Below are 71,353 nucleotides of genomic sequence, written 5' to 3'. Positions count from 1 at the left end.
ACCATCTCAATTATTGTAGCTACACAGTAAGCCAGAACACTGGGCAGGGTGATTCTTCCCACTTTGTTCTTCCTTATCAAAATTGTTTTGGCTATTCTAAAGTTGTACCCTTCCTATATAATTTTAGAATAAGCTTGTCTATGTCTACAAAAAAGATCTTGCTGAGATTTTGACAGAGATTGCATTAAACATATAGATTAATTTGGGGAAAATTGACATCTTTGCTATGTGAGTCTTCCGATCCATGAACACAGTATGTCTCTCCAAGTGTTTAGATCTTTGATTTCTTTCTTCAGCATTTTGAAATTTTTATCACACAGATGCTGTACATGTTTTGTTAGATTTATGTCTACATATTTTTTCTTTGGAGCAATTATAAGTAGTATTTAGTTTTTAGTTTCAGTTTCCACTTGTTCATTGGCAGTATATAGAAATGTGATTGATTTTTGTGTGTCGATCTTGTATCTTGTGACCTTACAGCACTCACTTATTCTAGGAGGATTTGGGAGGTTCCTTGGGATTTTCTTTGTCATGTTGTGGGCAGCCTTTCTTTTACCCCCTAAATAGGTTGCAGCAGCAGGCCCAACTGCAATATAGGTTGGCCTCCAAAATCCAAAGAGGCCACCAGGCTTTGTGCTGTGTCTCTTATGATGGCTGTGCAACTCTGTCTTACTTTAAAGATGACATCCTAATATACAGCAGACCTTGAACTCATGGAGACTTCACTGATGTGACAGGCCCTGAACTTGGGGAGGGTTTATGTCCACCTGCTGGTGCGCATGTGGTACTAAGACATCTAGGGTGCTTGCTACCCTCTGCTCACGGGTCCAGGGAGCATTCTCTCACTAGAGTAAGGGACCAGCATGATGTCCTCTGGGATATCAAGATGATCAAGATCCTTCTGGGCTCTGTTATTACAATGTGTTGTAGTCCCTGCTATGTGAAGGTGAACTGCTTCTGAGTTTTTCTTAACTTATGGAGAAGGGGGAAAACCCATTTTCTTGGCCAACACAGCTAGGAAGGTAGGGGCTGTGTTGATTTGCTCTGGTAAAGATACTGTATCTGGACTTCCAGCTGCAAGTGGCATCACCGTCTGATTAAGCATGTGATGACCTACTGTCCTCTTCCACAACCCATCTGGCATTTTGCACTGGCCAAATGGAGGTGCATTTAGCAACCACGACCCCTACATCTTTCACATCTTTGATGGTGCACTGATCTCTGGAATTCTAGGCATACGGTATTGTTATTAGTTTACTGTCTTTTTTTTTTAAGATTTTATTTTTCCTTTTTCTCCCCAAAGCCCCCCAGTACATAGTTATGTATTTTTAGTTATGTGTCCTTCTAGTTGTGGCATGTGAGATGCCGCCTCGGCATGGCTTGATGAGTGGTGCCATGTCTGCACCCAGGATCCAAACTGGCAAAACCCCAGGCCGCTGAAGCAGAGCGTGCGAACTTAACCACTCGGCCACGGAGCCAGCCCCTTAGTTTACTGTCTTGGTGGGGGTTGCAATGATGGGGCTTCCATTCGGCCTTTCTTAGCTATACTTAAGTCCCACTCTGACAGGCAGACAACAGTGGCATTTTAAGTGTCTGAGGATTGGCATCACTCAGGGCCAGTCTCTAAGAGATCCTGGAAGATGTAGGTATTTTCTTTTCCATAGTGTGCAGTCACCCTTGTAAACTGTTATAGGTCCCTCTGGAGGAGATTCACAGAATCTCCTGGCCACATTGCGGGGTCCTTTCTCCAAGAGGCCTGGTCTGTCCCTCAGCCAAGGAGATTAGGTCTGGGACCTGAATGATAGGCTATAAATCCCCATACAGCAACTCAAGTCAGATATCTGCCCACCAGGCCTAGCAGTTTCTTGCTTATACGTGTCAAACAGCCTCTTAGCAGACTGCCTGTCTAGTTCGCTTTTTGGGATCCTGTGATTAATTAGCCATTGCCACAGATCCATGAAGGACAGAGCTCTCGGCTTACCAGTCCATCCCTGTGCTTATTGTGGTAACTGTGCCCACCTGGTCAGTGATAGTTCAGTGCTGCCACCTGGCCTCTGCTACTTTGGCATCTCACCATACTCACTGTGAACAGAGAATCTAATCCATTGTAGGATATCTCCCACCATCATTAGCAGCCTGGAGAGTACAGCAAAGGCAAAACCCTTCAAGGATGCTGGTACATCCCTCGCCAAGGTGTATCTTAATGCCTTGGTGAAGGGAGTGTGTTCCAGGCTAACCCAGAGGATATGGTTTATAGGGGAGAAGGGATACTACACAGGATGCAGATCACAGAGCCATTATGAATCTTTGGAACCTTTGTGTGTGCCAGGAGATTTTCATTAACCATAGACCGCTATAAAACCTGCTCCTAACATTTGTGGAGAACAGGAAAAGGGCACACATGGAGGCCACATACATATGTCTAAATATTTAAAATATAAAAATATTTATAAATCAAGCTTAAAAAAGTTAAATAAATTTTGTCTTCCTACCTTGAAAAATAGAACGATCTTGAAGGTTAAGATTCAGAATTTTCCAAGATTCCTTGGAATTTTACTCTGGAGCATGGTGGCCCTGCTTAATAGGTAAGGGCCTGAAAGAGGAGCAGATCTAAGGAAGTACTGGCCACTGTTGAAGCAGGCTTCATTTAGACAATCTAGCAGACTAGTAATGCCACCCTCCAGGGCTGAAACCACCACATTAAGTCCTGAATCTTGGGTGAGTACACTTGAGTCAATGAATTCAGTTGCTTCCAGGGATGTGTAAGGACCAGTGGGTCCCATGGTCATGTGCCATGGTCACCACTCCTTCACCATAAAATGGATACCTTTGTCCAAGGTGATGTCAGACAGGATCCCATGGTTGTAAAGCAGGGATAAGCCCTCAGATGGCAGTCTTAGCAAAGGTACTGTGGATAGGAAAGAAAAATTCATATCCAAAGAAGGTGCAAATCCCATGAAGGATGAATAATTGCCCCCTCCATGATGAAGGTGTTCGATGTCATTAGCTGGCTGTTCTCTTCAAGAGGTGGTACCTATTGACCACTCAGTTTCAGTCCATGTTGCTCTGCAATCCGGCAGTCAGCAGTGGCAATAAGTAGATCAGCCTTCGTGAAAGGGAGCTTGTGCTGTTGGGTCAACATGTGGCCTTGCCTGTGCCACTATGGCTATTCCATTCATGGGATCATTTTGCAAGCACTGAGGGAGCCAAAGACAAAGACTGGCTGACATGCACTGGACGAATCATCCTATTCACTGGGTTTCTCAGTGTGCTTCTGAAGTGATCCTCTCAAGTAGGCACTGATTGAGAGACAAGTTCCACACACTTATGCCTATTCTTTTTTTTTTTTTTTTTGTAAAGATTGTATTTTTCCTTTTTCTCCCCAAAGCCCCCCGGTACATGGTTGTGTATTTTTAGTCGTGGGTACTTCTAGTTGTGGCATGTGGGATGTCACCTCAGCGTGGCCTGATGAGTGGTGCCATGTCCATGCCCAGGATTCGAACTGGCGAAACCCTGGGCCGCCGAAGCAGAGCACACAGATTTAACCACTCAGCCACGGGGCCTGCCCGTTCTTAATAGATCATCTATATGTCTCTTTCCCAGAGCTCCTAGTCTCTACTCTTTTTCCTTTCAGGCCATTTGTCATTACATAGGCACCCGTATATATCTTTACTTTATGTCACTTCTCTCTCCATACAAAACTGATGACTAAGTGTTCTTCTCAAAGCTCTATCCACTGAGAGGGTTCCCCATCACCACCCCACGCTGTGCTGTAAGTGCACTCCTGAGTGGGAAGTCCCTTATTGGCACACAGCAATATACCAAGCTGTCTCATCATGAATTAGACCCACATTTTCTCTTCTTCCTTTATCTAGTTGTAGGGAACCCCCAGAAGTCTTTCAGTGAGGTGTTGCTGCAACAGATATGGGAGTCTTGGAGGTTTGGGTCACCTGTTTGTGTAGCTTATCTGTGCCTTCTGTGCCTACTTGAGCCTGATCCTGAATACAACCTTTCCACCACACAATGGATTACTGTGCGTCTGTCCATCTTTTGACATGGTGGATCTGACGCCTCCTGGTGGGCAGCTCCCAGCTTCACAGTCACTTGATGTTCTATGGTCAGGGGCTCAGTCTCTACTAAGATTCATTCAGGACCTCCTTTTCAAACAAGAAGTTGTTTTCTGCTGCAGAAGGCATGCCTTTGCTTCAGAACCCTAGAGGTCTGAATTAGAGGTTTCTTGTCAGAGCTTGCCAGGGACTCTTCAGAGCATACTCATCTACTGTGGATATCTCTAGCACCTTGGATAAGCTGGGTCATCTGGTCTAAATATCAGCACTGCTCACAGCCTGGACCTGCAATAGGGCCCTCTCTTACTCTGGACCTCACCCAAAATTGATAGCCTTCTGGGTTACCCAATAAATAGGTTGGAGCAATATTCTCAAGTGAAGCATATGTTGTCTCCAAACTCCAAAGACCCATCAGGTGCTGTGTCTCTTTCTTAGTGATAAGAGGTGAGAGGTAAAAAAAAATTGACCTCCTAAAGGATGAACTGACATGGCCAGACTATTCACTGATATGACAGGCTCCCAAGTCTTGGTAGGGTTTATCTCCTACTCTCTGGCACATTTCCTTAGAACCTCCCACTTCTTGTTCACCTAATTTGATTAACATGATGTTTTATAGTGGACCAGCAGGATATTCTGTAGAATATTAAAATGATCAAAGTCCCTGGACTATATTATGACACAGAACATAGCCTTGGGTCAAGACAATGAGTGTGTACTTCTGTCCTTTCCATATTAATATTATCCTCATTTGCTCTTCTTCATTGATAGAGATGGAAAATATTGCATTTGCCAAAACATTAGTTACATACCAAGTATTAGATCCATGGTAGTAAACCTCTAACGCCCAGCACAGCAGCTGTATTTGGAGCTACCATTTTGTTGAGTTTTCAGTAGTCCACCATTATCTGCCAGAATCTGTCCAGTTTTTGCAGGGGCCATACAAGTGACTTGAATGGAGGATATGATGAGGATTACCACCCCAGCATCCTTTAAATTTTCTAGAGTGACTCATTCAGCAAATGCACAAAGATTCATTGTTTCTATTGATTTGCCGTTTCGGCTGTGGGGGGAAGGTGTTAATTTAGGAGCTCTCACTTGCCCTTTCATATCATGACTCTGATGCTGCGGGCCAGGAAAACAATGTGAGGACTAGGAGCTGCTAAGAAAATCTGTTTCACTTCTGCACTCAAGGATGATGAAATGACCAGAGGGTGATGTACAGACCCTTTAGAGCCACCATGAAACAGACCTGAGTGGGGACTCAGTTTATCATCTGGCCTCCTTGCATCCCCACTGTAACCAGGAGCCATGATACAGGGCCAGGACCTAGGATGAAGATTTCAAGGAAACATACTTGGATGCCAACCCTGCACTTACATGACCTCAAGTACCTCCTTGAATTCTGTGCCAGGCATCTTACTTGCCTCACCCTAGTCCTGGCCCAGCTCTGATGGCCTCACACCCTTCAAGTGTAGAGCTCTTGCATATCCCAGTACTTCCCCTGCCTCGTATACCTCCTCTTAACCCACCACACAGGAGAGTTTTAGTAATTATGAAGCTTCAGCATGCCAGGGATTGCAACCATCTCACTCACTACCAGCAATGAGATGCTTGCTGCCATCTGACTGACTGATCCAGTTCCAGAATCTCATCCCAAGGGGACTCCTTTCTAGAGCCATTCCTGACAGCAATTATGTTCATTTGGCTTCCCCAAGGTAGCAGAGTCTATGACAAAGACATGGATACAAGAAGTTTACTTGGAAGTGATTCAAGAGAGCAGGAATGGGGGTTGGCCCCATGGCCGAGTAGTTAAGTTTGTGCACTCTGCTTTGGTGGCCCAGGGTTTTGCCAGTTCGGATCCTGGGTGCGGACCCAGCACGGCTCAGCAAGCCATGCTGAGACAGTGTCCCACATAGCAGAACTAGAAGGGCTTACAACTAGAATATACAACTATGTACTTGGGGGCTTTGGGGAGAAGAAGAAGTGAAAAAAAGAAGATTGGAAACAGATGTTAGCTCAGGGCCAATCTTTAAAAAAACAAACAAACAAAAAAAATGAGAGCAGGAGTAAAGGAGTTTGGAGAGAAAGACAGGAAATGCATGAGTATTTTTGAGCTGATGCCTTTGAGCAACTGGGGTTTAATAACCCTGGGGACCTCCGACAAATCATGAGGTATGTTCCTCAGAATTGTGCCTCCAGAGGAGGAGTGGCAGAGTCTTTTTTTTTTTTTTTTTTTTTGAGGACGATTAACCCTGAGCTAACTACTGCCAATCCTCCTCTTTTTGCTGAGGAACCCTGGCCCTGAGCTAACATCCAAGCCCATCTTCCTCTACTTTATATGTGGGACGCCTACAAAACAGCATGGCTTTTGCCAAGCGGTGCCATGTCCGCACCTGGGATCCGAACCAGCAAACCCCCAGCCACCGAGAAGCAGAATGTGCGAACTTAACCGCTGCGCCACTGGGCCGGCCCCCAAAGAGTCTTTTAATCACCATCCTTGTTCCCCATTCGTGGAGGGTACCTCCCTTGCAGTTGCAGGCTGTGCGTTCCCTGTGGGCTGAGCATATCTTACTGGTTAAGGAGAAAGCCCTGAGCAGAAGAGTGGTGAGAACAAGGCAGGTATCTGAGATGGGAGGCTGACATCAGAGATGGGCTGAGAGGATGTGGCGTGAGAGCACCTTCTGATCTACACTGTGCCACAACAGCGATAATGTGAGTACTTATGATGCCATATGCCATGGATTACTGCTTCCTCTCTCTCCTGGAAAGGAGTATATCCTTGTGCTCCTCAAATACATGAGCAGTCCAATCCTGGGTCCAATCCATTTTGAGGGTCTGTTTCTTGGGACCATATTCTGTACCACTCGGGGAAACAGATGGCACTCTCAAATTAGGTGATTTGAGGAGAGTCAATAAAGAAACTTTTTACAAAGATATGGGCAGGGATACCACAAAGAAGAGTGCAGTGTATCAGGGCAAGTAACAGCAGGGACACCATTATTTCCCTTAGCCTAGAAGAGGGAGGGGAAGGAGAATTTATCAGAACCTGGAGACAGAGAGTGCTGTGTGGAGAGGATCTATGACCCTAGATAGTAATAAAACCAAGTAAAAAGTGATCTGCTTTTCCTTATGACCACACATGAGCAATTCTAAACAATATCAATGATAAAGTGTGCTGTGCTCCGCCATGACAGCCTGGCAACCTTGCATCTATCCACATAGGCCATGCAGGCAAAGGCTTGAGCAGCTACTCTGAGTCTCGAAAGAAAGTTTTGTGACCCTCCTGGAACAGGGGAGAATGAAAGGCATGGGGGAGCTTCTTGAGGCATCTCCCACTCTCCTCCCCATCTCCTCTGGACAGCTGTCACGAGACAGTTTCTCGTCACCTTCCAGATGAGGTGTGGGGCTTTCTGGCCTGCCCCTCTCAGAACAGACCTGCAGAATTTAAGACTTCTCAGTGGCAGTCTAGAATTGGCTCCTCACGTGATGGTATATCCTACAATTCACATTCCAGTCACCTGGCCCCTTTCGTTTTAGTGTAATCCTCTTTGGTGTGCAGGGCAAGGATCATGGTGTACCTGGCACCTCTGACTGTTCTTTCTTTCACTATCTGTGTAAGTGATGAACTGTCTGAATCTAAAAGTGGCTCTCCATATTTTTACCAGTGGACTCACTTAGTGTTGACCTTGGCCTTGCTTGTGTTGTGTTTGCTTGAGATGAAATACTCCTTTATGCCCCCAAATCTCTGTAAGTCCAAGTTCTAAGCAATTGCTGTGGTTCTGTTGAGTTTTATTATTGTATATGTAAGCTCCAAATTATCGTGTTAATATTACAGTCGTCCCTCTGGATCCACAGGGGATTGGTTCCAGGACCTGCCCCCTGCCCAAGATCCCAAAATCCATGGATGCTCAAGTCTCTTATAAAAAGTGGAGGAGTATTTGCATAAAACCCAAGCACATCCTCCTGTGTACTTTAAATCATCTCTAGATTACTTATAATACATAATACTATTTAAGTGCTATGTAAATAGTTGTTATACTGTATTGTTTAGGGAATAATGACAACAGAAAAAAGTCTGTATGTGTTCAGTACAGATGCAACCATCGCAGGCCTTTCAATCTGAGCTTGGCTGAATCCTGGGATGCAAACCTGCAGATACAGAGGGCTGACTGTACTTCTCTTTTAATAAATGGTATATGCTGCATAGGATTTAATTTGGAAAACTCCCAGTAATACAGTGGACTCTGATAAAAGTGGACTCAGCTACACACATTTGTTTTGAGAGTAAATTCTTAGCCAACTCTAAGCCCATACCTCCAACAATTCACTGCCATTCCTCACCAAGGGGAGTGTATTGCTCACTGTTCTCTTTGGCCCCAGCTTACTATCATCTTCTTGGACCCTCCACATCCACTTCACAACTCTTTCCTCTGTAGCTGCCAGACTTCAACCCAAAATTCCAGTACCTTCCAGCTCTCCAACCCAATTCTACATCAAGCACTAGGTCCATTTTCACAGTTCAAAATGGATAAAGAGGCTCTGATAAACATCCGTCCATCTCCTGAAGATCTACGTTTAGCAGCACGAAGAACTGGCAATAGCTTTGACTCTGTAGATTTTGTTTTGCTTTGTTTAGTGTAAGTATTTTTTGGCAGGTTAGCTTTCTCACTATGGAAAGAGAATTTTCTTTCTCTGTGGAGCGTGTTCCAGGAGTCATGGGGAGGGCCTGGTCTCCTAGTTACATCACCAGCTGTAGCAGAAGTGAGAGATTTCACTATCTGAACGTCAGCTGGAAATCTAATACTAAATTAACCCACTCAGGATCAAACGCAGAGTTTGTTGCCGAATGAGCATTCATTGCTGAATGCTGGCTGCTATGGACATCTCTGTTCTTGTCTGAAGGAATAACTAGGAGTCCGGAGGCAGGATTCTGGATCTGTCTCTGCTACAGCGGGCTGTGGTTCCTGCCATCCTTATCCAGCTCTGCAGGAGCTAGCTGAGCAGGCGACTAACCCAAGGTGGCCATCTCCATTGACTGAGACCCCTCAATCCTGGATACTTGGTCCCTGTGTAGGTGGCAGGAAATTGGGGAAAGGGCCACACCTCTTGCATTTGCTTCCTTTCACAGCCTCTCAGAGGCCATGCTGACATTTCTTGAAAGGAGGGTCAGATAAGCTTTCTGCTCCGGGTCGCCAAGATAGGATCTGCAGGCTGTGTCAATCAGTAGCCTTCAGGCTTCCCTTTTAGTCGTAGAAACACCCTTTTGTGCCTTGCTCCATGGATCTGTGCCAGTTTGATGTTGAAAATCAACCCATCCTTCAGAAAGCCTAAAATGTGATAACTTAGAAACACAGGAAGATGCCCTAACTCACCAGAAAACAAGGGAATTTTTAAAAAACGTGAGTGTGAAATCTCTTAGGATCTCAGTGTGTTAATACCAGAGATCCACAAGCTAAGCTGATCCGGGCCTCTCATTTATAGATGATACGACTGAGTTCAAGAGAGGAGAGGGCCTTGCTCAGGGCCACCCTGCAAGCCAGTGGCACAACCATGACAAGCCCCAGCTCCACCCTCTGCCCTCACCACCAGCTTTTGGATGGAGGTCAACATACTCTCCCTCTCTCATTCTTGGTGCCCCTCAGAGCTCAGCTTTTGGATTTTTTGCCTGTATTCCTACGACCACTGCCCTAGGTAAAGCCTCTTTTTCTCTTGCCAGGATGGTGATGGCAGTGATAACAATATTAACAATAGCAGCTGACACTGTCTGAGCCCGTCCCCCTCCTCAGGCCTTATTCTCAGCTTTACAAGTATGAGCACTTTAAAATCTAACAGCCCTTTGAGGGAGGTGCTAATATCACTCCCATTTTGCAGGTGAAGAAACTGAGGCACACAGAGGTTAAGCACAAGGTCATAGTAGGAGTGGTGCAGCCAGATTTGAACTTGGGCAGTCTGACCCTGGAGTTCATGCTCTCAACCATTTTACTAAACTGCCTTTAGTGTGTATTAACATAAAGGATAATGTTATTACCCATTTTACAGATCAAGAAACTGAGTCTGGTGAGGTGAAGCAAGGTCACAAGGCCAGTGAGAAGCAGAGTAGGATCTAAACCAAAGCTATTGGACTCGAGAGCCCTTGCTCTTAAATACTAGTTGCACTTCCTTCTCATCGTCATAACCCCCTACCAAACTGACTAACTCTAAATCTCCAGCAGGAGCACCCAGGAAGCTGTGTTTTAGACAAACACATAGGTTTAAGAACCACTGGCATCAGTGGTCAAGATGAATGGACTTTGGCATCAAACAGTATAGAGTATGGGATCGTGGGCCTATCGTTTGACCCCTTTAAGCCTCATTTCGTTCTTCTCTCAAACAAGATTGATAGTTATTTTAAACTGTAGCTGGCATTTGCCCACTGCTCACTGTTGCCCAAGCCCGGTGCTTCACTTGATCGCAGTACCAGCTTGTCAGGCTGTGGGGAGAGTTAAACGAGATAGAGTGCTCACGCAGTGTCGACACCGTCAACAGCCGATAATATGGTATTAGCCATTACTGTCACTCCTCATCCATTTTGTGACTGCCTCCCCTCTGGATAGGAAGAGTCCTGCAGCTACAATGTGTGTCTGAGCCATCTCTGTGGCTCCCCAGGGTCTGGTTCACAGCAGGTGTCCAGTAAATCTGTAGAAATCTTTTGACACAAAAGCCAAAAGTGCATCTTCTGCTAGGCTTCAAGGCCCCTACTGATTTTTAGGCTGAAGTGAGCTGCTTGCTCTTCATTTTGTCCCAGGCAGCCTGGACAAGCCACTGTCACCATAAAATGTAAGATGAGGGGCCGACACGTTGCTGGCCGTGGTGGGCAGCAACCACTCCAGCTCTTCCCTCCACATTTGATTCTCACAGAGGCTCATTGCCGCTGCTCTGGGAGTGTTTCTCTTGCTGTCACCTACAAAGTGGGGTGACCACTGCCTTCATACATCACAGGGTGACTGTGAGGATCAGACCAATGACTGTACACTTGTGGAGGCTTTGGCCAACTGTAAAGCTCCGGTCCAGGGCAAGGCCTCGGTCAAGTGGGCATTTTAGTTCTCAGTAAGTGAGTCATCTCTCCCCCACCGGGAGAGGACTCAGGGTCCTGCCTTCTCTGTGTTCTCTCCTCCTGCTCCTCTGCTCACTCAGCTCGAGGCAGGCTGGGCATTCCTGAATTGCTTCTGAATCCCTTCCAGACCCACCTTCCTTGTGTTTTCCCCCTTGCTTGCAAATTCGTAGCTGAGCTTTTAACTTTTCTCCAGAACTTAGAGTCTTTCCAGCATTTCGATCTCACTCTAGCAGTGCCTAAATCTGCTGGTAAGTCTTATTCAGCAATCCTGGGGCAGCAGACCACTGCCAGGGCACACAGGCTGTGTGATGATCTTACGAGCCATCTGGGGGCGGGAGTCTATTCCTGTTTTCCTTTACTAAAATTACAGAAGCCTCCCACCTCCAGGAGCACCCTGTCCATTTCTTGTCTCAAGACAAGATCTCGCCCCTTGGAAGAACTCATTCAGTTTTATTTCCTTTCTCGCCCTTACAAGGAACTCATTCAATTTGATTTCCTTTCTGACTCATGTCTTCCCATAAGCATGGTCCTTTAGTCCTTTCGTGGCCCTCTGAATCTCTCCAGCTGCTGGGATCGAACCCAAACTGCTGAGAAATTGAACCTGCTGCTCGTGCCAAGAGCCAATACTCAGGGAGCTGCTAGCGGGACTTGTGCCTGGGAACGCATGACTAAGGGCGTCGGCAGGTTCCACAGGATGGCTCTGCTCCCTGCCAGTCACCCTCAGGAGCCCCGGGAGAGGGCTTGAGGAGCAAAGAGCACCGGTGTCTGAGTAGGGGGACTAACTCTTCCCGTTTTCCTGGGATCAGGGGTTTCGCAGGACACGGGATTTTCAGTGATAAACTGAGAAAGTTCTGGTTGCCCTATGTCCAGGACAACTCAGCCTCAAGAGGCCAAAAGGGAGTCTGTTCACTTCCTGTTTGGCATCAAGGATCCTCACATTGATTTTACTCAATGCATGAGGGTGTTAGCAGTGGTTTTGCCTGAGCCCAAGTGTTCTGTCCCTCTCCCAGGTGAATGGTGACAAGGGACAGGCCCATGCTGGTCCTCAGCAGCCTGCCTGATGATGTGGGGAAGTGAGACTCATACACAGGGAGAACAGAGAAATAGCCTGTTTTAGCTAAGGTGGCAGCGCTCCACCAAGATGGGAGAAACCCCAGGAAATAATGATATAGCCCATTATCAGGTAAGTTTGCTGTTGACCAATGATGCCCATGTATGCAGTCCTAAAGAATGTAGAAAACAGACCTTTTCTTCAGGTGGACACAGTAGGGGAAAGATTTGGAAATGTGTCCTAGACTATTTAACACATCTGCACCCTGGGCCCTGGCCACTCACCTGCCACCATTCAATGCACGCAAACACGCACACACAGATGTGTGCACACACACGACCACTCGTCTCCTCCCCTCCTGCACATGCCCTCAGCTCCTTGGCCCTACTGCTCCTCTGTCCTAGACCACGGCCCCTCCTGGGCCTCCAGATCCATGCAGGGGAGCTGAGACCCTTGGGCGACCGCTTTCAGCCCTAAAGGCCTCCTGTTCTTGCAAATGTGCTGACGTGGCCCTTTGGTGGCTGAGGGACTGCTGCATCTCTCCCTGAGTGGGGTGGCCTGAGGCAGAGGTGTGGCCAGTGGGGTGCAGGCTGGAGGCCAGTCCAGATGAAAGTACTCAGAGCCACTTTAGACAGTGAGGTCTGACAGGAAACCGAGGACAAAGCCACTCTTCCGTGCTGAAGGAAGGAGGCCCTGTGAGGGCCCGCCTGGGCCAGAGGGGCTCACGCAAGGACCTGCTTCCAATGCAGCACAGAGCTCAGGGGTCAGACAGGTTCTAATCCTGGCTCTGCCACTTACTGACCAGTGGCAAAGAGTAAATTGCTTAATCTCTCTGAACCTCGGTTTCTTCATCTGTGGAAAGGGAGTAATCAAAATAACTTCACAGGGCTGTTGCAGGAAGGCACAAGAGAATGTCTAAGGGCATATAGCCAGGGGGTGAAAATGTATTGGGCGTGTATCAGTACATTAACCATGTCTTTTTATTTTCCGTATTTTGTGCTTTCACATCTGGGGCCGTGCTGACCCTGAAGGAATTGTGCCTCCCAGAGGCAGTTAATTCCTAATAATAGCAAATAACTCACCTGCCAGTACATCTTTCATATGCAAACCAACCAATCCGGAGCCCACACCCCCAACCACCTCCTTTGTTGAGATCTTCCGCTCTGGGGTACTAGTTCCGTTTCCTAATCACCCCAGGGCCAGGTACCAGACACTAGGACGGTTCCTGTGCCCCAGAGTCTGCCAAATTATTCAAACTAGCCAGTCCTCAGCCTGCTTACCCTGCCTCACCCATCCTCCCTGTGGAGACCACAATAAAGGCTCCTGCCCAGTGTCCCTGCTCCCTCTGCTTCCTGACTGACCCTGGTGCTTCCCCATGTGGCCCTGCATGGCATGGCATGCCTCTCTTTCTAGGGATCTGTGAGTATAACAAACTTCTTCCTTCGTCACAGTCATTTCCATGTCTGCATGTCTTACCTTACCTGGGAGAAACAAATCCTGGGACCCTTACAGCAGTCAGGCCCAGACCTAAGCTCTACCTGGATCATCTCACTGAATCTCAGCACAACCAGTGAGGTGGGTGCTGTTTATTTAGCAGACGAGGAAACAGAGGCCTGGGCACATGTAATTAAAATGACAGGGCCAGGATGCAGAGTCCAGGCACGCCCCTCTGCCAGTCTGTGCTCCCAACCTCCACTCCGATCTGCTTCAGTTATTACGGTGTAGTTGCCTCATTATTGTTATCACATCAGCAGGCAGGGGCAGGGCAATCTGGGGTCCTGGACGCTCCCAGGGAGGACATAAGTCAGGTGGGCAAGCAGAGCCATGTCTCTTGTCCTGCTCCTAAGCAGCCCCTGTTGAGAGGTGTACAGGGGTCACGGAGGAGACCCCAAGCAGAAGGCAACCTTCTAGAGCACCCTGTCTCAATGGATTTGAAGGGCTTGGGGCAGCCCCTGCCTAGAAATCTCTATCCAGTGACCTATTTCCAACCACATCCCACCCCTACCATCTATTAGTCAATGTTTTAAGTTACAAGCAATAGATGTCAGCTCTGGGTAACTTAAGCAACACTGATTAGAAGACAGTTGAGATGTTAACAGAACTGATGGAGAAGTTATAAAGACAGGGTCAGAATCATCACGCAAAGGGAAACTGGTAGCTAGGAACACAGCAAAGTCACCTTCAGGAACAGTGTGATCAGGACATCACCTGGCACCCCTGTCTCTGGACTCTCACTGTTGCTACCCCCACGTTGCTATGTCTTTCCAACACTGACTCAAGATGCAAAGTCAACAGGCACTTTTGGGGATGATGGTTTTTGTGGTGATGGTTTCATGGATATATACATATTTCAAAACATATCAAATTGCACATTTCAAGTATTTGTAGTTTACTGTATGTATTCATTCCTCAATAATGCTATTTAAATAATATAGTCTGGAGAGAGCCCTGGGTCCTAGAGCTGTGGGAGGGGGACAAGGAGGGAAGTGGAAGGTGAAACAGGAGAGTAGGGGGCAAAGGTAGACAGGCCAGCTCCATGTTTGGTAGAGGCCGAATTGACCAAGAGACGCAAACTGCACCTCCTCCTCCCGGCCCCCTGCAGGGTCCTTGACCTCTGGCTGAGTCCTGGTTTGTCAATAGCAGGTTAAATCTGTAGCCGATGTTAGGTTTTGATAGAGTCACCATTTCCTCTTCCTCTTCCAGCTGCCCCTGCTCTCATCTCCTCCTCTAACTATCTTCCCCCTTTGCCCTCTGAGGAGGACCTCACCAAGCCTAGGTCTGGGAGGGGGGAGCTTCCATGAGGACACCACCCTAACTTTAGGAGCGGCATTTAGACAAATTTCAATGGCTAGAACTTGTTTGGGAATAGCATTGCTTAAATGGGTTCCTTAGAAGCAGAGACTGAGATGTGGATTTATAGGCAAGTCGTTTATTAAGCTGCCAGGAGACACAGGTAAGGGGATGGGAAGCAGGACAGGGAAGGGGGAAGCCAAGCCAGGGGGACCCTCAGACGAAAGGCCTATGAGGGTGGCTTCTGCCCGATCCCACGCGGGGAGTCTAGAGTGTAAATGCCACCTCAGATGTCCCAAGCTGAGCTGGGTTCTCATCCTGCCCTGCCCATCACCCGCTGGGAGAGGGAGAGGATGTCAACTCCCAGGCACCCCAGCCTTCCTCGCTTTATGGTGAGGCCGCGCAAGCAGCCTAGGGCGGTTTCCCCAGAAGAGGTGGCGGTGCTTGCCCTGGGAGGTGGACAGGGACACAGAAATGATGAAAGAGGGTCTGGATGGAGCACCAACACTGTCTACTCCAAGCCAGTACATCCTTAAATTCTAGCAAGTCCAGGGCTTGGTCAAGAGAGACAACGGAAAGGCAGCTTCATTTGGAGGAAAGGTGGGAGCCCAGAGACCCCAGACTTAATTATTGCACGGTCCTTCCAGGTGGCTGTGTGCTTTCAGCCCACAGGGTAAACCGGGCCTCGCTGAACATATCTGGCAGAGTCCTTTACTCCTCACATCAGAGGCATTCAGAAAGACCAGTTTTCAAAAAGTGCTGCATCTTCCATTTTAATTTGGCTACTAATTTTGCCCACTACTGTTATAGTCTGCTGGAAATGTATGGGGTATCAGCCTGTGGGGCCTGGGGGTGAGAGGGAGTGTGGGGAGATCAGTGTTAAAAAGAGAATCAGCTGACTGGTTCCACAGGCAGGAGCATGCGCGGCCCAAACGGAACAGTGAGGACTGGAAATGTGTGGGATGTGCGGCCACCAGAGATCGTTCTGTCCAGTGGCCTCATTGTACAGATGGGGAAACTGAGGTGCAGCAAGGAGGGACTCTTTTCTTCTCTAGCTAACATTTCCTGAGCACCTCTCTGTGCCAGGGTTTGCACTAGGGGCTGGGAATAGGATACTAGGATGCAGGAGACTCCAACCTTTTTGTTTTAACTTCTCAACTTGAAATAATTATAGATGCACAGGGAGTTCCCAATATGGTAGGGAAAAGTCTCATGTACCCTTCACCCAGTTTCCCCCAATGGTGACATCTGAAAGAAAACTGCAGTGTCATATTAAAACCAGGAAATTGACATTGGTCCAACCCCACAAACCTTATTCAGATTTCACCAGTGTTTACATGTACTACTCATTTGTGTGTGTACATGTGTGTATGTGTGCATGGTTCTATGTACTGTTATCACATGTAAGGTTTGTGTGCCCATCACCACAACCGAGATACAGAGTTGTTCCATCACCACAAAGGAGCTCCCTATGCGTCCCCTCATTCCTAGCAATTGGCCACTGCTAAACCACTTTCCATCTCAGACCTTGCTTCTGGGGGGCTCACATCCTAGGAGGGAGGGAGATGCAGATACAAATCTTGGTAATACATGGAATATTAGACATAAATATATGTAAATATAAATGCCTGTATAAATATAGGAATGAAATTATACCACGACACTTGGGGTGCAGTTAATGTAACACTCCTGAGGGTCTCTAAATCAAAGTAAACCCATCAAAAGGGGGTCAGAAGTGGGACGCTTTCAGCCATGAAGAAGAATGAGGTGGTGCTGAGTGAGCTGACATGGAATGATCTTCAAAGCAGATGGCGGAAGGCAAAGGACAGAACAGGATACTCTGGCATGTGTGTGTGTGTGTGTGTGTTTCTCTGTAATCATGTGTAATGAATACGTACACCAAGTGAGACCAGGGACCAAGGACGGAGGAAGACTCTCTTCCTCGTCTGCTCTCTCGTGCTGCTTCAGTTTTCACCACGTGCATGACTTGCTTTTATTAAAAGGAAATTAAATCGTGTTTGGACCCTCCTTACACAAGGTTGAACAGAAATTCTGTATGGTCATATCCTTGCTTTCTTCTCTCCCCTGGGTTTGCACAGGGCCCCCTCAGCTCTTAGGAGTCTGAGGAGGCGGTCGTGCAGCCTCTTGTTGCCATGGCAGCTGTTGCTCCTGGTGACAAGATGCAGAACTGGCCTTCCCCGCTCTGTGAGGGGGCGGGGGGGGGGGGGAGGTTTGGACCCCCTACCTTGGGACAACAGCATCTCCACGCCAACCTGGGTCCCAAATGCTTAAAAGCTGTCTCTAACAGTGCTGTGTGTGAGTGAGTCAGCAGTGGTATTTCAGGGAGATGCTGTATTCAGTGCTCTGTGCTGCGTGGTGAACACTTTCTAAATACAAACGTTCTTCACCTCTGCCTTGGAGGACCAAGTCCCTAACCTCCTCCCCTCTGGCATAATTCCAGCTTAACTGCCTCCATTGTTTTCCAAACACAAACTCCTGTTCAGAGGTTGTCTCCAGGCACCCATTCTCCCACCAGGGCCCCCTCCCAACCCACTCGGCTTCCTCTCTCAGACTCAGAAACAGGAAGAATTGTTTATTGCTTCTTAGGGGACGTGAGATCCTGCATGATGATAGGAAGAAAATCAGGCTACCCTCCAAGGGCTAGGGCTCCAGATAGCTTTTGTTCTTTCCTAGTGAGTCAACAAGAGTGCCAAATGACATGAATTAATTTATCAGTAAATTCTTGCAATACATTAAATTCTCAATAAGTTCTTCTCCTTCAATTCAAGAATAGGGAAGGGAACATATGTAGTGGCAACTGAAGGTTGAGTAGGAGTTCAAGAGGTGAAGAAATGAGGAGAACTATCATATGCTTGATGCTAAAACCAAGAGCCTTACTGTTTCCAGAGGTTTCCTGAACCATACAATGCTGCTGAAACTGGTAAACAGCCCTTGATGATTAAGTAGCTAGAGGTTAGAGGTTTTTTTCCTTTTCACAATTACTGATTATAGCTTTTAGCTGTTTAACCCACCCCTTGTTAACTGTGCTGTTTAGACAATATGCTCTCTGGCTCCCACTAAGCTCTTATAGATGACATCTCCCTGGAGCCTGGGTCACCATGGTAACGGATGTTTGAGTTGTTCTTCAGGAATTAGAACCCCTTTGTCCACTCCAGGCTGGTGGAGATCACCAACCCATCAAGTGGGCTTGCACAGATGCCCCATAAGTGACCTTTTGCCATCAAGAGGCTAAAACTCCACCCCCAGATCATGCTAATGCTGCCATTTTATGAACATGCGTCCTATGAAGAGGCATGAAGTCTGACTACGTTTGTGCAGATCATCAATTACCTCACCTCTCCTTGCCTCCAATCATCTATCTCTACACTTCAGACCACTTTGACCCCCCCATCCCGTAAATATCCCTGAATCTCTATTTTCAGGGAAGCGGGTTTGAAACTCATGCTCTTGCTTGCTCACTTGGCTGCCTTGTGATTAAACTCTCTCTCTGCTGCAATCTCACTGGCTTGGGGTTTGGCTTTCTGGGCAGTGGGCAAAAACGAACCTGGTGTGGTAACACTGCTGTGGTCCCAAGCCTTCCACATCTCCAGGATTTAAGGAGCAGGTTCAGGTGAACTCAGACCCTGGAGAGAGGTGACGGCCTCTCGTCTGCTGGCTGGGACATGTTTGGTCAAGACGGAGCCTGTAACATGCCAGTGTGCACCAAATTGCTGGGTGCTCCACAGCTTCTCTTGTGAACCAGTTTTCTGGGGACAAGCTGGGGCTGCTGCCTTAAAGAAATGTCTTGTCATTCATGCTGTGATTCCCATGGGTGCAAACTGTACAGGGTTAAAGGAAGGGAAGGGAAGGGAAGAAAAGAAGGACAAGGCAAGGTAGAGAAAGCAGGAAACACGAGGCAAGTCTGCTTTGGTGAAGAGCTCAGGCCACCACTCACGGGCAACCAGAGACAGGCATTCTCCAAGTGTTACTGAAACCAAAGTGGGTTCTCTCCTGGATAGTTAAATCAGACTCTCCACCAGAAGCAGTTGTCTCAGAAGATAAAGTGTACCTGCAGCAAATAGGAGACCATGAGGAATCATTTCCAGAGTCATGGCATCCCCGAAAAAAGGGAAGCAGGGACTTTTATTTCAAACGGGGAATGAATATTTACAAAGGAGAGGAGGGTATTCACTTGTGCAAGCTCAGTTGGAAAACATGCTTCCATATATGCTGCAGGTTATGGTAATAAGGCCTAAGCTCCTCCTGGAGAGATCTGAGCATTAAAAATAAGGCAAAGGTCATAGGTGCAGCTCTCCTGGTGAGGCTTGGTCTGGCTCAGGGTGGTTGGTGATTGCATCTCCTTAACATAACAAAAGGAAAAGAACAATGTAGAACAACAGTTGAAATATCCAAACCCACCCTTGAGTTCCTTGGGGCAACTAGTCGGTGACACAAGGTCACACAGGGTCTGACATTCGTGGCTCACATTTCCTGCCTTTGGGACTCCCAAAGCCTGATAGTTCTTGGCACTCAACAACAAAAAGCAAGAATAATATTTTAAGTCTTCCAATGAAAAGTCTGAGTTCATAGCTATTAGTCTTATTCTAAGAACCAATTCCTAGGAAACTTGACTAAGCATAAATTACAGAGTTCTTGGATCAGCCCAAGATTTTTTTCTCACGTAAGCCACAAGTACTCCACCCTCCTTCTTCCTTCTTGCATCTTGGAGGCAGGGCTGAGCCTCGTGTTTTGCAACCACCTCCTCAGTGTGGAGCCAGGGGAAGAGCCCTCTGTTAGGGGACCCGGGCTCCAGTCCAAGCTCCACCAACTCCTGAGTTACCTCCAGGAAGCCACATCTGTTACTGCCCAAGGGGGTCATCTGCCCACTGCAAGACATGCCAATAGTTAAGAGGCAAGGTAGGAGGAGAGAAAGGGTTTCTTTATTACAGCTTGATAGCAAGAGGGAAGATGGCCAACTCATGTGCAAAAGAACCATCTTACAGAACAAAGACTACAGGCCAGTTACATATGGGGCTGGCCTCCAGGTGGGGAGGCGGCTGGTCTCGGTGGAGGTAGACGTCTGGTCCCAGTTCCTGATAGTCCTTTGTTTACTGGATATGCATCAGAGAATGAAGCAATGCCCTACTCCCTGATCATTCAGTTGTCATCATGATGGCTATCAGCATAGGCTCTCTGCCCGGGAGTCATCACATTCGTAAGGAACTCAAAGGAACAAAGTTATCAACTTATAACAGCCGGGAGGGGCCAAAGAATCTACAGAGCATGTCTGGGCTAGTTAATCACAGGTCATTCAAAGTTGCAATACAGTTTTTTTCTACAATATGGCTTCCCTTGTGTCAACTTTATGTTGAGCCAGCATCACATCCACTCCCTGGGCCTCAGTTTCCCCATCTATAAAGGAAAGGTTGCACTAGATCTTTCATGGAAAAAAATCTGTCTACACATTTTTACTGGGGAGTCAGTTAGAATTTTTCCCATATAACTAAAAATTAATTTTAAGTGTTTGGAAGCCACTGGAATAAATAATCTTCAAGGCTGTAGCCAGACCTAATTTCTCTAGAATTTCTAAAGTCTCTAGACGTCTCCAAGCTCAAAAGTGGAGGCAGAGCAGGGAGGAGGGAGGTGGACTTCTTTGTGCAGCCGGCTTCACACAGCAATCCCCCCCCGCCATTGCCCTCTCTCATAAAAAGGAGTGTACCTCACACATGTCACCCAGCTCCTGAGCTCAATGCTGGTGGCAGGGGCAGCTGGCTGCTGCTGCAGTAAGTGGGACTCCTGTGCTAAGGACGCAGAAGGAGGGTGGGAGGGGAGTAGGACGACCACGGAGGAGGGGTTCTTGCCCAGGCCTGGAGCTCTGTCCCACTCTGGAGAACAGACCCCTCCAGGAGAGATGGAGAAGGGAAGGAGGAAGGGGCAGGAGCTGACATCTATCCTTTTTACAGATAAGAAAAATGAGGATTAGGGAGAGGAAGCATGGTAGCCTCATGCATCAAGTGGTGGACCCAAAGAGCCAATGCTGTGGGCTGTGGGGTGAGCTGGAGCATTAGGACCATGACCCCGGTGGGCAGTCAGGGTCACATCTACTCAGCTATTTCTGCTTCAAGAAGACTAATCAGGATTCTTTTTCTGGGATGTGGGAAACAAAGGAGGTGGTTGAGAATAATCAAAACAACCTTTGGAATGTGTGCAAAGGAATTGAATGTCTGTTCTGGGCCAGGGGCTTCCTCCTATGGTCTTTTCTTTAATCCTCACAACTTCTTCCTCTTTATATCTGGTAGGAAGAGCAGACGTGATCGGGCTTAGAGAGGGTCAATGGGCTGCCAGGGAGGGCAGAGATCCACTCAAGACCAGCCCTTCTCACTCACAGGTCTCAGCCCCATCATGCGGCTCACTGGCCACACTTGCTAAACAGTTAATTGTCCCACATGAGTTCCTTGAGCACAAGACCATTTGTTGGTCACCCTCTCCCTGTTGTCCCTGATCCAGTGCTGGGTACAGAAGAGACGCTCAGAATCAGAGCATGAGTGTCTTCCAGCCCATTGTAAAATATCTGAAGCCAGTGTCATAAACATGAAGCCAGGCAGAACCACCTGCCGAACAGGCCGGAGCCACCTGCTCGACTCGCCAGAACCACCTGCTGGACCGGCCAAAATCAACTGCTGGCTATGCCAGAACCACCTGGGGGACAGTCCGGAATCACCTGCCAGCCATGCTGCAACCAGCTCTCAGACGTAACAGAACCACGTGCCGTTCTCTTGTCAAGTTTTTTACCTGTATGCTCCTGAGTGCCAGAATTGCTCCCAACAGTCTTTCCTTTTAGCAGGAAATTATACTTCACTGGAGTCCTAGGAAAAAAGGCACTGTGCTAGGAGTCCACTACTGGAGTAACCACAAACCCTCTGTGTGCCTCAGTTTCCCCACCTGTGCCATGAAGGGTTCCCCTGGTGAGCCTTAAGTCCTCTTCAGGGCCTAAGGACTCTGACCCTTTTATGAGTGGGGCTCCCCCCGATCCATCCCTGGAACAGGGACCAGGAGGATTTCCTTTCTAGGCTTGCTGTCCGGAAGCTGCCCCACACATAACTTGTCTCTGTGGTCCTTCCTGCTTTTCTACTTAAAAATAGTCTCTGCTCGGCTTTGACCAGATCAAAGGGACACATGCTGCTGGAACTTGCTGGCCAGAGGCTGTCACTGTTAATTCTTGCCTGCTGGATGCAAGTGAATGATACCAGGTTCTGTAGATAGAAAGAATGAATAAGGAATATAAGTTCTGTGAGGGAAGGAACCATGTCTCCTTGATCATTGATTTATCTCTCAAATGGCATAGAATATTTATTGAAGGAATGCAGGAGTGGAATAGCAAATGAGTGGAGATGGGTCCTGCCTACCTAGAGGTGACAGGTGGGTTAGCTGGGGAGAGAAGAGGTGCACATACAAAAAGGTAAATAATGACTCAAGGACCGAGTCTCTGCACAAAGCAATGGTATAAAACATTGCAAGACAGCACGTTCAGGCCAAACTTGTGGTGCAGACAGTAAGGGCTGCAGGAACATAGTGTAACTCTGGACTGGGGACAGCAGGAAGGGCCTCTGGAGGAGGTGGACTTTGGGCTGGGCCTTGAGGGATGAGCCCGGTTTGTTGGGTGGAGAGCTCCCAGAAGCTTGCCCCACAGAAGAAGGGCCGTTCCTGCAAAGGCTCTGTGTTGGGAATGAGCAAGGCCCGCTCAAGCTCTCCAGCAGAGGGTGCACCTATATTCCAGGACTAGTGGGGCTCAGAGCCTCCTGGTCCAGGCTCTACCCCTCAGTTTGTCTGTCTGATAAACAGAGGCTCAGGATGTCTACCCAAGGGGGTCTTGTCGGGATTTCCTGGGATATGTTTGCACAAGCATTTTGCAATGTGAGAGATGTTCTGCAAATGCTAATGCTCACCGTGACCCCAGGGCTTCCTACAAAACCTGTTTCTTGAGGCAGGCATGGTGTTTGCTCTCTCCACGGTTCCTCAAGCTGAGGGACAGCCACTCAAGGTCCAGGAAACTGACAAGGACCAAATCAGCAGCCACTGGTGGAGCCATTAGTATGGCCGAGCCCAACAGGGGACACACGAGGAAGAAGACGTGTCCTAGCCTTCCAGGGCTTAAATAGGAGATAAGAAAAGCTGGTCAAAACTCACTATCCTCTGAAGTTTTATGTATCAGTTCAAAATGATAATAGAACTTTCTGAGATAGTATACGGTGAACTTAACTACCCTGTTTTTCATGAGGAAGTTGTTTCAATCCCAGAAGGGGTATAGACTGTATTTCATCTCATTAGAATGAAAACACAGGGGCCCACCTCACGGCCGAGTGGTTAAATTCGCACCCTCCGCTATGGAGACCCAGGGTTTCGCCAGTTCGGATCCTGGGCGCGGACATGGCACTGCTCATCAAGCCATGCTGAGGTGGCGTCCCACACAACACAACCAAAGGGACCTACAACCAGAATATACAACTATGTACTGGGGGCTTTGGGGAGGAGAAGAAGAAAGAAGACTGGCAATAGATGTTAGCTCAGGGACCATCTTTAAAAAAAGACTTAGAAAAGTTTATCCTTTTGGGGGCTCAGTAATTTCTCCTTTGGGAATCTAATTGAGAGAAACCCCCAGAAACTTGGATAAAGATTTAATCACAACATTTCTCACAAACTTGTTTATGATAAAGGAATAAATATAAGAGAATTCAACGTCTAAATATAGAAGACTAGTTTACAGCATTTTGACATATTCATACTTAATACAGAGAAATGCTTAAAATATGTTGGTAAGTGAAGAAGAGTTACAAAATTATTCAAAGGGAATTATTCAATGCTATCTTAGGGATTGTATATTCTTTCTTCAACTATGTATAGTCTAAAAATTACCCTACTTATTGAATTATTTTAAAATTTTAATAATCATATTTTTCTCCATATCTTTAATTGAGTTTTCTTCACAACAACTGGAGTTGGTTTCATTTCTGTCCATTTTTATTTCTTAAGTTCTTTTTTAATGGATATTTTTCTTTCCTTTCTCTCTTTGAGGATTCTAAATATGCCTAAAGTCTATTTTCACTTCTTACAGAATGAATTCTCCCTATTATTGTTTTTATTGGCTGTCTTTCTTAGCATTGGTTCTTTTTTGGGTCTTTTGGAATACCAGAATGCTGGCTCATCTTGAATGGGGTCTGTGTGCGTGTGCGCGTGTGCATGTGTGTTCATGTTCAGCTCTTCTCTTGTACCTTTGCTGTTGCTTCCACCCAGCTTCCTGGACCCCCTGTTTAATATTGGCCTTGTTTTAGTGGCTTGGAGCTCCTGTCCATGACAGTCTGAGGATATTGTGGGTCCAGCCACAAAGCAACAGTTGGCCTGGTCCAGCTCTTGGCTACGAGGCTCTGTCAACTTCTCCTTTTCTCCTAAGTGCAAAATATAAATCCTAGTGCAGGCAATGGTCAACCACAGCTTTCTTCAGCTCTCTCCCATGAGCAGAGGCGCCCCCAGCCCAGGGCTTCACAGCACCTCTCAGCAGCAGGACTCCAAGAAGCCTCTGCTGGCCTCTGGACCCAGAGTGGGACAGGACCTGAGCTTCCGTTTCACTTGCCATTTCACGTTTCTGCTTCATCTCTGGTCAACAGATTATCTTATTTTTGAGAGAAGCTGGTCTTTTAAATTTTTAAAAATATTATATCTGTCATTGCTTTGTGTGTGTATAGATGAGGAGACCTCAAAGAGTGAATGTAGTGCCATCTTAACCAGAAGTCCCAAGTTGCTGTTTCTTACTTTTCTGACTTGTGCTGGTGCGTGTGAAGGAGACATCATTAGCATTGGTGCTGACAGTTGCTGACTGCACTGCTTACTCCACTCCCAGTTATTTTTATACGTGCTCTCATCCTCAGGAGTCTTTGTGTGTGTGTGTGTGTGTGTGAGGAAGATTGGCCCTGAGCCAACATCTGTTGCCAATCTTCTCTCTTTTTTTTCCTCCCTAATGCCCCAGTACATAGTTGTATATCCCAGTTGTAAGTCCTTCCAGTTCTTCTATGTGGGACACCACCACAGCATGGCTTGATGAGCAGTGTGTAGGTCCATGCCCAGGATCTGAACCAGCGAACCCCAGGCTGCCAAGCAGAGCATGTGAACTTAACCACTCGCCATGGCCAGCCCCCTCTACTCCCAGTTTTCTCTAGGCGTTTCCCACAGGGGGCACTCGGCTCTCTCACATGTCAAATCCGGCCACTCTCGTGCTCCTGGAGCTGTCTACCACCTGGCAGCCATTTGAGGACATCTCTTCCCACTGCACCAGAGCTGATGTCCTTTTGGAAAGCCCCTCCCAGTGCAGGGGTGATCTCATGGGCCTCCAGATATTCAAGACGCCCAAGCCCAAAAGTACCAGAGCTGCCTGAATTCCCTGCGAATGTGCAGAGGATGCCCCTCTCTATTCCGAGAGCTCAGACCGGAGCTCAAGGGCAGAGCTGAAGAACAGACCAGGGCTGTCCTCTCTTTCTTCCCAGGTATTGCCCCAAGCCGGCCACTTCCACTGCTCTCCTCCGGGGCCCCTTTCCCGCAGGGACGCCAGCTCGCGCGATGCGTTCATCAGACACAGCCCCACTCTGGGCTACCTTCTGCATGTGACTGGAAAGGAACACTCAATTTTAGCAGTGATTTCATCTGGGTGGGTGCATTACACTGACTTAAAAAATTTTTTGTATGTTTTTAGGTATTTTTCTTATTTTGTATAATTAATAACTTTTGTAATCATATGAAAATGTTATTGTGAAAAAAGTCTGTCTTTTCAAAATGTTTGTTAGAAGGAAGACAGCTTTAAAAATAATTGTTCACAATGTTTATCTTCCTTTTTAAAACTTGCATTTCGTCCAGAACCAGGATATGAACTAGATGTTTGTCAGAACTTTGGCAAGCATCTGATCCTCTCGCTCTGCTGCTTAACATTTTCCCCTTGCTCTCCGGCTTGCAGGGCAAAGTCCTAGCTCGTTATCTGGCCCCCTCCCAGATCCTTCATGATCGACTCCTGCTCCCCTCTCCAGTTCTGCTTTCACGCTTGTCCCTCCCCATGTAATTGTTTAGCTGTACCTCAACTGCTGATAGTTCCCTGAACGCAGAATGTATTCCCATCTTCATGATTTTGTATTTGATCTTCCAGCTGCCCAGAATCTCCTTTTCCTTTTCCACCTAGAAAACTCCTATTCATACTCTAAAACCCATCTCACATCAGTCATGCCCACTGGGAAGTCCCTCCAACACTCTCTTTTTGGCACTCTCTCTCCAACCCATATGTACCTCTGTATCTAAGTTTATTCTGCTGGATTGTTCTACCCATCTCTGTATACCCAGACAGTGGTACTGGTAAGTATTTCATAAATATTTGTTGAAGGGTTGCTGTTGGTGCTGTCTAGTCAATTCTGACTCCTAGTGACCCTGCGTACAGCAGAACAGAACCCTGCCTGGTCATTTTGCGCCGTCCTCTCACCTTCTGATGCTATATCAGACAGTGCTCTGCTGTTATTCATAGGGTTTTCATGGTCAACATTCCGGAAGTGGGTGGCCAGGTCCTTCTTCCTAGTCTGTCTCAGCTGGAAGCTCCGCTGAAACCTGTCCACCATGGGTGACCCTGCTGGTATTGAAATACCAGTGGCTTAGCTTTCAGCATCACAGCAACACGCAGTCACCACAGTGTGACAACTGATAGACTGGTGATGTGGTTCCCTGATCAGGAAAGGAACCTAGGCTGTGGCGGTGAGAGTGCCGAATCTTAACCGCTAGACCACCAGGGCCAGCTGGTGAACTGAGGCAGGGTTATTCATTCCACAGATGTACATGGGGCGCCCACTCGGTGCTGAGCACTGTGCTGGTCTCCTGGGATTCAAAATTCATGAGACACAAACACTGCCTTTAGGCCTCACAATCCAGTGGCGTAGACAGAGGGATCCGCACAGATGAGCACAATGACGCTGGGACACAGGCAGCTCTGTCTCACCTTTTCTCATTCTTCCTTTTCTCCCTAACTGGCCATAACTTGAAGCATAATTCATATTTACTCTTGGCTTATTTCCTCTAAAGAATTTTCCATTTCCTACATTTAGTTTCTGAAATCACTTGATGAAATTCTTTTCTATTTCTCTCTTCACTCTACTATAAGGAAGACTATTTGAACAGTCAGAGTAGCCCTTCAAACGGCTGCTTCCTAAGCAAGTGAGCACCCCGTGGCTGGAGGTGTGCAAGTCAAGGCCAGTGGCCACCAGGTGGTTGGGGAAGGATGGAAGAGGGACTGAAGCAACAAAAAGATTGGTTGAACCCTGTGACCTTGAAGGTCTTTCCAATCCTAATTCTAAGGAAAACACATCAAGCCTAAACCAAGATCATGAGAATGAACTCCCAAAATGCTGTCATCATAGCACAAACCCTGGCTCAGGCCCCCTTGAGAGAAAAACAGATGCTTTTAATCCTCTCTGATACTCTGTCTTAAATCATTTGGACCCATTAGGTTTGACCTCTTGCTGAGTCAGAATGGGAGCCTTTCCAGAGATCACCAGAAGATGAGCCCAGTCCTGTGGACTTTATCTTGGCTTGAGACTGGCTCAAATGAGAACCGCCGAGCCTGGGGGCAGAGGAATATGGGGGTGACAGGAAAGGGACTTTGCTGAGCCCTGCTGGCTCACAAGTCCTGACATGACTCCCACCCACGGAACCCTTTAAAGTACTCCACCACAGGCCACAGAATTGGAGAAATGTCTTCTACCAACTTGTTTTAAAACAACACAAAACCATAATTATTTCCCTCATTTTGGAAATTAACCAGAGACATCTAAAATCACCCATAGGCAGTCCTAATGTGCAACCAACATGCAGGGTTATCAGCCTGAGCTGACCTCTTGCTGATAAAAAGTAAAAAGCACTCCAAATTTTAGTTGCATGGGGCCTTATTTAAGCAATGGTATAATTTCTCTTAGATGTTTAACAAGCAGAGCTTGCAGACCTCCATTCTTCCCCAGGACACTTGGACAGGGCACCTCTACATGTGATGGTTCCAATTCCTGTAGGCGCGGAAACATTTTCCCTTTTTCCTTCTAGGTTCTTTGGCTGGTCTAATAATTAAGTTGACATAAGATAGATGAACAGGAGAAAAACAAATTGAATTACATACGTACAGGAGCCTCATAAGAATATGAGACTTGAGGGCAAGCCAGGCAGTCGAGGATTATATGCCATCCTGACCCAAGGAATGGGCTAGGGGCCTGGGGCTTCAGAGGAGGGGAGGGTGAGTCACAGACAAGAAGAAGAGCAGGTGATTGGTAGTTAGAAGTCTGCCTTACCACGCAGATCAGTCTTTCAGATAAAAAAATTATCTCTGGCAATAGCTCTGTTTCTGAGACAGGCCCCCTAGTCTAAATTCCTTTAGGTGGTTAAGGTAGTTTTTAGTAAAAGTTAAGGGGGAGGGAATCCCAGGAGGAGGCGGAGCAAAATGGTGGGATGAGCTGACCTGGGACCTTCTCCCCTCCAAAATAAAACCAAACAAACAGAAAAACTGAATTTCAACCAACGACCCCTAATGCCGAGACGGTCAGAGACCTACAGAGCAAGAAGACAGAGGACAGAGAGGCTGGAGCTGCCCTCAGAGGAGCTGGAACAGGGTAAGAGACAACTTCACTCTCTCCCCTAGAGACTGGAATTGCTCCCACGGGTGAGGGAAGGAACGGGGGAGGGGGCCACGCGACCCGGGGATCGTCCAGGAGTCCCGACACCAGTGCAGTGGAAACCCGCTGAGGGGGGAAAGCTTCCGTGTGTGGGGACCCCATCAAGCCAGGTCCCCGGGAGACCAGAGAAGAGAGCTGATCCGAATCCAGATCAGCTGGCGGGAGAAACAGCCCCTCCCCTCCGCAACCCACGCTGGCTGCCACCATCTTGGCTGAACACGGAGGGCTCAGAACACGCTGCTCTTGACCCCCATCTAGTGGCGACAGGCTGTAACTGCAACCAAATACTACCATCATGCACAAAAACCACTCCTCTACCGTTCAGCAATTTATAAAAGCTCCAGATCAGAAGGAAAACAATAAAAACACAGAATTAAGTCCTGAGGACTTGGAAATAGGTAAACTAAGTGAAAATGAGTTCAGAGTAGCTATCATCAAAAGACTCAATGAGGTAGAGGGAAAGATAGAGAAACAAGTCAACGAATTCCAGAGTTACTTCACAAAAGAGATTGAAATTATAAAGAAGAATCAAACAGAAATACTAGAGATGAAAAATACAATGGACCAGATAAAACAGAATACACATTCCCTGCATGCCCATGTAGACACCATAGAGGAGAAAATTAGCATAATCAAAGATAGACAGGCTGAATGGCTCCAGACAGAGGAAGAAAGAGAACTAAGGATTAAAAGGAATGAGGAAAATATCAGAGAAATAGTGGATTCAATGAGGAGAAAGAATTTAAGAATCATCAGAATTCCTGAGACCATGGAAAAGGAAAATGGAGCAGAAAGTGTGCTTAATGAAATTATAGAAGAGAACTTCCCAAATCTAGGGATTGAGGGAGAAATGTGTGTGGAGGGAACTTTCAGATCTCCTAGATTTGTCAATGTAAAAAGACCTACTGCAAAGCATATAGTAGTAAAAATGGCAAAAATGAAAGACAAAGAAAGAATACTCATGGCAGCAAGACAGAAGAAAATAACCTAGAAAGGAACTCCTATCAGACTTTCAGCGGATTTCTCTACAGAAACCTTACAAGCTAGGAGAGAATGGAGTGACATATTCAAAACCTTAAAAGATAAAAATCTTCAGCCAAGAATACTCTATCCAGCAAAAATATCCATCAGATATGAGGGAGAAATTAAATCTTTTCCAGACCAACAAAAGTTAAGGGAATTTGTAACCAAAAGTCCTCCACTACAAGAAATCCTCAAGAAGACTGTCATACCTGAAAAAAGAAAAAAAGGGAGAAAGGGGTCACAAACCACAGAGCAGGGAGACAGATAGATAGAACCAGAATAGGATAGCAAATATTCAACTATAGCATTAGGATAAAGGTAAGGAAACCACCAAAGCAAAGATGATCTTATCAGTCTAACTACAAACTCATAACATGAGTTGGAATAAGAAATGAAAATAATAATTTAGGAGGGGGAGAGCAAAGGGACTAAATCAGTCTAGGCCAAGTAAGTCAGAGACCACCAGAGAATAGGCTATATTATACACGAGATTGTAAATACAAACTTCAGGGTAGACATTAAACTAAAAAACAGAACAGATCCACAAAACATAAATGAGGAAAAATCTAAGAAACCCAGCATAAGAAATTGCAGTAATCAATGGGTAGGCTAAAACACACAGGACGAGAAACAAAGGTAACACAGGAAAACCAGATAATGAGTGACAGATTGACAGCATTAAGTCCACATGCATCAATAATCACCCTCAATGTAAATGGATTGAACTCTCCAATAAAAAGACACAGAGTGGCAAAATGGATTAAAGAACAAGAGCCAACAATTTGTTGCCTCCAGGAAACACACCTCAGCCCCAAGGACAAACACAGCCTCAGAGTGAAGGGGTGGAAGACAATACTTCAAGCTAATAGCAAGCAAAAGAAAGCCAGTGTTGCAATACTTATATCAGACAAAACGGATTTCAAAATAAGGCAGGTAAAGAGAGACACAGAGGGACAATATATAATGATCAAAGGGACAATTCATCAAGAAGAAATAATGCTTATAAATATCTATGCACCCAACATAGGAGCACCAAAGTTCATAAAGCAACTATTAACAGACCTAAAGGAAGATGTTAAAAACAACACAATAATAGTAGGGGACCTCAACACCCCACTCACATCAATGGACAGATCATCCAGACAGAAAATCAACAAGGAAATAGTGGAGCTAAACGAAAAACTAAAACAATTGGACTTAATAGACATATATAGAACACTCCACCCTGAAGGAGCTGAATACACATTCTTCTCAAGTGTGCATGGAACATTCCCAAGGATAGACCATATGTTGGGAAACAAGGCAAGCCTTTACAAATTTAAAAAAATTGAAATAATAACAAGCATCTTCTCCGATCATAATGCTATAAGGCTAGAAATTAATTACAAGAAAAAAGCTGAGAAAGGCACAAGGATGTGGAGACTAAACGATACGCTGCTGAACAAGCAATGGATCATTGAAGAAATTAAAGAAGAAATTAAAAAATACCTGGAGACAAATGAAAATGATAACATGCCATACCAACTCATATGGGATACAGCAAAAGCTGTATTAAGAGGAAAATTCATCTCAATACAGACAGATCTTAACAAACAAGAAAAATCCCAAATAAGCAATCTTAAATTACGCCTAACTGAATTAGAGAAAGAACAACAAACAAAGCCCAAAGTCAGCAGGAGGAGAGAAATAATAAAAATCAGAGCAGAAATAAATGCCATTGAAATGAAAAAGGCAGTAGAAAGGATCAATGAAACAAAGGGCTGGTTCTTTGAGAAGATAAATAAAATTGACAAACACTTAGCCAGGCTTACAAAGAAAAAAAGGGAGAAAGCTCAAAAAAACAAAATCAGAAATGAAAGAGGAGAAATAACAACAGACTCTGCAGAAATATGACAGATTATAAGAGAATACTATGAAAAATTATATGCCAACAAAATGGATAACCTAGAGGAAATGGATAAATTCTTGGACTCCTACAATCTCCCAAAGCTCTCTCAAGAAGAAGCAGACAATTTCAACAGACCAATCACAAGGAAAGAGATTGAAACAGCAATCAAAAGCATCCCAAAGAATAAAACCCCAGGACCAGATGGCTTTCCTGGGGAATTCTACCAAACTTTCAGAGAGGATTTAATACCTATCCTTTTCAAGCTATTCCAAAAATTTAGGGAGGATGGAACACTTCCTAACACATTCTACGAGGCCAACATCATGCTGACACCAAAGCCTGACAAGGATACCACGAAAAAAGAGAACTACAGGCCAATATCACTGATGAACATAGATGCAAAAATTCTAAACAAAATTTTGGCAACCAGAATTCAGCAATTCATCAAAAGGATCATACATCATGATCAAGTGGGATTCATACCAGGGACACAGGAATGGTTCAACATCTGCAAATCAATCAACGTGATACACCACATCAACAAACTGAGGAATAAAACCACATGATCATCTCAATAGATGCAGAGAAAGCATTTGACAAGACCCAACAGCCAATTATGATAAAAACTCTGAACAAAATGGGCATAAAAGGGAACTACCTCAACATAATAAAGGCCATATATGACAAACCCAAAGCCAACATCATTCTCAATGGGCAAAAACTGAGCACCATCCCCCTGAAAACAGGAACGAGACAAGGATGCCCTCTATGACCACTCTTATTTAACATAGTACTGGAGGTCCTGGCCAGAGCAATCAGGCAAGAAAAAGGAATAAAAGGAATCCAAATAGGGAGGGAAGAAGTGAAACTCTCTCTGTTTGCAGACGACATGATCTTATAGATAGAAAACCCCAAAGAATCCATTGGAAAACTGTTAGAAGTAATCAACAACTACAGTAAAGTTGCAGGGTATAAAATCAATTTGCATAAATCAGTAGCATTTGTATATTCTAATAATAAGCTAACAGAAAAAGAACTCAAGAACACAACACCACTCACAATCACAACAAAAGGAATAAAATAGTTCGGGTTAAATTTAACTAAGGAAGTGAAGGACCTATACAATGAAAATTACAAGGCCTTTCTGAGAGAATTGGATGACGACATAAGGAGATGGAAAAACATTCTGTGTACATGGATTGGAAGAATAAACATGGTTAAAATGTCCGTTCTACCTAAAGCAATCTACAGATTCAACGCCATCCCAATCAGAATCCCAATGACATTCTTTGCAGAATTAGAACAAAGAATCCTAAAATTCATTTCGGTCAACAAAAGACCCCGAATTGCTAAAGCAATCCTGAGAAAAAAGAACAAAACAGGAGGCATCACAATCCGTGACTTCAAAACATACTACAAAGCTACAGTAATCGAAATAGCATGGTACTGGTACAAAAACAGGTTCACAGACCAATGGAATGGAATTGAAAGCAGAATTGATCACAGATCAATGAAAACAGAATTGAGCAGAAATAAAACCACACATCTGTGGACAGCTTAGCTTCGACAAAGGAGCTGAGGGCATACAATGGAGAAAAGAAAGTCTTTTCAACAAATGGTGCTGGGAAAACTGGAAAGCCATACGTAAAAGAATGAAAATTGACCATTCTTTCTCACCATTCACCAAAATAAACTCAAAATGGATCAAAGACCTAAAGGTGAGACCTGAAACCATAAGGCTTCTAGAAGAAAACGTAGGCAGTACACTCTTTGACATCAGTATTAAAAGGATCTTTTTGGACACCATGCCTTCTCAGAGAAGGGAAACAATAGAAAGAATAAACAAATGGGACTTCATCAGACTAAAGAGCTTCTTCAAGGCAAGTGAAAACAGGATTGAAACAAAAAAACAACCCACTAACTGGGAAAAAAATATTTGCAAGTCATATATCTGACAAAGGCTTAATATCCATAATATATAAAGAACTCTTACAACTCAACAACGAAAAATCAAACAACCCTATCAAAAAATGGGCTGGAGACATGAACAGACATTTCTCCAAAGAAGATATACAGACGGCCAATAGGCTATCATCAGGGAAATGCAAATCAAAACTACACTAAGATATCACCTTACACTCATTAGAATGGACAAAAATATCTAAAACTAATAGTAACAAATGTTGGAGAGGTTGTGGAGAAAAAGGAACCCTCATACACTGCTGGTGGGAATGCAAACTGGTGCAGCCACTATGGAAAACAGTATGGAGATGCCTCAAAAAATTAAAAATAGAACTACCATAAGACCCAGCTGTCCCACTACTGGGTATCTATCCAAAGAGCTTGAAGTCAGCAATCCCAAAAGTCCTATGCACCCCAATGTTCATTGCAGCATTATTTACAATAGCCAAGACATGGAAGCAACCTAAGTGCCCATCAACAGATACATGGATAAAGAAGATGTGGTACATATGTACAATGGAATACTACTCAGCTGTAAAACAGAACAAAATCATTCCATTTGCAATAACATGGATGGACCTGGAGGGAATTACGTTAAGTGAAATAAGCCAGTTACAGAAGGACAATCTATGTATGACCCCACTCATATGAGGAATTTAAAAATGTAGACAGAGAGAACAGATTACTGGCTACCAGGGGAAAGGGGGGGTGGGGGGTGGGCGCAAAGGGTGAAGGGGTGCACCTACAACACGACTGGCAGACAATAACGTACAACTGAAATTTCACAAGGTTGTAGACTAGCAACTCAATAAAAAAAAAGAAAAAAAAAGTTAAGGGAGAGGTAAAAGAGTCTGCTGGATCTCGATTGCCTTCTGCTCAAAAGAATTCACATGCCAAAGTGGCATATTTTGGGGTGAAGTATTCGGCTCCCCTTCAGCCCAACATGGGTTGCATTCCTGCTGAACTACCTGGACACGTGACTTCACTTCTCTGAGCTTCCCTTTCCTCCTCTGGAGGATGATGAGGGAGACACTCAGCAGGCAGGGCTGTGTTATGTGTAAAGTCCTTAGCACAGTGCACGGCTCAGAGCGAGGGCTGCAACATTCTTGTTGGCAGTTGATAGCATTGTGATGGATGAAGCCTCACATGATGCATCAGATACCTGGCAGGGCCTGCCTCCAGTTGTCAGTGACGTTTTGCCTGGAGCATTTCTAGATCTGCCTGTCTCCTTGAGGGAGGGAAAGTGCAAGGTCCTGGGCCAGAGAGAAGACAGCCAGCATTCTTCTGGGTGGAAACTTTCCCTGTGCCTGCACGAGACCTCCCGGTTGGAATCTCTCTGGACCAAGCTGGCCACCAGCCAGTATGTGGATCACAAAGGGGCTGTGCGTGTGAGTGGTTCTTCAGGAGAGTCAGGAAGAGGAGGAGTTGGGGAGATGTGAATTGTGGGCTTCAAATGCAGGCTGTTATACCGACGGCAGCCTTTCTGGGACCTGTGGTCTAGAAGACAGGAGAAAGGATGAGTGTTCCAGGAGATCCAGCCCAGCCAGACTCTGAAAGCTGCAGAGGGTGAGTGGCTCATTTGTCTAGCTTTCATACCAGGGACCAGGGAAAGGCAGGGGTTCTTTGCCTTTGGGGGATCTACAAAGAGTGACTATGTCTGCCTGGGGTGGAAGTCAGGGGAGAACTGAGCTCAGCTCTTGCCCAGTTAATAGCAAGCTGTGCCATCTTGGGCAAGTCACCAGCCCTCTCTGGGCCGGTTTTCCCATCTGTAAAATAAGGGATTGGCCAAGTCGGTCTAATAGCAACGCCTGACATTTGTAGAGGGCTTTGCAGTTGTCCTTTGCCAATAGCGTTTCATTTGGCCCCAAGGCAGCCTTTTGTTGGAGGGATGCTTATCACATTTTACTGATGAGGAAAAGCCAGTCCAGTGGGGCCAGTTATTCAGTTGGTACAAAACAAGGCTGGACCTAAAATCCTGGTCTCCTGGGGACAATTCTGGCCTCTGGTGAGCACATTGTTCCCCTCAAGCTCTGAAATTTGAAGATCTCCCGCTCTTTGTCAACGACATTGGCGCTGCCTCCCCCCGTGCCCTCACCCCTAATTCCCACAGGCCTGAGAAGTGGGAGGTGAGCACAAGACACCTGTCCCCACCTTCCCGGGGTTGGCAGTTGCATGCAGCCCGTCTTCCAGAGATCTCTCTGCTGTGTGGAATGCCTTCCTGTGGGTCCTGAGAGGTCCTGTGGGTCCTGAGGGGTGAAGTATGTGGGGGCTGTTGAACCCTCAGGACAGTGTTTCTCCAGGTGTGAGCCTCGACCAGCCAGGTGGGTCACAAACAGCCAGGGTGTCGGTTAGAGGTGCAGATTCCTGAGCCCCAGCCCAAAGTGGGCGAGTCAGTCTGCATTTTAGCAAGCTGCCCTTGCTTCCTACATGCCTCACAGTCTGGAACCACTATTCTTGAGGAGGCTGCGCTGTTGGGCCGTGGAGGGCTGTGTTGAAACTGCTGAAGGGTGGCTGGAAGTCAGAGGGAGTGGGAAGGGTCCCAGGGGAGGGTCAAGCCAGGCTTAGCTGCTGCAGAGGTAGTGAGCTGCCCATCAATGAAGGTTTAAGATGACTTTTTGGGGGGTGGTGGAGGGACGGGCCTGGAGCAATGGTTCTCTGGGGCTGGTGTGGAATCACCTAGGAAGCTCCGGACTCATCCCTGGCTGATGTTGAGACCCACTGGGGATGAGAAGTCTGGTACTGGAGGCTCCCTCCCACCTTTACAAGCTGTGGCCTGTTTCTGTAGCGGCACAGCAGGGATAATAATAATGGTAATAACACTACCTACCCCTTTGGGCTGCCCCAAGATCAAGGGCCAGTGGACTAGGGGACAATATACGGAAGAAGAAAATGCCTGGCACACTAGGAGGCCTGATGCTCTGCCGTGGAGGTACAGAGGGGCACTGTCCTAGTGGGGCCCAGACTTGGAAATTGCCACGGCCCCTGTCATTTCCAGGTGCAGCCTTCTGAATTCCCCAGCTCTGCTCTCCCCGAGAATAAGGTGGGCCCTGGGGGCTTTGGGCTGGCTTCTGACTGGGGCTGCCTGGAGTGCTCCCCTCCGCCAGAAGCTCCCGGGGTTCACCAGGAGAGGAAGGGGGGCAAGGGCCTGGTTGAGGTTCTGCACAGAGAACTGGAGGAGGCTGGGGCCTGGGGTTTAGGCTTGGCTCTGCCCAAGCCGCTTTGGGGTCCCTGGAAGGACGTCTCTCTGTGTTCCCTCTGGGAAATGGAACCCCAAACCAGACTTGCTGACTTTGAATGTGAAGTGAGCTAATAATAACGAAAAAGAGGAGAAAGATGTACTGAGCCCCTGCCTTACTGTGTGCTAGACAGATGTTCTGTGCACTGGCACAAGATGAGGAAATGGAAGCATAAGTACACACACATACAAGAAAGCGTATCTAATCTATATGTTACATATACACACCCACTCCAAGGCATAGCTAATGTATACATTACATATCTACACATACATTAAAGTATATATAATGTATGTGTACACACATGTGTACATTAAACATATGTAATATACATATGTTTATACACATGTGCATGTATTGATACACACATATGTACATACTACACACATATAGCAGAAAACGCATATCTATGAAGAGGTTAAACAGAGAGAAACAGAGAAGTCAGATTATTTGCACAGGGTCACACAGCAAGCAAGAGTCACTTTAGAAAAAAATAGGAGCACCGTTTGAGAGTTTCTTTTCATTCAAGTTAAACCAGTGACTCTGGGTGTACTTGTTAAAAATTCACACTTTCAGGGGCCAGGCCGGTGGCGCAGTGGTTAAGCTCGTGTGCTCCACTTCGGCGGCCTGGGGTTCTCCAGTTTGGATCCCAGGTGCAGACCTATACACCGCTTATCAAGCCATGCTGTGGCAAGCATCCCACATATAAAGTAGAGGAAGATGGGCATGGATGTTAGCTCAGGGCCGATCTTCCTCAAAAAACAAAAACAAAAAAACAACCCCACACTTCCAGGCCCCAGACCTCAGAGCCTCGGATTCTAAACATCTGCCTCCACAACCCTGAAATGATTCAATTGTGGGTGGTCCATGGAATGCATGTACAGAGCACTCAGGCATTTCCCATGTGCTCGAGCATCCCAGGAAAGCTCCAACTCCCCCTGTTATCCATGCTGGAGTGCTGGAGAAGGAGGAGAAGAAGCAAGTAGGGGCAGAGAGGGCCAAGAAGGGAGTGAAGACCCCCGGACCCCAGGGTCAGACTCACAGCTGGGCAGGGAGGCTGGAGGGCCAGGCCTGGGCCGGTGAACCACCAGGACAATTTTTATATCTACATAAATATAGATGGATATCTACATAAATATAGATGGATATAGATCATTGATTTTGGTCTGTTTACCTTGAATCCAGAAATTGATCATCACTATCAGCTAATATTTAGAGATTGGAGTTAATGCCATAAACCAAGGAAAGTAAATAAGCATTACAAATGAACAAGAGAGAGAAAACCATTAATTTGTAAACATCTATGTCATGTTTAGGTAACTTCCTTCAATTTTCTTATAGTTTTAATTAGAAATGAATGTTGAACTGTAGCAGATGCTTCTTTCAACGTTTTTTGACATAATGAAACTATTTTTCCTTTAATTTTTTGATATCATGACTTATATTGATAGATTTCTTAATAGTGAATCATCCTTATGTTACTGGAATGGTTCTTCCTGATAAAGATGGATTAATAGTTTTAACGCAAACTTCTGGATTGAACTTGGTTATGTTTTAGTTGGAGTTTTGCAGCTCTATGAATTAAATTTGTCTAGCATTTTCTTTTTTTGTATGTTATCTTCATTGGGAGTGGGTAATGTTAGCTTTGCAAAATAAATTGCTAATCTTACCATCATTTTCTACAATTTGAGACATTGGACTTATCATTCCTTGAAAATTAGATAGAACTCACTAAAAAAACAATCTGGGCCTGACATTTTAAATGGTTGACATTTAACTGCCTTTCTAATTTCTTAAATGAGTGTTGGTCTGTTCAGGTTGTCCCTTCTTCCTGAAATTCGTTTCTCTAAGTTAACAAACATTTGCACATGATACTGTTATATTTCTCTAACCCCTCCTTTTTCTGGAATTCTATTGCCTTTCCCAATACTAATGTTGTTTTTTATTTTCACTTTTTTATTTACTCATACTTTTCCACTTAGTTTATTCAAAGAACTAACATGCTTTTTCACTATATTCAGTCATAATTGAAGTATAATAAATAGCATATTTAAAATGAACAATTTCATGAGTTGCAACATATGTATACAACTGTAAACCCATTGCCATAATCAAAATAAATTTATCCTTTTGACTTTTTTGGTTTTCTAGTTCCTCAATTTCAGATTTTATATTTAATAGTCTATCCTTCTTTTGTGTATGTGTTTATTTTATTCTTTTTCTAAAGTTAGCTCATTTATTTTTAGTCTTTATAAATATGGTGGATTCTCAGTATTCATGGTAGTTATGTCCTATAAAGTCACTGCAGGGGCCGGCCCCGTGGCACAGCGTTTAAGTTCACACGTTTTGATTTGACTGCCCGGGGTTCGTTGGTTCGGATCGCGGGTGCAGACGTGGCACTGCTTGTCAAGCCATGCTGTGGCAGGCGTCCCACATATAAAGTGGAGGAAGTTGGGCACGGATGTTAGCTCAGGGCCAGTCTTCCTCAGCAAAAAGTGGAGGACTGGCAGCAGATGTTAGTTCAGGGCTAATCTTCCTCAAAAAAAAAAAAAGTCACTGCAAACATCGAGTTAGTGAATTCTGAACCACTGCTCCTAGGGAAAATACAGGGTTTGGTTCCTACCAACCCCTGGGCACAAATTTTTCATCAAATGATCAATACATAATTTTGTTTTATGTATGTATCTGTTTAAAAGACCCCTTTAAAAATCTAACATTAATTCGTTATATTGTTGATTCATTAACATGGAACTCACCATCAGTAGCACTATAATTCATGTCTGAACAAAGCTGATCTAACACATGCATTTTCTCCGTAAGGCACAACACTAGACAGCACTTCAGCATTACTCTTGGGGGGCATTTTAAAGAGCAAAATCACCAATAAAAAGCACAAAAATGAGAAACACACAGCACTAAATAGCTCACGAAAAGGACAGTTGTTCACAGCATGAAAGCGGAAGCAAGGTTCAGCCTCAGCTGTGGAGGTGTGCATCAAGCGACTCAAATTTCTTGCTGCTTTCCTCACGTCCACGATGACCACGAAAATGCTGCCATCATTGATTTTAGGGTTACAAGTAAATTTTAGCTACTAGGTGAACTCACAAATACAGAATCTCCAAATAATGTGGATTGACTGTAGCAAAATCATTTAAGGTTATATTAAACTCATGGGATATAGACAAAGCCATTCTCTCAGAGGATAATTTATAGTAACGGGATGCAAAAAATCCTCACTCACTGCCTCCATTTTGATTTGCTGGGTCCTGACGCCGCAGAAAGTGGTGTACTCATTTCACCACCAACGTCTGTTCAGATTGCTGTAGACCCAGCTCCTCTGTGAGGGTTTTAGATGGCTGATACGCTTGGGACATTGCAAAACACTTGCTGGACCTGGAGCGCCCAGACCCAAGGTCTGAGTCCTGGCGTGGCTGGTACTAGAAGGGTTCCAGCAGAGGGTGGAGGCTGCGGGGCACAATGGAAAAAATACTGGGCTTGGATTTGAGCTTTGTCTCTCTCTCAATGTCTAACCTGCTGAATAAATTTCTCTAAATTACTCAACTTCTCTGAGCCTATTTCCTTCCTGTAAAGTGTCACAGCCCAGCAGACTGTCAGAGGAACAAATGAAGTAGTGGGTAGGAAGTATCTGGAAAACAGTAAAGAGTTGTGTAAATGTGAGGGGGGCAAGTCTTCATCATCACATTACCAGCACTCCCACAGCGTGCCTTTCCCTGACCTTATGCCCACAGTCTGAGGTCCATCTCACTAAGGCCCTGTCATTCCAGAACCTAACAAGACAGAAGCCTGGGCCAGCAGATGCTAGATGGGAGGAAGAGGCAGGGACTTAGAGACGTAAAGAAGGAGCTGTGGGGAGGCTCCCCTCCATGGCCGAAACTGATTCAACCCCACGGGGCAGTCTGAGGCCCTAGTTAGAGGAAGGCAGAGGGCCTGGGACCACCGTGAGGTCTCACGAGCCCTTGGCCACCTCAAACCCATAAACCCGTCTCCTTTGTCTCCCAGCACCACGAGTAGCAAGGAGGATGCCAAGTGGCTTCAGTGGGTGACCCACCAGTTTGAGACCATTGCAGGAGAAGACGGGGAGATCGATCTGCAGGACTTCAAAAAAGCCCTGAATGTGAAAGAGGCAAGTGTCCACTCCAGAATAGGGACCCTGCATTTATATTTTACAGAGGAAGAGCAACTGGTTCTCAGGACACAGTATCTCACAAGGAGGGAAAGCTTGCTCCCCAGGGTTCCTCCAGACTTGAGGCCCCACTTCTAAGGTTGAAAGATGTTCATGTCTCTGACTGGGGCCCTTCCATCCCTCTTGATAGCCATGGCCTCCTGGGGGTCTTCAAAAGAACATGTGAAATTGAAAGTCAGTACCCAGTCAAATCTTAGGAAACACTATCGACCTCGCAATTTCTACTAGCCTCATGGCAGAGTGGATGCTGAGACTTAAATCTCCTCTCACGATATGAGCCTTCCCATGGCCGGTCCCCATTAAAGCCCCGTTTGCACAGCCACACCCTTGCCAGTCCTCTCTCAGTTTCATGGGTCCTCTGCCCATCCCCATAATAGCCTGAATGCCTGACAAACAGTGGGGACATCAGCAGAGAGATGGGAGGAGTGAGCCTGCAAGTGCCAACCTCTCCCCAACTGTCCTCTGGGCTGGCATCTGGTGGTGGCCTGTGTCCTTGATAAGGGTGAGCCAACAACTGTTTGAATGCCCCTGTTTGGATCAGAGGGACCCCCAGAGGGACAAATGCTGGACCATGGATACTGCTAAGAACTCTAAATGCTCCTCCTCCTTTCACAGTAAATATGGGGAAGGAAAAAAAGACCTTCTGCCCGGCAATACATTATCATCGTAACAGGAGGCTGTAAAGTATCTTAAGACAAAGGCCATCCAGGATGGTAGAGAGTGATAAAGGCGTTACTCAAGGAATCCAGGGGGAGAGTAAAGCCAAGGCGGGGTTGACTGCCCACAGTGGACTTCTTGCTGGTGAACTCATGGGTCTACAGGTCAGACACTAGAGCCCAGCAGGCTCCTCTCCCTGCCTCGAGGGGGCACGGCATATCTGGGACTCTGACCTAGCCTGTCTTAATTTCTGTGTTCCCAGTGCCTAACACCAGCCCGGGAAGCAGCAGCTATGGAGGACATGATTGTTCAATGAATGGATAGGTGAATGAATGAATGAATGAAGTGAGTGAACTGGCACTTAAGATCAAGTCTTAATTTTAGGCTGCAGGCAACCTAAACAAGTAAAGGAAAAGATCTGGGTATTCAAGTGGCATATACTCTATAAGTCCTTCTTAGGTTCACTTATCCCCCGGGGTCACCCCAAGGAGGATGAGTCAGGACCTGGGAGGAGCCTGCAGGGGGACCCAGTGTCTGACCCTTTTCGCATATTGAGTAAGGGGCCACCAGAGGCCTGGAATGCAAGGCCAATGGGGGGATGGCCTGTAGGGAGAGAGAGCCTATACGAATTACCAGGCCCCGCGGCCAAAGGGGAGCCTGAGGACCAGACACAGGCCACCCTCGCTGCAGGAATCTGAGCAGTTCTTCCACCCAAACTGGCTCTCGGCAGGCCAGATGGGCCATAGGCGTGGCCCATTCATGTGGCCTCGTGGGCCCATCACACCCCGCGTTCACCTGGGTCTTGACTGAATCGCGGTACAGGTGTGTGTGTGCGCGCACACACACGCACACACACAGTTAAAAGGTTCAAAGCCCAGGCCCTGGGGGCACACTTGTGCCGGTCTTCGCCCCTCTCCATCCACAGTCCTTCTTTGCCGAGCGATTCTTCACCCTGTTTGACTCTGATGGAAGCGGCACCATCACCCTCCAGGAGCTTCGCGAGGCGCTGACCCTGCTCATCCATGGCAACCCCATGGACAAACTCAAATTCCTCTTCCAGGTGTATGACGTCGATGGTAAGGGCTCTTTGGGCGGGGGCGGGGCCGGGGAGGAAGTGGGGACGGGTGGGGACGGGTGGGGACTCATCAGTGGGAGGGGACAAAAGGAATCGGCACATCTCCCTGACGTGTGTTTTCTCCCAGCGTGGCTGTTCTCTCCGGGTGGGGCTGACAGTTGTCTCCGTGTGTGTGTGTGTGTGTGTGTGTGTGTGTGTGTGTGTGTGTGTGTGTGCGCGCCCCCTCCTCCCCCCCCCCCCCGCCCCCCGCCCACACCAGTGTCTCTGTCTGGTCCCTGCCTCCCTTTTGTAGGGAGTGTTGGCGAGGGAGATCTCTGGTCCAGGAGACAAATGCCGTTCATTCAAGTGACAAGAAGCCAGAACCTTCCTTTGTTCTTTTTTGTTTGAAAAAAGAAATCGCTTTGTTGCTTTTTCTTTAAAATAATAGCATAAGCCCACTGTGAACATTTTAGACAATAGAGAATGGTTTAAAGAAGAAAACAAAAATCACTTGTCCCATTTTTCTATGCTGTCTTCTAACAGATCACACACTCATGACCGCACATATTTCTTTGAAATGTTTGTTTTAAACAAAAACGATTATACCGTACATACTGCCTTTTTTCATGAAACAACATAAAAATTTGGTCATGTAAGACTATATTGCTTTATAATATCATTTTTATTGTAGTAAAAGATACATAACATTAAATTTACCACTTTAACCATTTTTTAAGCGTATAGTTCAGCAGCATTAAGTACATTCACGTTGTCGTGCACCCGTCAGCACCATCCACCTCCAGAAGCTTCTCATATTTCCAAACTGAAACTCGGCACCAATTACCCAATAACTCCCATTGCTGCCTCCCCCAGGCCCTGGCAACCGCCTCTCTACTTTCTGTCTCTAAGAATTTGACTGCTCTAGTTACTTCATATAGGTGGAATCATAGAATATTTGTCTTTTATGATTGGCTTATTTCTCTTAGCATAATGTCCTCAAGTTTCATCCATTTTGTGCCATATGCCAGTCTTTTTAAGACTGAATGATATTGCATTGCACGTACAGACCACCTTTTGTTTAACCATTCATCTTTCCGTGCACACTCGTGTTGCTTCCCCCTCTCGGCTGTTGTGAATCATGCCGCTATGAACACGGGTGTACAAACATCTCTTCGAGACTCTGCTTTCAGTTCTTTTGAGCACACACCCAGAAGTGGAATTGCTGCACCAAATGGTCATTCTATTTTTAGATTTCTGAGGAACTGCCATATCCTTTTCCAGAGAAGTTGTGCCATTTTTCATTCCTGCCAGCAATGCACAAGCGTTGCAATTTCACCACATCCTTGCCAACACTTGTTGTTTTCTGTTTTTTTTTTATAATCACCATCTAATGGGTGTGGAGTGGTAACTCAATGTAGTTATAGCATCATTTGCAGTGGCTGCATCATATTGCACTGTATGTATGTGGTCCCATGTTCCATGCAGCACAGCCCAGTAGTGAAGATCTCTGACTCTGAGGCTAGATCACCTAAGTTCAGATTTCAGCTCCAGGGCTTATTAATTATGTGACTTTGGGCAAGTTATTTGACTTCTCTGTGCCTTAGTTTCTTCACTTATCACATGAGAATATGATCATATCATAATAATAGTACATACTCATGAGGTTGATATGAGGATTAAATTAGTTAACTTATGTAAACTCAGAATAGTGCCTAGCACAGGATACTGCCTTTATAGGTGTCAGCTGTTATTACTATTTACTCAAACCCCATTACCAAAATGGAGAATTCCATTGTACCTCACCCCCCTCCCCCTTTTTTGGTATTATAAATGACACTGCAGTGAACATCCTGGTTTTTATATCTCTGGTGACTTTGTGGCTTAAAGGGTCTCTGAAGGCCTGGAATCATCAGAGGAAGGAAGGCTGAAGTAGGAAAGAGGTACCCACTGAGACTGGGATGGTGGGTGAGGCTAGATTGTCCAGGCCCCCAAGGCCATGGTTTGGAGTCTCGATACAATGAGCATTGGGGAGCCATTGAAGAGTGTTGAGTGGGGAGTCACAGACTGGATTTGCATCCTGAAAAGCTCAGTCTAGCTGCAGACCTGCTCCTGGGCAAGGTCTTCTGGCCTGTGGGGTTTCTCTAGCTCTCATTCCCACCTGACTCAATCTAGCCAGACTTCATCCTGGGGACCCACTCCCCAAGTTGATACCCACCCCCTCAACTACATGGGCAGTTAACCATGCTGCTTACTGAACATCTTTCTCAGATCACACCCTAGTCTCCAGGGGCCCCTCATCACTGACTGCTTTCTGACCACCAAGCTTTGCTCACACCTGGGGTTTATCAATAACCTCAGTCAGAGTGGTTGGCCTGTGGCAGGAGGAATCAGCATACTCAGCTCCTCCTCGTGGACAGAGGTGGGAGGAGGACAGGGCAGGGCAGGTGAAAGGAGGCTTGCAGTTTTATGGCAGGGACTAGAGAGCATTCCCTTCCAGGGGCCTCAGTTTTCTCTGAGAGCCAGGCAGAGGTTGACGGCCATGGAGGTAAGAAGTGGTCCTTGCAGACTGTGGGACAGTGACCTTACTAGAGAAGTATGAGAGGACCACTGGGCAAGTTGAAGGCCTTCCTGTGCCTGGTGAGCAGAACTTCCTGCTCTCTTGGGTGCTTTTCTTCAGCACTGTTTGCATAGCTGTCCTGGAGCAGGAACGGAGGAAACCGATAGTTGGATTCACCAAGGGATGGGATATTTTTAGGGTCAGTGGAATAGAAGGACAGAGGGACAAGGGAGAAGAATGTGTGCATGAGAATACTTGTGAGGAGGACCCTGGATTTGAAATTGGCCAAGGAGAGAATAAAGATGTATGGAACAGGGCGTGAAGCGGGCGGAGGAGGGACTGGCACTCTGGACGTGGTCAGAAACCTGTTGCATGGTGGCTCTTGGTTAGGAAAGCCAAAGGACAGGAGTTGCAGCTGGAGAGTGGGGTGTTACACCCTGCACTGTGAGGTGATTACAGACTTTGGCTTTGGCCCAAATGATGATTGCATCACCAACAAGACTTTCCATTCATGTGCAACTGCCTGCTTCCAGATACTGCGTTAACTGCTTTATAATTAATTGCTATCCTTGAATCAGTTCCCAAAGGGAGGAATTATTACCCCCATTTTAGAGATGAGCAAAGTAAGGTTCATTACTCTAAAGGACTTAGAGCCCACCATCACACAGTTAGTAAGGAGCAGAAGCGTGTTGCCACCTCAGGTGTGTCTGTATCTAAAGCAGACCAAGAAACCACTAACAGGTCCTGCTGCTCACAAAAAATGAAAATATATCTAGAAAAAGTGTCCCAAGTCTCTTCTTGGTTGGTAGTTTTGGCTTCCTTCTCACATCACTTTTAGCCACTCATGTTCACATAAGGCCACATGGCTGGGCTTGAGTGCCCAGCTGTGGCCTCTCAGGACAAGATGGCTAAGCAGAGTCTGCTACAAGTTGGGGAACAGAAGGGAACTCCCCCTCACCACCACGTCATATACAATTTGCCTCTGGATAATTTAGGCTCTGGGCACATAGCTCCTTATAGGTTAAGCAAACAAGTGTATCTTCTGGGCAGATGGTCTTGGAAGTTGAGTGGTACTTAGAGAGGAGGCCGCAGATTCTGGAGAAAGGCATGCACTAAGACCAGAGATTCTCCATGCTTGGGGAGGTATTTATCTCTGTTGAGGTCGGCAGTAGGGAGCCATGGATGTTTGTGAGCTGAGGGTGACAGATGTCCTTTGATTGCCTGGTCTATACCCCTAAAGGGAGTTGGTTGGCAGAAAGCTAGAGGCGGGTGAACAGGAAAAGTCCACCACTCGATGCTATGGCTGTGCAGGGCAGGGGGAGTCTGCAGGTACAGAGTGAGGTCCAGGGGCAGGCCCCCACTGGACTTCATCCCCACTTGGGACAGGCAATGGCTCCATCGACCCAGATGAGCTGCGCACGGTGCTGCAGTCGTGCCTGCGCGAGAGCGCCATCTCGCTGCCCGATGAGAAGCTGGACCAGCTGACGCTGGCACTCTTCGAGTCAGCCGACAGGGACTGCAGCGGCGCCATCACCTTCGAAGAGCTCCGAGACGAGCTGCAGCGCTTTCCCGGGGTCATGGAGAACCTGACCATCAGGTACTGCCCCGTCTCCGGCATAGGAACTACCCGCTTCGGGGTTAGACTCCAGGTGCGAAGAAGGGCCTGAATGCACTAAGGATCCTTGAACGCCACCCAGTCGCGCCCCAGTCCCACACCAGCCCCGGCCCAGCCCGGGACCAGCCCCACCCAAGATCAGCTCCGTTCCAGCCCTGCCCCAGATCAGCCCCGCCCCAGATCAGCCCCGCCCCAGATCAGCCCCGCCCCAGATCAGCCCCGCCCCAGATCAGCCCCTCCCAGATCAGCCCTGCTCCAGATCAGCCCCGCCCCAGATCAGCCCCGCCCAGATCAGCCCCACCCAGATCAGTCGCGCCCAGACCAGCCCCAATCCAGCTTAGACCAGCCCCAATCCAGCTTAGTCCAGCCCTGCCTGCTTTCTCCAGATGGCAAAAGTCTGTCCTTGTGCAAGGCAGCTATTGTCATGCCTGCGTTTTCAACAGTGTCACTTTAGAATCAACTCACAGTATTAAGCACCTACTATGTGCTCTAAAATGCATTGAGTACCTTCGGGGAATGCATTTTATAGAGATGTAGTTTTAAGGCAGGAACTGGAGGGCATTTTATAAAATGCATTTTAGAGAAGTGGTATATTTGTAAAAGGAAATTAAAGTTACAAAAAGAATTAAACTTACAAAAGGAAATTGAAGTCACTTCACGCGAAGTAGCATGCCAGGATCACACAAATAATCAGCGGACAGTAGTTTATTCAACTTGGTCAGCAGCTACTATGCACGCGCACTGTTTTAAATAAAGGCAGTGCCCTGGAGGGGCTGCATTCCAGACGGAGAGACAAATACATAAACGAGAGAAGTCCAAGTTTGGTAAGGGCGGTGGAGAAAATGATATAAATAGGGTGTAACAACAGACCCAAATTGGTCTGACTCCAAGCTCTGAATAGTGCCAGTTTTGCAGTTCATTCTTTTTGTGTATTAACTTTCTTGTGGGTTATTTACCACAACATGTCTCAGATTCTTCCATCCTTTTCGATTGCCCTTTTTCTTTTTTCAATTGGGACATAAAGAGAGGTAATATAAATAGCCGTGGATGTGGCATCAGACAGACAGGAGTTCCATCCCAGTTTCACCTAGCTGTGTGACTGTAAGCAAGTCACTTGACCCCTCTGTTTCCTAGTGTCAAAGGAAGCCGGCCTGCTTGCCACGAGGCTCCAGAGAGCTGGTGGGCTACAGCGGGAGTGGGGTCTCCAGGTTCAGACTCCAGCGGTCCAGCCGCACCCCGCATGGATTCCTCCCCTCCCCAGTGCGCCCCACCGCGTCCTTCTGAATGGAGCCCCTCTCTCGCAGCGCTGCCCACTGGCTGACAGCCCCGGCCGCCCGGCCGCGCCCGCGCCGTCCTCGCCCGCTGACCTCCGCCTACTGGCACAACCACCGCAGCCAGCTGCTCTGCCTGGCCGCCTACGTGGGCCTCCACGTGCTGCTCTTCGCGCTGGCGGCCAACGCGCACCGGGCCCTCGGCCCCAGCGTCATGGTGGCCAAGGGCTGCGGCCAGTGCCTCAACTTCGACTGCAGCTTCATCGCGGTAGGGCGCCGCGGGCACGACGCAGGGAAGCGGGCAGGGGGACCTTTGTAGGCTCCTCCTAGAGAAAACCACCTACACGTGGACATCTGGAGGGCGGGAGCAGGACGGCACCTTAGAAATCAGCTGGGCCAACGCTTAGTGGTGGACACTAGGGCCCAGAGAGGGGTAGTGACTTGTCCATAGTGACACAGCACTTAAATAACATAGCCGGCATTTTTGTGCACTTACTGCGTACCAGTTCTGGTGCTAAGCACTTTCCATTTGGTATTCACAGCAACCCTGTGGTGGACCCCAAGGAGCGCGGCTGGCTCCTGTGCAGGGCTCCAACCAGAGAAAGAATGCTTCAAGAGGCCTTGAATGCTAGACTGAGTCAGGATGTAATCCTCTGGACCAGAGAGTGAGGTCTCCAAGTATATTTGATCACACACTCTTACAATTAAAACAAAAGAAAAACAGAAAACAAAAAACCCTCCCAACAACCCAATAGATGCTGACTGACATAATCATGTTCATGTGCTATCATCGCTAGGCGATAGACTTAGAGCACAGCGTCACTACAAGGCGAGGTCATCCTTAACAAGCAGGGATGTACACCTCCAGTTCGAATATGCTCCTGGAAAATGTCGGCTTCTCGTTAGGGTGGGTTTTGTTTTTAACCTCATAACAAGACGACGAGTTCATCCCCTGAGTGGGAGACACGTGCCCCACCTCGGTCACTTGCTCGTGCATTGTTAACACTATTTTCAATCAACGCTTGCTCTGCCAGGAATCTTTTTAAGCTACTTGTCCTTTCTGTGAGGGGCAGTTAGCTCAGTGAAGTTAAAACCAGATAGTGTGATCTGAAGTCCACACGTCTGCGCACACAAATACACTAAAAGCAGATGAGCAGATGAGGGAGTCCTCGTCATAAGCCTCTCGGGAAGCCCTGTCTTCCCCGAGGAGGCCTCGAAAACTGCATGGAACACGTGCCCGTCTGACTTACAGACTAAATGCGGGCACCATGTCAGCACGGATATTAAACGTTAGTGAAAGCTTATGTGTTTCTCACGTGTTTAGATGTGAGTAATACCAGCAGACATTCTGGAACATTTTCTCTTCCCACCCCAGTTCTGGAGACCCTACTTTGGAGACCCCAGCTGTGGACCCAGGGGAGCAGTGAAGGCTTGGGGGCAGGGGAGATGGCGATGGGGCCCATTCAGGAAACACAGCCAGCTTGGGTGGGGGTGGGGGGGGGTTGCTGGAGGACAACTGCCGGAGAAAGGAGGACAGGGCAGAGGGAGAACCAGGTGGGGCTCTCTGCTGCTTTGCCCAGCCAGGTGCTGATGCTCAGGCGCTGCCTTACGTGGCTACGGGCCACGTGGCTGGCTCAGGTCCTGCCGCTGGACCAGAACATCCAGTTCCACCAGCTAATGGGCTACGTGGTGGTTGGGCTCTCCCTTGTGCACACTGTGGCCCACGTTGTGAACTTTGGTGAGTAGCCTAAGACTAGGGGTGGTGGGACCTGGGCCTTTCACAAAGCACTGAGCTTTCCAGCCCCTGAGTGTCCTCCCTGCCCAATGGATGGAGAAGGGGTGCCCTGGATAAGCTGGCACTCTGGACAAAAGTCCCTGCCTGTGCGGGTGTCTGATGGGGACAGGTGGGCACCCCAAAGGGAAGGTGGAGTGGGAATAGCTCGTCTTGTGCTTGTCTCCAGCGCTCCAGGCTCAGTCTGACACCAGCCCCTTCCGGTTCTGGGAACTGCTGCTCACCACGAGGCCTGGCATTGGCTGGGTCCACGGCTTGGCTTCCCCGACCGGTGTGGCTCTCCTGCTGCTGCTGCTCCTCATGTTCGCCTGCTCCAGCCCCTGCGTCCGCAGGAGTGGCTACTTCGAGGTGCCAGCCCTTGGCCTTTTGATTCTCCCAGGCTAGGCTCCCTCTTTCGTTTCTTGCTGTGTCCCCTCTAACTTACTCCAGAGCCCAGGAAGGTCCCAGGCTGCTCTGCATATTATGTGCATGTGATTGCTCTCTGCCATTGGGCTGTAGTTACTGTCTGCCAAGTGAAAATGTCTTTTTGTTTTTGTTTTCTTTTTGAGGAAGATTAGCCCTGAGCTAACATCTGCCACCAGTCCTCTTCTTTTTGCTGAGGAAGATTGGTCCTGAGCTAACATTCGTGGCTATCTTCCTCTACTTTATATGTGGGACGCCTACCACAGCATGGCGTGCCAAGCGGTACCATGTCCGCACTTGGGATCTGAACCGGCGAACCCCGGGCCACCAAGAAGCGGAATGTGCGCACTTAACCGCTGCGCCACCGGGCCGGCCCCGAAAATGTTTTGCTGTGGAAGATTCTGCCTTTTTGCTGGCTTATCCCCTTGCCCTAGTTGGATTAAACTGGGCTCAAGATGGCACAGGGAGGGGAAGGAACACAGGCTCACCAGGGTTCAGATCCCCACCTCACTACTTACAACTCCCTCAGCTTCCTTGTCTGTAAAATGGAGCTATAATATTTTAGGAATTAAATGAGCTAATAGATGTGAAGCCACTGTCTACACACCTGGCACATGTGTGCTCTGGAAGTGTTAGTTCCATCTTTGCTTCCTTGTCTCCGGCCTCCTCAAGATGCAGGAGGTCACAGAGGATTTGGTTTGGAGACCTGGACTGTCCCCCAGACTGATCTGGTCACATCAGAAACAGATATGTACGGAGCACCTCCTCTGGGCCAGCAGTAACCCTTGAAGTAGGAATCAGCATCCTCATTTGACCAGGGAGGAATCTGACGCTAAAAAAAGTACTTTACTAGCCCGAGGTCCCGCTAGTGAGACACAGCTGGTAGCAGAGCAGGTTTTAAAACTCAGTGTTCTGCTCTTTCTTCTTCACTCCCGAGAAACCATTGCTGTCTTTCCTTTCTTCCCCCTGAGAAAGGGTCAATGTGATGGGTTGCCCATGAGCCCTTTGGGGGTGCTCCACTCTGCTCAGACATCCCCAGGCAGGTGTTTCAGATGTTTGCCGCTGGCACCGGAAGTCTTCCCTTACAGGCTCCTGGGGCCAAGCCCCCAGAACAAAGAAGCAGTGAAGCTTCCCGCCCCCAGCCCCCTCCCCTGCCCCGTCCCCAGGAGAGGGTGTGTATGGCCAAGGCCCTGGGCACCATCCTGGCTTTGAGGATGGCCCTGCACCGTGGCTCTGTCCCACCCCCAGGCCTTGAGCTCTGGCGGCTTACGATTCCCACCCCACAGGTGTTCTACTGGACCCACCTGTCCTACCTTGCCATGTGGCTCCTGCTCATCCTGCACGGGCCCAACTTCTGGAAGTGGCTGCTGGTCCCTGGCATCTTGTTCTTCCTGGAGAAGGCCTTCGGGCTGACAGTATCCCGCATGGCGGCCCTGAGCATCGTGGAAGTCAACCTCCTCCCTTCCAAGGTGCGAAGGGGGCCTGAGGGGCCAAGGGGTGTCAGAAGTGGTGGGGTGCAGCAGCTGGGTACCCTGTCAGAGCCCCAAGGAAATAGGGAGCCCTGGCACAGAGAAGGAGACAAGCAAAGTGCAAGGGTCGGTCCAGCCTCCCGGAGTGATACCTTAGGAAGGGGATGACAGGAAGGCAGGATACTACTGAAGGCGAGGTCTGCGGAGAACATTTTTAGTAAGCGTACATTAAGTGCCTACACGGTGCCAGGGCCTGTGCTAGGTGACAGGGACATAGAGAAGCCTCAGGCACTGTCCTGCTCTCCACAGGTCCACAGGCTAGTGGTGGGGGGTGAGGTCCTGCCCTTTCATTACAGTGCAGGGCTGTGTTGGTGAGAGAAGTACAGTCTTGGGAGGTATTAAACTCTTTGTCTTTGAGAGGTCGGAGAAGGCTTCAGAATGAGGGAGGAGTGCCATATCAGGGTTTTGAGAGATGAGTAGGAGTTTGTTGGATAGACAAGACAGGGAAGGGTATTGCTGGGAGAAGGAACAGCATGGGCAAAGGCACAGAGTTGTAAAGGGTATCCTGTACTTGGGGGACTACAGGTAATTTGGCACAGCTGGGGCCAGGTTGCCGGGGAGGAGCTAGAGGTGTGGGCAGGGCTTGAGGATGCACGGAGTCTCACGGTTTGAGCCACAGGACCCCCTGGGTAGGTGGGGGAGGGTGTGGGTGAGGCTGGCTCATACTCGGGCTGGATTTCTTGGGTTGCATTGTGGCCAGTGGCCTGGAGAGGCCCCCTGGGGAGGCCTTTGCACATATGCAGATGAGAGCTCCTGAGGGCCTTCCCCCTGAACTGGGGCCGTGGCTGTGGGGTGGGGAGGGGCATGTCACAGGAAGACTCAAGAGATGACTGGCTGCATTTTGGGTAGAGAGAGGAAGGAGTCGAGGCTGACTCCCAGGAGTCTGAGTGACTGGGGCGTTTATGGAGAAGGAGAAGGCAGTTCTTGGGGGCCTTGGCTCTGCACAACTTGAGTCTGAAGACGTGGAAGCTAAGTAATGAGGCTCTGGCGACAGACAGCCGTGACTGGATTCAGCTCCCACGGTTTCCCAGCTGGTGGCCTCAAGCAAGCTATTTAACCTCCCGGAGCCTCAGCTTCTCCCTGTAAAGCGGAGAAGGTGTGACATCATCCCAGACAGTTGCTGTGAGGACTAGAGATGACACTTAAAGTGCTCCACACAGCTCTGGCACGGCAGGCGCTCAATCAACTGAAGCTATTGTCAAGCTGCTATTATCCTGGGGGAGATGCCCGTTAGTGGTTGGAATGCCAGCCAAGGGCTACAGAAGTGCCAAGAAGGGGGCTAGAGCAGTCAGGGGGGGCTTCACAGAGGAGGTGCTTCACTGGAAAGCAGCGTTTACACCAGAAGAAGTGGAATCAAACCATGATCCCCACTTGAGACGCAGCCTGACTCGCCCCTTCTCTGATCGCCACCCACCCTGGTTGGCAGATGTGCTGCAGGGTGAGCCCCCACTCACAGGCACAGAGGCTCTCGCGTCTGGGCCTGGCCTGGTTTATGGTGGAGGATGGCCCAGCCTCTGCCCTCTGGCCCCGGGGATCCCTGTGGCTTTGGCCCAGCACAAATGACCCTGGTCTCTCTCTTCTCTCCCCAGGTCACTCATCTCCTCATCAAGAGGCCCCCTCTTTTCCACTACAGGCCTGGCGACTACTTGTATCTGAACATCCCCACCATCGCGCGCTACGAGTGGCACCCCTTCACCATCAGCAGTGCTCCCGAGCAGAAAGGTGCGTGAATGCCAACCCTCCAGTGGCTCAGCAGGCATTTACTCAGTCCTGCCGTGTGCCGAGCACAGGCTGGGAACCGGGAACAGAGGTGAACAGACCAGAGATGCAAAGTTGACCTCCGCAAGCTCCCTCTGAAACAAGGAGGCAGACACGGCGGAGTGGTCAGGGCTGTCCCAGCTGCCGTGCCTGGCAGGATGGGACAAGTGGGCAAGGCTTCGCAAACAGGGTGGCATTTCAGCTGAACTTTGAAGGGTTGGTAGGAGTTTACTAGATAAAGAAGGAGATGGGGGAGGAGGCAGAGGGCGAAGCGTAAGGAAAAGTGTGAAAACCTGGAAACCCAGGTTAGTTAGATGAAGGGAGGAGGGAGGAAGGAAGGGAGGGAGGGAAGGAGACAGAGGGACAGGAGAGAGGGTCAGAGAAGGGATGAAAGGACACGTGTGGCTGGCAAAGCCGACTAGAGCCAGGGTGGGTCCCAGGAGGACTTCGAAGGCAGAGTTGGAAGCCGGTTTGCGCAGGCAGCAGGGAGCCGCAGAGGTCTTAAGCGGAGGAGTAGCAGGCTCAGAGGAGGGTGTCCCAGGGCGTTTGCAAGGCGGCCATGACAGGAAGCCCGGCTTCCCCACTCCATGTGGGCACGAGCCCTGTGGAGGCACAAGGCAGCAGAGTCCCTCACCTCCTCCCCCTTCCCTGGACCACTCCTGTTCCTCGGTGGGCCCCAGCGACCATGGAGCTGCTCCATTGACCCTTCCTTGGCCCAGCTGTCCTCTGACCCCCACACATGCACGTGCCTTCCTTCTGGTTCTGGGCTGTTGTTGGAGCCACAACCTGGACCTCTGCCCTCCTGGCCAGAGATTGGCCTTCCCTCCTCACATGGAGCTTCTGACAGGGAGGGCCTTGCATGAGCTGTTGGAGCAAGACTGTTGCTCAGCCCCAGGGTTGCTCAGGAGTCAAGGGTCCTGGTTTCCAGGGCTTCTGCCTTATCCCCATTGGGGGCATTAGCTCCACTTAGGATCTTCCCAGCCCCAGCCCAGCAGGACCCCTGGCCAAGCCCCACGGCTCAGGGCGCACACCCCAGGCCGGGGTTCCCCACGTGGGACTGCACACCCCCCGCCCCAGAGACCCCTGAGTGGTGGCCTGGATGTACAACAGGGCCAAGTGGGGGGCGGGGGTTGGAGAGGGCAGGTTATTTTCTTCTTGTTTTTCGTTCCTTTTCTGTTTTGTAAAGAAAATATATACTCTCAGAAAATTCAGACAATATAGAAATATGTACTGAAGAAAATGAAAATCCCTCAAAGAATTCCATCCAAAGAAAACCACTGTCAATCTTTTGAGTAACAGCCTTCCAGACCTCTCTCTCTCTATCTGCTTGGATAATCAGATGTAGAGAGAATTTTGCTACATAGAATCACACTGCAGTTCTTTGCAGCTCGCTTTTCTTCGTTGAACAGTGTGTCATGGAAATCTTTGCACGTCAGTTCTTTTAAAAAAAGAACTCTTCTTTTTCTGGACTGTGTAGTATTCCAATGTAGAGATACTAATATGATTATAATGACTGTTAATTCTATGGTTGGGTCATTTATTTGACCAGTTCTTGAAGGAGTTTCTTCAGGTCTCAGCTCGGAATCTGCTGTCTCGTGGGCCCCAAGTCTCCTGTTGTAGCTGAGTGAGTCTGCGGGGGGCTGCTGAATAGTCCCACTTTGTTTACAGAGCTGGTTTGCAGAAACCAGGAGCAGGACTCAGATTGGCAGCTGTGGTTGATTGCACTCAACCGACACTCAGGGAGCCCTCCTGCATCTGAGTCACTGTGCGAGGCACTTCGGGGTGTGCGTGTGTAGACAAGGCATGGCCAACCCTCCGGTGCCTGCACCTGAAGGAGTGCCTGGAGCAGGGATCCGGGACCTGAGCTCCAGTCCCAACTCTCCAATTCCCTCCCCACAGAGCTGTGCGAGCAGCCAGACCTCCTTGGGCCTCTGTAAATACAGGGGTGAACCAGTGCATTCGTGAAGTTGGATGGGGAAAAGAAGTGACATCTTTATTTTCACTAACCTCTAACTGAAATTTAGCATTTTCTTCAATTATGAATGCAGGCAGTAAACCACAGTCACATTAACAATACCTGTGGCTTTTTTGAAATAAAAACCATAGATTGTTTTATTTCACATGGTAGTTGTTGCCGATACCTCAGGATGTCATTTGTGCTCATCACTAGTCAGGGTTCCAGTGGCCAGGCAACTCCTGCTGGATCTCGTTATTTCATGTGTTTTTTAATATTTCGATAACTATCTCATTATAATTGGTCTCACTCGTAATTTCTATGTATGTTACATTATGTATTTAAAAACCTAGTTCTGAGAAGGGGTCTATCCATTGCCTTCACAGGACTGCCAAGAGTCCATGGTTTAGAATAAAAGAAAAGAATCAGAATGCTGGACCAGGCGATCTCTTAGGGGCCTCCTTGCTCCAGTGTTATGGGTTGTCTCTAGTGCACTCAGCACAGGGGTAGCCACCCCACACCACCTTTCCCCCAGCCACCCACTCAGCAGAGAATCGTAAAGCACCCACTACATCCCAGGCGCTGGGCACAGTGAAGGCCATTGGTCCCACCACTGAGCACCTGCTGTGCGCAGAGCAGTTGACAGGCACCTGGTTGAACGTGGGAGGGAGCTGGTCCCCACCTTGGTGAGACTCTGGCCAGATGGAGGAGGCAGGGCCCCCATCCCTAGCGAGCTCCCAGGGCACTCGGGACTGCTCTGACCCCTGCCTTGCCAGAGGGCACTGAACCCTTACTGTGTGGGCTTAGGTTGACTTCACTGAGAAAGATTGCAAGGTCTGCGCCAGAGACGTCAGATCTGAGTCCTGTGGCGGTGGCTGCTAGTTTTGGCCTGAGGAAGGACATTCCACCCAGGACTTGAGCAGCGGGCACCCAGCCCCAATCCCTCCAGTGAGACAGGCCTGCTGCCTTCTGGAGGCCAGCACTGACCCCTTCCCTCCTGCCCTGTCTCTGCTCAGACACCATCTGGCTACACATCCGGTCCCAAGGCCAGTGGACAAACAGGCTGTATGAGTTCTTCAAGGCATCAGACCCGGTAGACTGTGGTCCCAAGAGGCTGTCGAGGAGTTTGACGATGAGAAGGAGTCAGAGGATGCCCCAGGTAGGTGGCCACAGGGAAGGAAGTGTCCACCGCGGAGGCAAACCCGCAGGCACCAAGTTGCCTTCCTGGTCTGTGGGCATCAATTATCGAGCAGCTGTCATGTACACCTGCTGCACAGCAGCACGGAGAGCAGGGCAACTGCGGACTGGAAGGTCCAAGATCCTCCTCCAAGTCTGACCACCCTAGGTCCTCCCCAGTCCAATGTCCTTCATTAGAAGGCGGGGTCGGGGGATGGAAAGAGGGGAAATTGAGATCAGAAAAACCCGCCTCCACGTCTCTGCTCCAACACCTTCTAATGATATGGCTTTGGGTACATTCTTTAACCACTCTGAGCCTCGGTTTGTTTATCTATGAAATGGAGGGGGTTCCCATCCTCGGCTCCCTTTCTCATATGATTCTTTTAAGGACCAATGGAATGAAAGCTTGTAAAGTATTGAGTGAGCTCGAAGCATGGTCCAGGTGCACCATTCATTATCACCATCACCGCCAGCATCAGCATCACCGTCAGCAGCATTGTTATCTTTTGAGCCCTGATGAAACCCACAAAACTGATTAAGTTGCTGGGGCCTGGAGTGAATGCAGGCTCTGGGAGGTTTTGGAGGAATACAGAAAGATCAGAGTACCACCTGATGAAGTACGAGTTGATGGAGGAGGCTGAGGGTGCCTGAACACTTAGTAGGCTGTACCACAGGTTAATATGTGGAAACCCTCCTGAAGGTCAGAGGAAGAGGAGCCCCTGGCCTGTCCCAGGCCTGCCCCAGCTTTCCTTGCCCTGTGGAATTTGAAGTCCAGGGGAGAAAGCTAGGTGGACTCCTGCCAGGCCAGACCAGAGGAACTTTCTAGAATGGTGCCAAGAGCAGAGCTTTGGGAAATGGAGGGGTAGGCAGAAACAAGCAGAGGGTTCTCTCCTATTAATCAGGGGAAACTTTCTGAAGGAGGAGCTGACTTTCAAAACCAGATGAGTCATGGCACACTGTGAGTCGGTGGGTAGATACATTGTGTTTCTTTGGGACCTTAGGCACAGCTGCCAAAGAATACATGGGCACGATCTTTCTGGTGGGCAGTCTGGCCATATGTGTCATATGTTTTACATATGCATCCCCACTGGCCCAGCAATTCCATTTTTAGGGACTTACCCTAAAAAGCTAATTGGACAGCTGCCCAGGAAGTATGATAATCACCTGGTTCATTCATTCATTTAACAAATATTTATTGAGCACAGCACCTACTGTTTTCCAAGTATCGTTCTGGATGCTGGAGATGTGTCAATAAACAGAATAGACATAGTCACTGCCTACCTTCTGGAAGGGGAGATAGACAATAAACAAATAAAATGCGTACTGTGTCAAGTGGTAATCAATGCTATGAAGAAAAAAACAAATCAGGGTAAAGAGATAGCGAGGGGAAAGGCACTACTTTATATATGGTGGTTGTTAACAATAATGAGAAATGAGGATAATCAAAATGCCCAACAATATGGAAGTAATTAGATCATGACTGACCGCTCTTATAATGGAACAGTAAGTCGCCCAAAAAAGATGCTGTAAGTGTGTATGCACGCGCGTGGGAAGCTAGTATGCAGCTGTAGTAAGTGGGAAGCCAGGCTAAGGAGTGATGGGCTCCATTTGTGTGAAAGAATGTGTGTGTGTGCACGCGCACAAGTCTGGAAGGACACAGAGAAAATGTCTAGAGGAGTTATGTTGTCTGATTCAGGGTACTTTTCCACTGTATTCTTTAAAGTTCTGTAAAAGCTGAATCTTTAAAAACTAACATGTATGATTTTGTGATTTAAATAATACAGCAGTTTTTGTTTGAAACCAAACAGGGTTTGCAGCCCCAGCCCATCCAGTCTGGGGCCTTGGCACAGGGAGCCATGGCCTCCCACAAGGATGTCACTGTGGAGCTGATGTCCTACCTGCCCAAGGGAACTCCCAGGCAGGGCCACCAAGGCCTGGGGTGCATGGGGACAGAGGACAGGACTCAGGCACAGCAGGAAGCCGCGGCCGAGCCCCGGGGCCTGGTAAGGCTGCGGAGGTTGGGGCTGGAGGCTGGAGAGCCGGTGGTTTGTCTCCCCATGGATGGCGGGTCCTTGGGGCTTGGCAGGGAGGCCCTTTGTGGCGGGCTGCATTCAGGAAGCCCCACACATTAAGGGCGTTTCTGCGCCAGTCATCTGCGTCCCGCCTGCATAACTTCTGCAGTATTCACTTCCGAACTGTACTTGAAGCTTAAATGTATTTTAAAAGGACTCTTTAGGTTGCTATCTTTAATGTAAAACAGAACCTTATGCCATAAACAGAAGATAGCACTAAAAGTGGAAACAATGAAAACCAGCGTTATTAAATTCTTGCCAGATGTTTCCGCCTGCTGGGGCTCTGCGCCTGAGCTGTACTCCCTGCTCTCTCTCTCTCTCTCTGCCATGCTCTCGCTCTTTCTCTTTCTCTGTCATGCTTTCTCAATCTCTTTCTGTCTCACTTTGTTAAAAGGGAGAAAAAAAGGAGGAATTGTTAACTGTTAGAGAGATGTTAAAGATATATTAACTGTGATGTAAGGCTTTCTCCTTGCAATCCGAAAGATTAAATAAAGTCAGAAGGGGAGTGGCTCTCTCACAGGGTACCTCCTAGAATCACCGTAATGAGTCCCAGCCCACGTCGTGGGGACACAGCATTCAGTGGCCCCCAGACATGAAGCAATGTGGTATCATGTGACGAGCACTGGATGGGCAGCAGGAGACCCAGGCTCCACCCCGAGCTCTGTGGAAACTTGGGCGAGTTTCCACACTCAGACTCGCCTCCTCTTCTGTGAAATGGGGGATTGGCCCAGATGACTGTGATGGTCACTCCTAACTCTGTCTTCTGGCCCCAGGGAGGGAACTGTCACAGGGCCCTGACCTGTTGGAGCTGAGGCGGGGGGTCTGCTTCCTTCACCTCCCACAATTTGACCTCAACAAATCTGGTCTGACTGTCTGCCGTGTGCTCAGGCCTGCAGGAGTTGGGCAGAGCAGACAGGTGAGGCCTGCTCCCTGTCTTCAGGCAGCTCCCCATCAGCAAGTCCAGAGCAGGGTTCCAAGGACAGGGTAGAGCCAGGAGCCAGGCCAGCCGCTGGCTTTTTTGCCTGGTGCAGCTGGGCAAAGCTTTGAGGAAGAGCAGCCACTTCAGATGAGCCGGACAGCAAAGGATACACAGGAGTTTGCCAGCTGGGGAAGAGGAAAGGTGCTCTAGGCAGAGGGAAAAGGATGCCCGGGCCAGGGGATGTCTAGAGACATGATAGTTATTGAGCGTGGCTGGAGATGGAGCTGAACATGCAGCTGGTGGTACATGTTCTCCAGTCACACCCTGAAGCTGATTTGTGGCCACAAGAGCCGATTGTTAAATTCTCAGGAATTTTGAGAGTCAGTGATTATACACAGTCATTGATGGGAGCCATGATGTCAGGATTTGCACCACAGAAATCGACGGACACTAACAATCAGGATTTTGTTGTGGTTTCTTTTTCCGAAGAGTCTGTTTACCAGCACACCACTGTGTTCTCCGTCAGAAGGGCTCCATGCTCCCTGGAATGATTTGGGCATAAAAGGCAATTCCCCTGTTGTAAATGTGCTTGGGCTGGCAAGGGCTAGGAAGTCTCTGAGAAGTTACTGCCATGTCCACTCCCAGAGACCCGCAGCTCTCTGCTCTACTCCCCGCAGGTCTCTGAAATGTCCTCTGAGAACCACCAATTCTGTAACATCAAGGTAAGAGGCTCCAGGAGGTGGATGTGACCAGGAAGCCCTGCCCCAACAGAGGAAATGAAGCCTCTGCCTGTGGGGGGGCTTTCTGTGGCTCTCGGTAGGTACCCAGGTTCCTCAAGTCCCCACGGCCTGACTTCCAGGTATCCAGAACCAAACCGCTCCCCTCGCAGGTGCACACAAGGCCTGCTGGTTGGGCCCTGCCCTCACCAGCTCTGCATTCTAACATCTAGGGCTCTCCCAGACTGGTGCTCATAAAAGAGCACTGGAGTGGGAGCCACTTAGACTGGGTTCCAGCCCAGGAGATGACTTGCTGCTATAAAAGGTGTCCTGAAGCCTCGGGGTCCAGCTCTCCTCGCCCCCCACTCAGCCCTCTCTTTCCTCTAACCTGCTTCTGTGCACAGTGCTACATCGATGGCCCCTACGGAACCTCCACCCGCAGGATCTTTGCCTCGGAGCATGCTGTGCTCATCGGGGCGGGCATCGGCATCACGCCCTTCGCTTCCATCCTGCAGAGCATCATACACAGGTGGGTAGACAGGCTGCGGCTGCTGCCTGCATCCTGGGCAGAGTCCTGAGAGATGCCTTCCCCTTTCTCCCTCCCTTCTCTCCTTTCACCTCTCCCTCTCCCCTTTTCTCTCTCCTCCTCCTCCTCCCTCTCTTTTTCAGGTCTCATCCCTCCCCTTTCAAGGCAGGCCCTGCCACCCCACCTCCCTCCCTGTCCCCTGCCATGTCCTCTGGGGTCCCAAGAAGTCTCACACTGGCCCCAACTTCAAAACCCCTCCTCCCACTTCCCCTCAGGCATCAGAAGAGAAAGCACATTTGCCCCCGCTGCCAGCACTCCTGGATGGACGGTGTCCAGGACGAGGACATGAAGCTCCACAAGGTGAGCACGGCTCCTGCAGGCAGGCCTGGGACCCAACCCGCCACACACACTTCCGGGAACAGGAAGGGCCTCCTGTGCAGAGGCAGAGGAGGGGCAGATGACCTCTCCCGGGCTTGGATCTGCTGGTCCCTACCTGCCCCCAATGCCCTGTTTTCTCCTGGTGCCACCTAAGTGTCCAGGGCTCCCCCATCTCCTCTGAGAGACATTCTCACCCTAAAGGTGGGTGTCGCATTAGAGACCTGGGAGCCTGAAAGTCAGGCAGTGGTGGATTCAGTTACAGCCATGATGCTTACTAGCCATGACCTGGCGGTGGTTTTAAAAATGAAAACATATTTGCCTTTTGAAAATTCATTATTCTGTATAAGCCTCTTAAAAGAGTTTCTAAAAAAAATAAGTAATGTTTTTCTGCCTGTCCTAAGCATATTTCAGAACACTGCTTGCTGTGAACAATGATTGTTAGAGAAAATCCTGGCCCGCAGTCAGGAACCTGGGTTCTGGTCCCATGGGTTCTGCTCTGTGACCTAGGCAAGGCTCCTTACCTCTGACTCCTCAGTTAAGTGGGGATGGTAATAATGTGTGCCCTGCTGACACCAGCTGGTCATAGGGGCGCTGGGAATGGCAGATGTGAGCCTGCTGTGATGAGGGAAGCCCTGCCTCTGAACCGAAGGGCCCCTCTCGCTAGGTGGACTTCATCTGGATCAACCGAGACCAGCGGTCTTTCGAGTGGTTTGTGAGCCTGCTGACCAACCTGGAGATGGAGCAGGCTGCGGAGACTCAAGAGGGTAGGAGAGAGACGGGCCTGGAGAGGGCGGGAGCTGGGCAGGGGCTTCAGGTTCTGGGTCTTTTAAAGAAGTGTTTAGGTTATTCCATTTCTATCAAAAATGGCGGAGGCGGGGGTGTTGGTTTTTTCCCCACTAAAATGGGACATTTTGTAAAACAAAAAATAGAGGAGAAAAAAATCATTCACAATCTTATTCAGTTATCCAGACTATTCTAGGCGTTTTAAAGGATTTCCTTCCTTCTGGTATTTTTTCTTATTCACATTTTGTAAAAATGTATATCTTCTTTTTTTCTGATTTCTCTTTTTTATGACATTTCTTTTCATTCGGAATGAGCATTTATTAAAAATTTAGATTCCCACGTCTCATCCCAAACTTTCCAAATCAGATTCCCCGGAGTGGGGCCACGAACATACATTTTAATATGCTTCTCAGGTGATTCTTATTCATACTTTTTTTTTTCAGTTTTTTTGAGGGATATTTAAACAATAAAATTCACCAACTTAAGTGTACAATAAATGCAGTGACATTTTGACAAATGTTTATGGTTGTGTAACCATCAGCACAATCATAACACGAAACATTTCTGTCCCCCCCAAAGTTCCCTGGTGCCCCTCTGCATTGACACCGTCCCCCCACTTGTAGCCCCCAGCAACCACTGGTCCGCTTTCTATCACTGTAGTTTTGCCTTTTCTAGAATTTCATATAAATGGGATCATATAATATGTTGTCTTTTCTGTCTAACTTCCTTCACCTAACATAACCTCTTTGAGATTTAGCCCAGCTGTTGCATGTATCAATAAATAGCTAATTCCTTTTTATTGCTGGGTGGTGTTCTGTTTATGGATATACCACAATCTGTTTTTCCATTCACTCGTTGATGGATATTAGAGTTATTTCCACTTTTTGGCTATTTTGAATAAAGCTGCTATGAACATGTGCATACAAATCTTTGTGTGGACATATGTTTCTGTCTCTTAGGTGAATAATTAGGAATGGGGTTGCTGGTAGTATGGTATGTGTTAGGTTTCATTTCATAGGAAACAGCCAAACTGTTTTTCCAAAGTAACCATATGATTTTGTATTTTCATCAGCAATGTATAAGCGTTCCAATTGCTCCCAAACCTGGCCAACATTTGATGTTGGTAATCTTTTTACTTTTAGCCATTCTAGAGGATGTATAGTCAGATCTCAGTGTGCTCTGAATTTGCATTTCCCCAAGGATGAATGATGTTGAGCGTATTTCCATGTTCTGTTTTGCTGTTGTACCATCTTCTTTGTAAAATGTCAGTTCAAATATTTTCCCCACTCTTTAAATGCAGATATTTGTCTTCTTTTTTCACTAAGTTATAGGACTTCTTTATATATTCTAGAAACAGGTCCACTATCAAGTGTATATTTTCCAACGTCATTCTCCCAGTCTGTGGTTTATCTTTTCATTTTCTAAAAAACTATCTTTTGAAGGAAAAAATTTTGAAATTTTAATGATGTCCATTTTATCAGATTTTTTTCTTTTATTCTTCATCCTTTCTGTGTCCTATCTAAAATCTTTGCCTTACCCAAAGTCATAAGTTATTTTCTTCTATGTTTTCTAGAAGTTTTGTAGTTTTAACTTTTCATTTTGATCAGTCTCGTGAGTTCAACAAGGTCCAGAATGTAAGGTCAATATGCAAAAATCAATTGTATTTCTATTTACTAACAACAAATAATTAGTAATTGGAAATTTTAAAATAAAATTTTAAAAACATGAAATATTTAGAGATAAATTTCGCAAAATACGGGAAAGATCTGTACACTGAAAACTACAAAGCATTTCTGAGAAATGGTTTTCTTTATGTTTCTTGTATTAGAATTCATTGAACTTCTTGGATATATGGCCTTATAGTTTTCATCAAATTTGGATAAATCTCAGCCATTCTTTCCTTATATATTTTTTCTGTCTCTCTTCCCCCTTCCTGTCACTTCAATTACATAGATGTTAGACTGATATCTCGCAGGTCACTGAGACTCCATTCTTTTTTTCTCCCTCTCTCTCAATCTGTGCCTCATTTTGGATAGTTTCTATTGCCGTTTTCAAGTTCACTGATCTTTTCTTCTGCAACACCTTATCTATGATTCCTATCCTAATCAAAATCCCAGCAGATTTTTAAAAATAGATATTGAGAAGCTGATTCTAAAATTTATATGGAAAACCAAGGAGCCTAGGATAGCTGTTAATCTTATCCACTGTATTTTTCATTCTGTGATTCTATTTTTCCTTTCTAGAAGTTTCATTTGGGTCTCTTTTATGTCTTGCATTTCTCTCCTTTCCATATCTGCTTTGCTTTGTTTTTATATTCTCAAGCACATTTGTGGTAACATGTTTGTCTGAGTTCATCCTCTCTGTCGTTTCTGGGTCTGTTTCTGATTACTGGTCTTCTCGTTATGAACCATATGCTCCAGTTCCTTTGCACGGCTGATAACTTTTTGTCGGGTGCAGGCATCGTGATTGCATCTTGTGTTCTGGACTTTGTGGAATTTCTTTCAATAGCACTTCCCTTTGTTCTAGTGCACAGTTACGTTGTTTAGGATAACTTGGATCCTTTCGAGATTCTTCTTTTCAAGACTCCTTGCAAGTTAAGTTTGGCTAAGGAGAGTCCAGAGCAGCCTTTATTGTGGGGCTAGTTTGGCCCCAGTGCCAAGGCGCTACACCTGTGAGGGCTCGCCCACTGCCCTGTACGTGACAAGGTCTCCGCACTCTTGCTGGTGGAGACACAAACTGTTCCCAGCTCGGCTTGAGCTCCAGGTACTGTGCAGCCTAGTGTTTTCTGGTAATTCCTGTCACACACGTACAACTAACACTCAGCCAAAGGCTTGTGGAAACTTTATGCAGATTTCCAGAGCTGGAGAGCTTGTTTCCTCCCTCCCGTCAAAGTTCCCTCCCTCCCTCTCGTCTTCACTCTCTCCTCTCCTTCTCCTTTCCTCTCTCTCATCTCCCTGCCCTCTCCCCTTTCTCTGCAGTCCCCGCTTCCAGCACTGTGCCTGGCATGTTCTGCTGTCTTGGCCTCCCTGAGCTCTAGTTTCTGTCTCCTTAACTCCATGAGACCAGCGTCAGGCAGTAAGCTGGGGCAACTGTAGGGCTCATTCCATTTGTCCCTCTCTCAGCAATGACAGTGCTGCGCTGCCTGTTAACCAATGTCTGGAAACCATTGTTTTGCGTATTTTGTCCATTTTTCTAGTCATTTAAGGTGAGAAAGTAAATATGGTTCTTTTTACTCCAACATAATTTTTTTTTTTTTTTAGAATTCTTTTTGGTGAGGAAGATTGGCCCTGAGCTAAATCTGTTGCCAATCTTCCTTTATTTTTTTCTTCCCAAAGCCCCAGTACCTAGTTGTATATCCTAGTTGTAGGTCATTCTAGTTCTTCTATGTGGGATGCTGTCACAGCATGGCTTGACGAGTGGTTTGTAGGTCTATGTCTGGGATCCAAACTGGCAAACCCTGGGCCACCAAAGCAGAGCATGCAAACCTAACCACTTGGCCACGGGGCTGGCCCCCCAACATAAACTTTTAGCGTATGTAATCTGTTGGTAGAGACGAACATCTTTATAAACATATATGTTTCTTGAGGACAGATGCTCAATATTTTTCCTAACGAGGTGGCAGTCAACAAGTTTAGAGAATGTCTAAGGTAAAGGTGTACAGGTCCTTAGCACCTGTACAGAGTCTTTGCCCTTTGGGCCCTTCTTTTAAACTTTCACTGGAAATGAGTGTGTTGAATGTCCTCCTCCAGCCCCTGCCGTCTCCCTTTCCTCACGTCCCAAGTGTTGCATCCTGCATTTTTCACTGAGCCAGTGCTTACTACGTATGATAGCATCTTTCTGTGGGTCACATCATAGTCGTCGTGGGACACCTTTGTGGAATAACCATCATGTGTCGCTTAATGACAGGATGCTTTCTGAGAAATGCCTCGTTAGGTGATTTGACCATTGTGTGAACATCACAGAGTGTCCTTACACAAACCTAGATGGTGCAGCCCACTACACACCTAGGCTATGTGGTACTAATCTCATGGGACCACTGTCATTTTTGCGGTCCATCATTGACTGAAACATCTTCATGTGGCACATGACTGTTCTGAAGTTTTATTACTGTATTTTAAAGTTAATCTGTTGAAATAATTATCTTGTTTTGTTATATTCTACTTATGGAATATCGTACACAAGGAGGAATACTTTTTGATGTGTTCTAACTTAAAGAGAATTGGTGTGGTTTTTTATACTGGTGGAGTTCATCGGAACTAGATCTTATTTGGCTGTTTAATTATCATAAAGTTTCCATGAGTAAATTCAAATTCATATGATAAACATAGCTTATAAGTTCAAGTAATCAAACACAGTTTTCTACAAGAAACATTCAAACAGACGTAGTTTACTGTAACAAACATTCAAAGCCTTAAATCACAAGTCAGCAGTCTCTGGAAGAGAACTACGAAACCTTAGAATGTGCCATAAAGTTCCTTGCCCTTTCTTGTAAATAACAATTCCAGCAAATATTCATATAGCCTTGACTTTGTTCTAAATGCTCTTACGTATATTAATTCCCTAGAAACTTGATTTTATGACGACAAGCGAGGGGAAAAGTTTAAATTTTCTAGTTACTGGTATGTAAATATTTGCTGTTTGTTTTTTCTTAATCTGTGTCAACAGAGGGTAACAGCTAACCCAGTGCTTTGTGTTCTCAAAGCCACTTGAGTCAACAACTTTATTACCCAGATGTCTTCCAAGGTTTCTCATTAATCGCAGTGAAATTTGAGGTCTCTGCTTTCGACTTGAATTGTATTCTGAGGTTTGAGTTAAAGAATTTGTGGTTTATAATTTTTAATTCTTATAGCTTACGCTTCAATTGCTCTGTTTGAGTTTGAACCTTTATCCCATAATAGCTATAGGACTTTGGCCACGTTACTTAACTGCCTTGCTTCAGTTTCCTCATCTGAAAAATAAGGATATGACTAGTACCTGCCTCAGAGGACTGTCATGAGGATTAAATGAGATATCACCTGTAAGCGCTTAGAAAAGGGACTGCAGCTTGATAACTGCCCAGTAAATTTAGCAATGGTAGAAGTGGTACTTAATGGCTTCGTAATGAATGATACAGTTGTTGGTTTGCCGTGCATTATTTACCCAAGCTCCTCCTCCTGGACATTTTGTTTATTCCTAATTCTCCACTATCATAAATAAAGCTGCAATTGATATGTATGTACACATAGTTTTTTCCTTCCTTTGGATGATTTCCTTAAGAGAGTATCCCAGAAATGGGATGACTATCTCAAACACAACTGTTTGGAGAGAGTGAAAACCATGTCAGGTCGCCCTCCTCAGCTCCTTCTTTCCCTGCCACCACGGTGTCTCCTCCTCTCTTCTCTTACCCCTCCCTGGGGTATGGCAATGCCAAGGGAGGAGGAGGTAGGGTCGGGGCATTCTCAGGTGGGCACCCCTTATAGTGCATCTGCCTCCCTCCCACACCACCCAGCACTATCTAGGTGGTACGTGGTCTCGCTCCTAGGGCCATTTGCATTTTAACAGTGGCTGAGACCCTAAGCCAAAGGAAAAGTGAGCTAATGGTGGCATACGAAACAATAAAGAGCAAGTTGGGATGGCATAAATCATTTAGTCTAGGGAGAGGAGAAGGATGAAGTGATCATCAGCTCATGAATCCGACCATTTCTGGCGTGGACCCATGCACAGGTCCAAGGCAGCACTCGCCAGTCTTTCCCCATCATGGCGCACATGGAAAGTGATAAAATTTGTGTGCCTCATCTGGGAAAACAGAGGACGCTGCCTGAGCACAGAGGTGCCCACCTGGGAGTCCCAATTGCCGTGAGATTTGAAGGGATCAACATCTCAGCAAGCCTGTCCCATGGCAGGCACAGAACTGTGGATGCTGGGGCCTAATGGGTCTCAGAGACGCCAGTCTCTGCCCTGCCCCTTCAGTCATCTGTTTCCCCTCCCTGAAACACTGTCTCCATCCAGTCCTGCCCTGCTCCAATACCCTCTCCCTCTACCTGCCCCCATTCAAGGGTCCTCTGCTGGGCATTCAAGACCCTTCACAGCCTGGCCTCACCATGTGTGCAGTCCCATCTGCTGTTGCTCCCATTCAAGGGTCCTCTGCTCCAGCTGGGCCGTCACATCATGCCCCACAAACGCTGTTCGTTCCAGCCTCTCGCCTTGGCTCATGCTATTCCCCCTTCTTAGGATGCCTTCCTTTCACCTCCCTTTGAATCTTGTCCCTCTTCCAAGACCACTCCCTGATGTCAGCAGCATTTGCCATCTGATCCACTCACTCAATGCTTGACCTTTTGGTCTAAGTTACCTTTTCATGTGTGCATGGCTTGTGTCCCCAACCAGACTGAGTAGACACTGAGAGGCATGGCAGGGCATGGGCTTTGGAGCCCAAGGACTGCCATGCTGCCCTGGGATTCATTTCCCCTTCTAGAAATATAACTCCTGGGGTGGCTGTGAGGCTCACATTAGGCAACAGATATAAAATAACGCGTGTATGCCGTGCATGGAGAAGACCCAGCCCAAGCAGGGGGCTGTCTTTCCTCTCTATGGCCCTGGTCAGAGGGAGGTCCTGGGTGGACACGGTTTACTAAGGATGTGAGTTCCAAGCACTCTTGGTCTCCCTGCAAGCCCCAGGACGAGGTGGCTGGTGTCCTGCCCCCTCCCCATCATAGGTGCTGGCCCCTCAGTGCTGCCCTCCCCTCTCACCACGTAGACCGCTTCTTGGAGCTGCATATGTACATGACCTCTGCGCTGGGCAAGAATGACATGAAGGCCATTGGCCTGCAGATGGCCCTCGACCTCCTGGCCAAAAAGGAGAAGAAGGATTCCATCACAGGCCTCCAGACACGCACCCAGCCTGGGCGGCCTGACTGGAGCAAGGTAAAGGCCAGCGGGAGCCCCTAGCCTGCAGGGACCCGTGGGGCTGAGAGCCTGAGGCAGCGGCTCGGGAGATTAGGGCCAAGCAGCTCGGGGCAAAGCATGAGGCCAGCATCCAGAGTCCAGCCAGGATCTCAGGGCTGGAATGGGAGGCGGGGTGCCTACCTCCCGGCTCCATCACTAGCTCACTTTGTTCCATCATTAGCTTCCGTTTCCCCATCTATCAGAGAGGAAGTTAGCCTATATGACCTCCCAGGCCTCTCCCAGCCCTGACTTCCAGTGAGCCAGAGTCAGAAGGCCCGAGTGGAGAGGGGGAAACATCCAATCTTATCCCTTCTTGATACAAATGAGGAAACTGAGTCCCGGAGACACAAAATAGTTCCAGCCTTTCTATTTTATTATTATGTTATCGTCCCTGAGCCCTTCCATTCGGGGTGTAGTGTGTGCACGAAGTGACCAGAAGGTGCCGCTTTCTGAACCGCTGTAGAGAATCCAGGCCTGGAGAGCAGCGGGGGAGCACGATGCCAGCCGTGCTTGGGCACCAAGGGGGACTCTCCACAAAGGCAATTCTCAAGCAGACTTTGGGATGGAAAAGGGTCCTCACTGGGGGGAAATAGCCTGACTTCAGGAAAGAGACGTTTCAATGGAGGCACGTGGCCAGCCAGAGGTTTGGGCAGTGGGGTTCAGCATTCCGGTTGGGCTGTCATTGCCTCCTCGTGTGCGTCTGCCCCACAGATGCAGCTCCTTGAGCAGAGGTCCTGGGTCGTATTTCTTTCTGGCCCAGTCCCTCCCCGGGGTCTGGGTCAGCTTATAGGTTGAGCAAATGGCTGCTAAATGAATGGCTGCATGTTGGCCTCTCTGTTCTGAAGCCAAGCACTTGTCTTGGAGTTCCTCATGGGGATGGACAGCCATTGCAGCCGACCCGTTGTGTTGTCAGCTCCGGGGGTTGGGGGTGTCACTGGGTGGGTCAGCAGCCCACCTCTCCTCCCTCTGCTCTCTCCCAATCCCATGACTCCAGGTGTTCCAGAAAGTGGCTGCCGAGAAGAAGGGCAAGGTGCAGGTCTTCTTCTGTGGCTCCCCGGCTCTGGCCAAGGTGCTCAAGGGCCACTGTGAGCAGTTCAGCTTCAGATTCTTCCAAGAGAACTTCTAGCCGCACCCCGCCAAGCTCTGCCCAAGCCCACATTGCAGGCCAGCTCAGTCGCATTGCTTCCAGTGCCCCACAGGGACCAGCCTCAGAAGACCAGCTGATCCTGCTCCACGCGGAACAGGAGGTCCCGGGGCCAGATGGACTTTCTCCAGAAGCTAAGGAAGAGAGCCGTGCCTTGCGCAGCGCTCCTTTGCGTTCTGGGATTGCTGTGGAACTGATCAGGCTGGTGCCGGTTGTTTCCAGGGCAACCACTCCTCCAAAAGTCCTCGGAGGGAACCTTCCCCCTACAACGGCGGTCACAGACCTGCCTATTCATTCCAGTCATTCGGGAACTGCCCCCCACCAACATTTTATTATGAAAATTTTCAAACATACAGAGAGGTAAAAGGATTGTACAGTGAACAGTGTTACCCACTTTCTAGATTCCTCAGTTAACATTTTGCTATATTTGCTTTATTGAGTATAATCCATCTATCCCTTCCTCCATCCATTCATCAATGTGTCTTATTTTTCTGATGCATTTCAAAGCACACTTTGCCACTCAGAGGAGCTTTCTTGAAATGCAGATTCCTGGGTCCTGCTCCCAGAAATTCTGATGCTGAAGATCTGGGGACGAGACCTGGAATGTGTATTTTATCCAAAACCCATTCCCATAGGGAGAGAGAAGCAGCATATTTTCCCACTTCTCTCTATGGCATTGTCTTCCTATCTATTTGTCTGTGTCCCTTTCCTTTCTCTCTCTCTCTACGTCTCTCTCTCTGTACCTCTCCCCTGTATGTGTCCCTCAGTGTCCTTCCATTGCTCTGCATGTCGGTTTCTCCCTTCTCTCCGTGTGCTGAGTCATTGGAGAAATAGGACGGAGGCAGCGTTGGTGTGTGTATTTCTCTGTAGGGGTCACAGAAAGGCCAAGTTCCTGGAAATCAAGCAGGTTGCTACCCGAAGCTCAGCTCAGCCACACCCCAGCGGGGTGGCCCTGGCACCCTCTCCGAGTCTGTTTCTTCATCTGAAAAATGGAACTGATGACATCCCCTGGTCACGGTTCTTACAAGAGTGAAATGAGACATGAGTAAAATGAGCTTCAGATTCTTCCAAGAGAACTT

General features: G+C 47.7%; 1 protein-coding gene across 2 annotated transcripts; it reads left to right on the top strand.

The window, feature by feature from the left end:
- The first annotated feature begins 34,992 nt into the window (after window positions 1–34,992).
- NOX5 (NADPH oxidase 5) lies at window positions 34,993–70,655 on the top strand. Of its 2 annotated transcripts, XM_014848195.3 has the most exons (17): window positions 34,993–35,176; window positions 40,867–40,990; window positions 42,633–42,783; window positions 46,705–46,915; window positions 48,238–48,472; window positions 49,789–49,942; window positions 50,166–50,344; window positions 51,685–51,867; window positions 53,517–53,649; window positions 56,656–56,798; window positions 58,624–58,818; window positions 60,484–60,528; window positions 60,927–61,051; window positions 61,324–61,408; window positions 62,091–62,190; window positions 68,943–69,109; window positions 70,125–70,655. In XM_014848195.3, exons 1-17 carry the CDS (start codon window positions 35,127–35,129, stop codon window positions 70,254–70,256), a joined length of 2,412 nt encoding a protein of 803 aa, XP_014703681.3. In that variant the 5' UTR covers window positions 34,993–35,126; the 3' UTR covers window positions 70,257–70,655. The 2 variants fall into 2 exon arrangements, with proteins under 2 accessions (XP_014703681.3, XP_070355257.1); XM_070499156.1 differs by lacking the exon at window positions 40,867–40,990 and having other exon boundaries at window positions 35,038–35,176.
- The last annotated feature ends 698 nt before the right edge of the window (window positions 70,656–71,353 follow it).

This window comes from Equus asinus, chromosome 2 (genome assembly GCF_041296235.1).
Source record: "Equus asinus isolate D_3611 breed Donkey chromosome 2, EquAss-T2T_v2, whole genome shotgun sequence".
NCBI lineage: Eukaryota > Metazoa > Chordata > Mammalia > Perissodactyla > Equidae > Equus > Equus asinus.
This window is presented reverse-complemented; position numbering and strand designations above follow the sequence as displayed.

Coding starts and splice junctions, on each gene's coding strand:
- NOX5 (XM_014848195.3), top strand. CDS start 35,127: ATGAGTGTTCCAGGAGATCCAGCCCAGCCAGACTCTGAAAGCTGCAGA. Junction 46,916..48,237: donor ATGGAGAACCTGACCATCAG/GTACTGCCCCGT, acceptor CCTCTCTCGCAG/CGCTGCCCACTGGCTGACAG. Junction 60,529..60,926: donor ACCAATTCTGTAACATCAAG/GTAAGAGGCTCC, acceptor TTCTGTGCACAG/TGCTACATCGATGGCCCCTA.